At 35.0% G+C, this 72,089-nt stretch overlaps 1 protein-coding gene and 1 non-coding gene across 3 annotated transcripts; both read right to left on the reverse strand.

Annotated features, from left to right (window-relative positions):
• Nucleotides 1–9,726: 9,726 nt before the first annotated feature.
• LOC124889178 lies at nt 9,727–9,817 on the reverse strand. The gene has a single exon (XR_007047790.1). It is a non-coding gene; the product is annotated as a small nucleolar RNA U36a (small nucleolar RNA).
• A 5,466-nt stretch (nt 9,818–15,283) lies between these two features.
• On the reverse strand, nt 15,284–20,878 carry LOC107848026 (hydroxyproline O-arabinosyltransferase NOD3). 2 transcript variants are annotated; one of them, XR_001667759.2, is made up of 9 exons: nt 20,217–20,771; nt 18,699–18,766; nt 18,413–18,614; nt 18,101–18,198; nt 17,933–18,002; nt 17,775–17,846; nt 17,554–17,667; nt 16,465–16,623; nt 15,573–15,782 (listed from the first exon to the last, which is right to left on the reverse strand). XR_001667759.2 is itself a non-coding variant. In XM_016692680.2 (8 exons), exons 1-8 carry the CDS (start codon nt 20,640–20,642, stop codon nt 15,720–15,722), a joined length of 1,113 nt encoding a protein of 370 aa, XP_016548166.1. In that variant the 5' UTR covers nt 20,643–20,878; the 3' UTR covers nt 15,284–15,719. The 2 variants fall into 2 exon arrangements, 1 of the variants encoding a protein (XP_016548166.1); XM_016692680.2 differs by lacking the exon at nt 16,465–16,623 and having other exon boundaries at nt 15,284–15,782; nt 20,217–20,878.
• Between the last annotated feature and the right edge of the window lie 51,211 nt (nt 20,879–72,089).

Below are 72,089 nucleotides of genomic sequence, written 5' to 3' on the forward strand. Positions count from 1 at the left end.
TTTTATTATCCATTATTTAGAAGTAGAAATTAACTCAAAAAAATACAAAAAAAAAAAAGGTCTAAAAATTATTTTTAAAAAAGAAGAAAATGATAAATAGAAATGGAGGCCATACAGATGTATCACATCACTTTGTCTTGTTTCATCTTTATTATTATACACTAGGGAACCTCCTTAAATTTATATTATTATACACTAGGGAACCTCCTTAAATTTATAACATACTTATTTTTTTTTTAGTTATTTTACTATTACAATAATCATAAACTAAAGTACATTTTCATTGGTTCGTCTTTCAAAAGATAATTTACAAAAAATTTATAATGTTAATTGAAATATATTTAAATTCGAGAAACCATGTCCGGCACTAAATTACATGTCCATTCGCATTCGAAATTAAAAATAGAAATATAGAGATAAAAAATTTATAATCAAATAATTTTGCGATATCAACCGTCTTGATTACGATTCTCTTCAAACCTATTAATCAATTTCATTAATTTACATCTCATTGTTTTATATTTTCTCACGCATTGAAAAATAATGTTCAATAATGATTAATTTTTACGATTCTCAAATCATAAGTTGATATCGAGCATAATATATAGTCAACAAATTAAAGATCACAACAAATATAAGTTAAATTGTAAAATAATGCCATATGTATCTTTCCTTGCTCCTTCTGCATTTTGAAGGTGCTAATAATCTTTTAGGTTTTGCACTTTGTTTTATTTTTGTTGCTACTTGATAACCTCAAAAAATTTTATTTATTTAAGAATCATTAGAATTCTATAGAAAAAAAAATATTCACTTTAAGCAGATAACAGTAGATGAGTATTAGAAAAATTGATAGATTAGTTCGTGTCTTTTTTTCTCCCGCTTTTAGCACATTAATGAATATTAATAAAAATTAATTAAAAGAAAGAGAGCAGGTCATTATAACAAATATCTTTATTGTCTTTACAAATTACGAAGTTTGTTGGTAATTTTATGACTCTTCATTTCTCTTGTTTATTTTCTGCAATTATTCGTTGATGAGTAAAATAAAGTCATGGATATTAATTCTTAGATTTAGTTTAAAATTTTGTCAAATTAAAAATTGACAATATACATGTGTAAAAAGTACAACATGTATGAACGTTGTAGATTTATTGAGGAAAAAAAAAAGAAAAACAAAAGAAAATATCAATCAAGAAGAAGAAAAACATAAAGAAAATAAAAGTATATCACTTTGTTTTTCGATTTTGAGATTCGTCTAGAATGCATCTATCTCATGATTTTGAATAATTTGACCCGCTCTACATGTACAAAGCATCCAAACACAAAACATTATTTTAACTATAAGCAAAATATAAAAAAAAAACTGAGAAGATAAAATGTAACAACTCATAAGAACAATTGCATGCCGATAGTAACATATATTGAACAAGTATGTTTGTATAATAATTTTCAATATTTAATGATAAAATAATATATTTTATATTTTGCAATTACATGACATGACTCCATTCAACTTCTTATTAATTGTTAAAAGTTCTTTCCTATATTAAGTGAAAGTAAATACTATCCTTTATAATATTTTTACAATAAAGATTAAGAGTGAGTGGAGTAGCTAATTTTGAGAAGTTTTAATTATTACATTAAAGAATGAAATGAATGGAGTAGTAGTAGTAGTTGTCATATTTATTCTTAAAAAATAAAAAAAAAATAGAAAACAAAATTAAACTGAGAAAAAAGATACTATTATCCTCGGTCTAAGAGAGGTGTCACATCATCTTTCTAATACTTTGCTTTATATTATACTACATAATATGAATTACCTTAGTCTTAGATCTTGATTCACATTGTATTCCTCTAACATCCTCATTCAATTATACAATTATACAAGATAAGAAGTCGATCTTCATATGTTGAACCCCGTTTATAAGTATAATAGATGAAAAATGAGAATAACTAAAGAAAGAACTTAAAAATAAGATGTTTTAACCATAAAACACAAAATCACAAAATCCTTGAGATGATTGCAGTACAAATGAGATTGAGTTGGTGTCATAAATTATTTCCCTAATGAAATTAAAATAGAAAAAAGAAAAAAAAAAAAAAAAAGAACCGACTAATGAGCAGTGCGCCAAATTTCTTGTCACATTTAACAAGTATTTGTGATAGTACTTTTGAAGGTAAAAAGAAGCTCCGAAAATATTATATAGAGACAACTGAGGCGTCAAAATTAAATCAGAAGAAAGTTAAAAATTATTTTATTTTGTAGAGTAACTATTTAAGTGGATTTATTTAGAGATTTAATGATAGTCTTTTTGGTTCCACAAACTGAAAAAGATATGATAAATAAAGGAGAGTAAATGGATAGGTATAATTAAGAAAATATTAAAAGTGAGTTTTAAGCATTTTAATATATCACATAAAAAGAAAAATAAAAAATAATGTCAAAAATTTGAGAAAAAAGATAAATAGAAATGAAGGATATAGAGAGGTGCCATATAGACATAGCTATGATCCTCCTTTATATATATATATATATTGATTGATTGATTGATTAAAAAAATTCACTTTTAAATAAACGATATATACTGGCTAATATAAAATATTACGTCTATATATCTTAATATATAATATTATACTTGAGAGAATTCATAATACATATATAATGTATCAGTCTTGTATAAAAAAATATAATAGTGAGTGAAAAGTATTTATACACAAATACAGGATAAATCGAATAACAAACTTATAATATGAACTACATGTTGTAAATATTTTTTTTTTTTTTGGTAAAGTAGAGATGCATTAATTAGAGCAAAGGGAGGGAGCTTAATCTAGCTACAAAACAAACATAGTTTGACGCGCAACTGGCATCTGAGAAGAAGGAACTGTTCTAAAGAATTATTTTCCTAACATATCATTCCAAACTATGTGGGTTACAAAAGGGGGCGGGGAGACAAAAACTTTACAGTAATCCAAAAAGCTTTTTTCTGCGCCTTCTTTTGCTAGAGCATCTACCACTCTGTTCTGTTCTCTGTAACTATGCTAGACCGGAGGCCTTCCTAGTCTTTGTAGCATCGACCTGCAATCATGAATGTAGGAGTTAAAAAGTGCAGTACCAGATTGTAGCATTTTGATTATATCCTCAGAATCAACATTGATGATGATGGGGGTTAAGTTATGATCAATAACTAGTTGAAGACCTTTCCAAAGAGCTAATAGTTCCATGAAGTTATTGGTAGCGTGGAGGTAACTTTGAGAAAAGCCCAAAACCCAATTACCATTGGCATTTCAAATGACACCATCAATACCTCTTTTGCCCAAATTACCCATACTAGAGCCATCAGTATTCAACTTAAAGTGGTATGTAGGAGGGGGATTCCAACCTACATGGATGGTGGTAAAGCTTCTAGAAGCAGAGATAGGGTTCAGGTGAAAAAATTCAACAGCTTCTAAATAAGCAAGTTTAAGAAAGAGTGAGAGGATCTATTGTTAAAAGAATTCGAGTTTCTATTCTTCCAAACATGCCAAAGGCAAAAAGACAGTAGGATTGACCAACTGATGAGGTTGTTAAAGCAGAAGTTTCTTAACAGATGCAGGTTATGTTCCAATTGAAGGGGTGAAACATGAGAGAATTAATGGTATGAGCACCTTGATAGAGATGGGAGAGGTCTTTCCAGAGCGAGATAGCATGAGGGTAAGAGAAGAATAGGTGAGAGATGTCCTCATAAAAAAGAGGACAGTGATGAAAGTAGGAGCAATAGAGAGCCCCGTATAAGCAAGGGTGGATTTAGTGCAGAGACTATTATGTTGAAAAGATGACAAAATTTTTTTGAGTTTATTAGGAACAGGAAGTTTCCATATTCACCCAAAAGAAGTAGGGTTGTGGGTGGGAGGATACTTAGCGGTAGTAAGGTAGTGGTAGGCAGTCTTGTGGGAGAACATTCCATTGCCAGTCAGGGTCCAGAAGGAAAGATCAGCATTGAGATGAGGGTCAAGCTTGAAGGCATTGAACATACTGAGCTGAAATTCTCTTGGAATGACAAAAGGGATGGAGCTAAGATTCCAAATGTTATTGTGGAGCTGGATTTTGAAAGGGGGCCATGAATGATAGATGCTAGGAGGGGATGGCAAGGGACCCATCTATCTTTCCAAATGTCAATCTTATGACCATTAAAGGCAGATAATGGACAATTCCTCGACAGATAGACCAAGCTCTTTGAACATTTCTCTAGATTCTAGAGGAAGAATAAGGAAGAATTCTAGTGGGATAACTTATTTGGAGGAGGACTCGAGCCCACAAAGAGGTAAGGTTATAATGAATCCTCCAGGCCAGGCTACACAACAAGGAGTCATTCTTGATATGGGCTTGTTGCATGCCTAGACCTCCCAGCTAGGTGATGATGGTCCAATTGATCATATGCATTTTTTTTCTCAGCAGTGGATCCCCAGATAAAGTTCCTCTGGGCTTTATCAATTAGAGTGTGAATCCTACTAGGGAGAAGGATGTATTGGATGACATGGTTAGGGATGTTGCTCAAGCAGGCTTTGGCAAGAGTGGTTCTTCCAGCCATATTAAGAAATTTGATTTTCCATCTAGCTAGCTTGTTACTGATGTTATCAAGGATAAAGTGAAAGTCAGATAGCCTAGGTTTATCATGAAAGATAGGGGATCCAAGGTATTTCCCAAAAGAGTGGCTGGATTTAATACCTAAAGTGGCAGAAAGGAGAGCTATAGTAAAAGAGAGGCAGTTAGAGGAGAAAATGACTTTAGATTTAGCAAAATCGACTTTCTAGCTAGAGAAGAGACTGAAATTATGAAGGGTTCTGATAATAGTAGCACAGTTGAGGTTATCAGCTCTGGCAAAGAGAGTTAATTCATCATCAAAGAAGAGGTGAGAAATCCTAGGTAATCTATGATTGATTTGAAGAGGATGCCATTTGAGAATATCTACTTCATGATTAATTCTAGAAAGAAGTTTCATGCACAGGATGAATAGGTAGAGAGAGAGAAGATCTCCTTGTCTAATTCCCCTGGTACGTTGGAAGTTAGGAGTAAAGCTACCACTGATAAGGATAGAGATGGAATAAGATGAGACACAAGATATAATAAGCTTGATTAGACCAGAACGAAAGTTGAAGTAGAAGAGGTTCTGTCTAATGAAAGATCATTCTAGTCTATCAAAGGCATTCTCTAAATTAATTTTCAAGATCATGCTGGGGGTTAACCCTCTCATTTTTCTAAAGTAGTCAATGTACTTCTGAACAACAATGGCATTATTAGAGGCTCTCCTCTTAGATAAGAAACTAGTTGGGTACTTCCTATAATGGATTGAAGGAAAGGTTTGATTCTATTAGCAATAATTTTGCTAATGATTTTATACTGGCGGTTGCAAAAGCCAATAGGTATGAAGTTCTTAAGGGTGGTTGCATTTTTGCACTTTGGAATAAGGCAATGGTAAGTGGTTTTACCTAAGAATGTATGATCCTATGAGTGAAGGTGTGGGTGCAGAAATCCAACAGAAGAGGAGCAGAAATATTCCAGAATTTTTGGTGCATGAAAGGATCTATTCCATCAAGACCAGGAGCTTTAAAAGGATGAAAAAAGAATACAGCATTTCGAATCTCAGATAAAGAGGGGATGGAGTCCAGGTTAAGGTAACAAGAGGGAGGAAGAGATCCATTGTGGGAAGGGTTCCTCGGATATTTTAAGTGGCCTTGGAGGTGATCAGTTTTGAAAAAAGAAGAGTAGTAGGAGATGATGGCATCTTTAATGTCTTCATGGGCATAAATCCATCTACCTTGATCATGAAGGCAGTAAATCTTGTTCCTTCTCCTTCTATTAAGGGTGGAAGTGTGAAAGAACCTAGTGTTCTGGTCCCCTTCCATGAGCCAGTTTATCCTGAATTTAAGCATCCAAAAATCTTGCTCATTTTTTAAAATAACAATGTATTTATTAGTGAGCTAATTCTCTAGATTGTGAAGGAAAGTGCTAGTAGGGTAATTAGGAGACTTCTGGATACCATTAAGCCTAGCTAGAAGATGTTTTTTTTTTGTGGAAAATATCTCCAAAGATGTTTTTATTCTAGGTTGAGGCAATGTCTGCAAAGTCCAAAGTGGCTCTGGCGAGATTGGACTCAAAGGGAAATGATTGAGCCCCAAGATTAGGAAAATCAAAGTGGTTGCACCACATAGATTCAACTCTAAAGGGTTTATGAGGGATGGGAGGGGTTCTACCAAAAGTAACCAGGAGAGGGGAGTGGTCAGAATGGGTCCTAGAAAGATGAAGGATGGAGGCTTCAGGGTAGAAATGGATCCAATGATCATTAGCAAAACACCTATCCAATCTCTCTAAAATAAGATTATGTCTATTCTTATATATCATATTGGACTAAGTGAATTTACTACCTCTGAAACCAAAATCTATGGGGCTGCAATGGTTTAAACAATCCCTAAAATCACCACCTATGAGCTAGATATCACTTTCAAGGGACTGAAGAGAGTAAAAAAATACACCTTAATTGGTCCCAAAGGTCTCTTCTAAAGGAAAAAGTATTACTAGCATAAATAACGCTAAGAATCCAACAAGAGGGAGGAGAACTAACCTTGACAATCGCAAGGATAGCCTGGGAAGAGATGGAGATGTCCTTTAAGGAGATGAAATCATCTTTCTAGAAAATGACAACCCCCCCCAGAAGAACCAGAAGCAGAAGATAAAAGCAAGGAAAACCTAACTCATCAGCTAAGCCCCTATGATCAGCCATCCTTGTTTCAAGAAAAGTTAAAATGGAGGGTTGGTGCACGCCTATAAGAGACTTGCAGTGGCGCCTAAATTCAGCATTATTGGCACCCCTAACATTCCATATTAGACAATTCTTCATTGATGATTTTTTATGGTTTCCCTGAAGGATTGTCTTTTCTTTCCCCTGAGACTTTGAGGAGTTGGGGAGGTCTAGTCTCTTTCTTTTTCTTGAGAGCAGTGAGATATTTATTTGGTAAGGAGTCCCTGTCATAGGGTTTGGCAACTCTAAACCTATTTCTACCCTTAAGATACCCAGAGGGAGGAGAACAATATCCAGCTCTTGAGTAGGTCCCTCGAAAACCAGGCTTACAGGTCTTTCCAAAGTAAGAACATCCGTCCTGGGTATTCTCAATTGAGCTAATAGGGCTTCCATTTCTCTGTTGCTCTCCCTGAGAGCTTCCAGGGTTATCTCCCTTTCTAACACCTCTGTGTTCGGAATGAAGGTCAGAGAGGGAAGATTTTGAGGGAGCATTATTGGTATTATTGGGTTTGCCCCACTGAGACTCACAAAAAGAGGGCCTATTTCTAGGGGAGAGGGGTTTGGGGAAGGATAGAATAGGAGATTCAAGCTTGTGATATGCATCATCTCTGATATTAATGTTGGAGTGAGGTCCTCTTGGAAGAATAGATGAAAGATTTGCATGAGTGTGGTCATCTACATATTTGGACCAAAGTTCTAGAGACCTTGGTTCAGGTATTCCAGAGCCAAGAGTGCTAAGTAGTAAGGGTCCTGAATTATCACAGTAAATTGGAGTCCCCCCCATTGTAGGTAAAGAGAAAAGGACGGGCCTGCTAGAAAGACTTCCACCCACGAGACAAAAATGTGGGTTAGATGAAGGGGAGCTGAGGTGAGAGTGATCATTGTTGGAGGTGGAGTTCTCATTGTGTAAAGCAGAAGTGTATTACGTGGCATTCTCCTCAATGAGAGTATTTAGAGGAGAGGAGAAAATGTGAAGGGGCTTAGCATTGGACATCTCAGTGGCAATAAATGCTCTATCTATGGGATGAATATTGGCCATTAAATGTCTTATAGAAGGGGAAGAGATTAACAGCGTGGTGGTGGAGTTACGAGGTTGAGGGAAAGTAATCATTTGGATAGGAGAGTGGGTCCTATAGGATAAATCTTTTCCTTTCTCTTTATTAGAAGATGGAGAAGGGAACTGGGTAATAATAGGTGAAGGGAGGGAATTGGATAACTTATCAGAGTGAATTTGTAAAATAGAACTAAAGAGGTCTGGTGGGCCAGACTTATTAAGGATATAAGGTAGGAGGAGAGTTGGGCTTAAATTAAGACTGGGCTTGAGGTTGAAGCCCAAATATGGAGAGCTAGAAATATAGTTAGTAATATGATAAGATCTTGGGGTCTTATCATTAGGAAAAGTGTTGGGCCGTTCCTGATGAGGATAAGGCGACCCATCAGCAGAGTCGACCTGGGATGGCCCAATAGCGTTAGAAGGCCCTAGCTGGAGAGCTTTGTCGATCCATGGGTGCTGCCACTGCGAAGGATATAGAGTTAGTATACTTACCTAGAGTAGCGGGGAGAACACCATTACCACGTTCAGGGCCTATTCGATGGTTGGATAGATCAGATTTCTTTCCAGATCTCTTGCGAAAGAACACTATTTTCCACTCATTCTTCTCTTCCAAAGCAGGAGTATTACCCTGGGTATCCGAAGCGACAGTTGAAGACAGAGGCGGTGGTTTTGTTGGATAAGAGATCGTCGTGTGTCCTAAACAGCTGTAATTTTTACACAAGATTTTCTTACCCTCATAGATGAGCTGTTGCTTATGGGAGCCAATAGTGATGGAGGTCCTTACCGACTTTTCCAGTTTAATTTGCATGCAGACGCGTGAATACCGACCACATATAGTTGAGGATGTGCATGCATCTAACCTGAGAAGGACCCCAATTTTTTGGCCAATTCGCTCCAGGATGGATCGATCATAAAACTCAGTGGGTAATTGCGAAGCTGTACCCAAATCGCAGTGGAGTTAATCTTAGTGGTGCTAGGAATGAAATTGGGTTCCCATTTCCTGGTGGATATTAAGCTTCCAGCTACAAACCATGGACCCCATTGCGGTGCTATTTCCTAGTTGTCCCTTCCTTTGAATTTTGCCGTGAAAAAATCATGACCCAGATCAATTAAGCATAAGGGTTCGGAAAGGTTTCAAAGAGCATATAGCTTGGTCTTAAGATAAGGATGGGTAAATTTACCTCCGAAAACCTTTAGGATAACCAAAAATTGCCAAGACAAGTAGATGCAAAGTTTCTCTTCCAGAGTGAGATCAATTGAATCCCCCTCTGTCTCGGACAATTCAGTATTCGAATCAATGGAATTCATTGGATTATCAAATCGAATGATAGAATTGGAGGTGATATCTTAATAAGTGGGTTTAGTCGCCATTGAAGAAGTAGGAGGGTGGGATAGTACAAAGAAGATAGGGAAATAAGAAAAAAGGTAGAGAGAGGGGAAACCGTCTCTCTCTAACTCACAACATGTATGCACTATACCAAATATTTGTAAATATTTTCTCTCAATAAGTATAGGACATTATTTTTCTAGTATTGTTATTTATGTGACAAAGAAAATTGAAGAAGAAAACCTGCAAACAACAATTAAAAGAATGAAAAAGGATCAAATGACTAACCCTTGTATAGTACTATAAGAAATAATTTAAATATATAATTATTATATTTTCAATTCAAATATAATCCTTCTGTTATATTTTCGATCCAAATATTCTTTTGTCATTATACTTTATCACAAATTTATTCTTAATATTGACGAAGAAGCACGTGACAAACTCAAAATCAAATGGTTTACTTCAATTTAAATGCCTGATTATATTTTCTTATTCATCTATTTAATCCATAATATATTTTCAACCAAGAACACAAGTTTAGAATAGCTCAATATAAAAAAAATAGATTCATGTTAAAAAAAAAATTCAACCATTTTTTGTCATATATACTTCATAGAACCTGAAAAGCGTGAGTAAATCATCTAATCACTATCTAAACAAACCCATTAAAAAATCAGCGATATAACTATGTTTTCACTTAATAAGAAGAAAAGTAGAAGGCAAAACGAAATTTGTACAAAACACATTTCATAAAAGGGGGTGATTTTCTTTTAAAAAAAACAGATATTTAAAATTTGAAGTGAAATATTCAATTTGAGCTTGTGAATTTAGTAGAGCTAGTTTAGTTTATGCACTTTGCGCGTGATAAAAAACGTGTATCTCATTTGCCAATAAACTACAAAAGAAATTGAATGTAACAACAAACTTCATCATTAATTCATCGCCAATTGTTCATAGCTAAATTATTTTATATCAAAATCTAATTGTTACAATTCTCATATTTTATATCAAAATCTAATTGTTACAATTCTCATACTCTTAAATTTCTCCCATAAATTGAGATAAATAAGCACTCCAACATTAATAAATTGATAGTTTCTCAAAGAAATCGAGTTGTTACTGATGGAATAAAGTTTAAGCATAAAATTTTTAAAAATATCAAGAAGCAATACCTGTTGAGAGTGGAATTACTTGAAGCATGGTATGATAAAATTAGTTTGAAAAGTTAGTTACTAACACTAGGTATTGAGACTGAAATGCCATTTGTAAATGAGTTGTAATTAGTTTTGTTTAGTCAGTTAGTTGTTAGAGGCTTTTGCACAATTATATAAGTAGAGAGATACACTGTTACATTGGCACAATAATGGATTCATCTTAGGTCAAAATAAAATCTCTTTCCTTCCTCTGTTCATTCTCTCTCAAGCTATACTTTTATCAATGGATCCTATTGCTTAGCTAGCATAATTTAATATGGTATCAGAGCCACAGATATAGTGTGGTATTTTTTGTATTTACACGAACAGATAGAAGACGACCAGAGCTAGATTCAATGGCGCTCGACAATGAACTGCCTAATAAACTCAGTCACAATCATCCTCCCTTCTTACATTCAACTGATACATCTGGTGTAGTCTTGATTTTGATGCAATTAACTGGCATCAATAATTATGTAGTCTGGAGTTGTGGTATGCGAATTGCTATTCTAGGTCGTAACAAATTGAGATTTATTAATGGTACTTGCAAAAAGGAACAATTTGGCTCGAATCTGGCAGATCTATGGGAACGATGTAATGCGATCGTGTTTTCATAGATCATGAATTGCGTCTCGACCGAATTGCTTAATGGAATTGTATATGCTTAGAGTGCAGCAGCTGTGTGGAATGATTTGAAGGAACAATTTGACAAAGTAGATTGCTCCAGAATCTTTCGAATTCATAGAGATATTGCAACTGCAGCTCAAGGTACAGATTCCATCTCTGCTTATTATAGCAAGTTTAGAATGCTCTGGGCATAGTTTGACTATTTGACACCAATACCTGGTTGCAATTGTGATAAATCGAGAGAGTTTATAACTTTTATGAAATTCCAAAAACTGTTGTAATTTCTCATGGGATTGAACAAAACATATGATCAAGCTCGAGGTTAAATTTTGATGATGGTACTAACTCTCTCTCTGAACAAGGGTTACTTAATGTTAGTTAAAAGGAAAAGTCAAAGGAGTATAGCAGGGACTTCTGGTACTAAGGATATGGGATACATCATTGCTTTAATGGGAGCTAATTCTGGTTGGGGGCTTGATAAAAGTGGTTATAAGAGCAACTACGGCCTGTTGAGTACAAGCTCGAGAAGAAAGAGGTGATATGATCCTCCACATCATGCCTATCCACAATCCAATTACCTACTGTGTCACGAAGGGCAAAAATTCTATTTTTGTACCTTCTATGAATAGTGGACATATGGTAAAATTTAGTATTTGCGTCACCCTCATTAAGCGAGTGGATACGGGATTTTAGCCTCCAAAATTCATGTTCAGCATAAAACAACCCAGTTAGTTCTTGATTGAGAGAAACTTCAAGTTTTTGAAGAAAACTACTAGTTGGGTAATGAGGGGATTTTTGAATTCCGCCTAACCGCGCGAGGATATGTCTTTGCTTACCAAAAATATTTCCAAAAACCTCTTTGTTCCAAACGGCTACTTGGCTCTGGAAGCAAGTTATGGACGGTAGTAAAGCATTATTCATTCTTAGCCAAGAATTTTTAATAACCGAAGAAAAGTGAGGATGGCTTGTCCAGATGTTTTCCATTCTGAAAGGCTTATGTGATAGGACAACAAAAGTAGTTAGTTGAAGAAGTAAAGGATAGTGATCAGAATGAGTCCGGGACAAGTGCCTAACAGAAGATTTAAGGAATAGCTGGAACCAATTAGTATTTGCTACACATCTATCAAGACGTTCCAGAATAAGAGTATTATTTTTGTGCAAATTTGACCAAGTGTACTTACTTCCCGAAAAACCTAAGTCAATCATATGACAATAATCTAAGAACTCAGCAAATTTGTCAAATCTTGAATGTTTAATCAGTAATCCCCCAAACTTTTCGATGGAATCACGTATTTCATTAAAATCCCCACCCATCAGCCAAGGTCTGTTAAATGAGTCACCAACTCACTTAAGATTCTCCCAAAGACTCATTCTATCAACCATATTATTATAAGCAAAAATAGTAGAAAAAATCATTTATTTGGGGAGGGGAGTACCTGAACGATACAGTGAATTTCTTGATGGGTCATAACGACCTCCGTAACATTCAAAAAGTTCGCTTGCCAAAGGATAGCTATTCTTCCTGCTTGTCCCGAGGCTGGGATAATAACAATATTTGAGAAGTGAAACTCATTGGGCATAGACTGATGGTTTGTCCTATGAGTTTCTAAGAGGACTACAAGTGCAGGCCTATGCAAGTCAAGAAGTTCCTTAAAGTGAACCTTAAATTCTGGGGAAGAAAATTCCCTACAGTTCCAAATTAGAAAATTCATCGAGCGGTTAAAAGTTAGAGGCCTTCGGGGGGAAGAGTCTGGAAAGTCATTGTTCCTTAGATAGGGACTCATAATTAGAGCATACTTCCCCACATCGGGGTTAAGGGTTGGCCTCACATGAATGGAACACCTGAACATATTTTGAGGATAATTTACGTTTATTTTTTTTTTTCGGATAGTTCTTTGAGGAAGAATGCCTTTACCTATCCCAGGAATGTAGTTGTTGCCCCCGTCCTTTCTTCCGTATTGGATGTTGTCGGAGGCGGAAGAGAACTCAGTGGAACAGGAAGGAATTGTGAGTCGGATTCCATCGCCACTACCGTCACATGGGTTGAATCCATAGGGTTGATTCCTCCCCTGATGGTGGCGGGTAAAATGGAAGTGTCGGGAGGGATTGGCTTGTCGCCGGTGGGTCATTGAAAACTTCCGTCTCTCTCGTCATCCCCTCTATTATTATTTGTGCCTGGTCCCAAGGGTTTTGAATCAGTACCAGACACTCTTGACCATTCACTGTCATGGTGAATGTGAGTGCATGTCCCGTGAGTGCCATCTCCATCCATGACTGGGGTGGATAAAGAGGAATAGGATTTCTTGATGTGTAAATTTGGTAAGGAGGATGATTGTTCTCTTGTGCCATCAGAATATATTTATGGTATAGTTGTTGAATCGAGTATGATGGGCTGTGATGGATATGTAGACCCTTGAATGGGCAAGTTAGAGAATGATCCATGATTTATAGCAGAGGAAAGAGTAAGGTCGAAAACGTGGCTTTTGGCAAAGTGAGATGGAGAAAGTGATTTTTGAGAATTTAACAGATCATTGTCATTACGTGGAGAGTAATCATAATTAGGGTGAACATCAGAATTGTTAACAGGTGAGTGTACGTGCTGGGAATTTTTTTTGTCATGCATGAAGTCTGTCTGTGGCCTATCAGCCTTCAATTGAGAATCAGATGGGCCTATGGTATTATTCAAGAAAAGAGGTGAATTATTTATTTTTAAATCCTTCAAATGGGACAGAGTTGGAATAGATGAATTAAGCTCTATGGACCCTACTTTAGGAAGATCCCCATTTAAAGGAATTGTGGTGGAATCGTTAGTGCAGAATTTGGGGGCGGGGGCATAATGGTCGTTATAAGGACTTTGTAAGTCATTGGGCAAAGAGGACTTACCTGGGCCCATAGGAGGAGAAAGATTGGGGCCCTTTACCTGGGAACCACTTTTACTTAACAGCCCACTAACCCGTAATGGCCCAGTAGGGCTTCTATCAGAATGTTGAAAGTTAATACTTTCTTTCTCTGCTGGATGATGAGGTTGTCGCCCCTAGGGAAATGAACCAGCTTCCAACCTTCATCATCTTCTTCATTTTTATGACGCTCATTTTCGGTTACAGTAGATTTTGGTGCTTTAGCAACAACTTTTTCGTTGGGACTATTATTCACCGTTCTATATGGGAAATGGGTGGTATGCCCAAGTTGCCCACAACCAGTACAGAGTAAAGATGCAGCTTCGTAATAAATCAGCTGTTTGTGAGCTCCTATGTACAAGTGATGAAGAAGGGGTTGTTCTAACGGTACCTGCACGCACAGATGAGCATATCTTCCCCTAGAAGTTGTGGAAGTACAAGTTTTATTCTTTTGCCACAATCAAATTAGGATTTAGATTGTGGTATAAGAGTTATTCCAACATATCATGGCAATCACCATCGATCAGTAATTTCAGTCACAGTCCGTCCTAACCTTTAGCTTCTGCTACACAAAGACCAAGTAAATTCATGTTTTATGGTTTACATATTATCTAATTAGTTTAGATTAATATAGTATGTAAACCTTAAAAAAAAAAAAGAAACTTAAGAATAATTATGCCATTACGGCAAATACCAATTACCATGATCAAGCTATTTATGAGCCCATGACAAATAATGCTGGACAAAGCGTTGTAGGCTCGTTTGACTCACTTTGATCATGTAATGATTACATTAAAACTAAAATCCATTCATTAATCTTAATAAAGTTAAAAAAAATATTAATTTAATAATATATTTTATTGTAATTGGTTATAAATTTGTACTTTTCAAATTAATTTCATGCAATGAATTTTTTTGATACATTGCACTACCTTTTTTGTTCAATATTAATATACATCATTTGAATTGAATTCTAATTTAGACAACATTATATATAATTAATTACCAATTTAAACTAATAATAATTATAACTCGAACAAACTTATCATAATCTATTTTTTTTTTATGATGTAAAACTAAACGGAACTAAATATTAAAGAGCCGGCTCAGCTCCACGCAGGTCAAAGCTCGTTAAGCTCTACTCGGTAGAGCTGGGCTCAGACTCAGCTTCACTCAGCTCAACGCCCACAGTGACCTCAGACTCAGCTTCACTCAGCTCAACGCCCACAGTGACCGATAACATGCTCTGACTCAGGAGATATTGCTATTTATCACAAGCAAATTTTCAAGTGTATCGATTTAGCTAGAATACTAGTGCATTTATGTCCAACTTTACAACTCTTACGTTTGCGCGCCGAAGGCTCATCTTCCAAAAGGAAAAACAACAGAAGAAACAATTGCAATTGAAAGTTAAATCAATGCAATACAACAGATATTGCCTTCGTAAAAAGACATACAAAATTCCAGTATAATCAGCCATCTCGTATAGTAAAGATCATTTCTGAGGCGCAATAACTTGTGTGTCCTAATTTAGCCCAAAAAGGCCTCAGACCTCCTATTAAACTTTAAAGACACTACACAGCAACAGATTTTCACAAAGAATACAAGCATTATAGTTTTAGTCCACAAGCATCATGGAGGGACAGAGAAATTTCTATGAAGGACAGAACTACTCTAGTATGACACCGTGTCTATTAAACTTGTTTAAATCATATATTGTTCTAAAGATTATCCATCTTGAAGCCTGCCAAAATCTGGTAACTCTTGACATGCGCTGTGCTTTGGAAAATGAGCTAAGCATAAGTATAGGGAACTACACAAGTCAAATTTGATTCATTCTCACTCTGTCTCCCATCCAGGGATATTAGCAGTAGCTTCATTAACCATTTTCACTAATCTTACCTGCAAAAAGGGAAAAAGAAAACATGAACAGTGATAAAAACAAGTCTGGTTCCTTGCAGATACTGGCACTTTTTTCCCTCCACTTGCATGTGTGCAGTGATATAACATGCATGTCTGCTTGCATCAATCATTGTCATGAGATTTAATCACCTTTATATTAATGTTCACACGTAAGCCCACTGCTAAAGGACAAATCATATGTTTTGGGTTAAACGGGCTATAAGGAAAGGATATTAACAAATCTGTCACGCTCTAACAGAGGAATAAATGTCACCATGTCCCTCAAATTTAACCTCATTGTAGACCACTAGAATATAAAATAAGAAAATAAAAGAAATGCTAGACGTTCTCTAATTTTTTCTAGTATCAGCATATAAATATCTAATTGGACAAGACTCTTAGGAAATACACAACAACATACCCAGTGTATTCCCACATAATGGGGGGTCTGGGGATCTTAGGAAATATAGGACCTAAAAAAAAATGCATAATTTTGGTAATGGTAATAGGATGTCTTTTCCTTTTCCTTCTAGAAGAGACAAGCTAATCAGTGCCATCATATTAGAACTGATTGGGCCTTTGCAAACAATAACATGTTATTGGGGCTTTTGTGATGGTTCAGTAGATCAGAGCTAACACTTGCCACACACAGATTCAAAAAAAAAAAAGACTTGCAACTTACCACTTGCTCAAATATGCTAGTCCAAATGATGGCTTGTGAAATTCCTTAATCTAATGCTCAGTTAGTTTCTTATTGATGAGCGACTTAGAATTATTGACAGACATTTCATTTACTCTGTTCCAGCACCACTAGGAAGTGACTTGTCCTAACTTGGGAAGGCTGCAAGGTTATTCTCATTTCAGTCCATTGCCATTTTCTTGTGGTACTTAAAAGGAAAACACAACGCATCATATAGACATAATAAATGAGCCATCATAAGTTTGAAGAAGTCATCCAAACACCTAGGGATGACTCATGTTCGACGTAGAAGTGACGTTTAGATCTGGTTCATCAAGGATAACTTCAAGCGCAAGTTCACTGAAAATTTACAACTTTGATGTTGGGAATAAAAACACAATACCTAGTGTAATCCCACAAGTGGGGTCTATTGAGAATAAGAAGTATTTTGGAATTATTGTAGAAGAAACTTTTTGAACGATTTAAGTTTGATAATTGAATCTGATGGGTAGAATCAATTTGCATGGCAATTGGAAATATGTGCTGGTAGCATATAGTGCAACACATAAGGGCAGTATAGAATCCCGTAAAGGGCAGTAAATTTGTGAAAACTATAACGGGCATACAGAGGATAAAAGAATTTCTCAAGATGAAACCTGTAGGATGGACTAAGGTGATTCTCATGTCAATCTGTTCCCATTAGTCCATCCTACAGGTTCATCTTGAGAAAAAATGTCGAACATTAGTTGCTTCTTAAGGCTCTATAGTCACAAACATTTATGATAGAAGAAGATAAATAGCAATGACAGTATGAGGTAAAATGAAGCTAGAAAGCGAAGGGAAGCCATAACATAAGCCAGTATCTTTTGACCATATCAAGAACAGAAAGTTAATCCGATAAAAGTAAGCAAAACAACTGAATGGGACAGTAGCAAAATTACAGATAGCTTCTGTTGTTTACACAGCATATAAATCTCTGCAATCTTACTTTTAAAGTTGACAGTACAAATTTGAATGATTTCCCAGGTACTTTTTTTAAAGTTAATAGTTCTACAGCATACCACAAAGCTGTAAACAGAGGTTTAAACGTACCACACTTTCAGGAACCCCTGGAGGGGGCAAACTGAGATTTTTTGGTGGAGGGCCTCGAAGGTAAGATCTTTTGTCAAATCTCCATTCACCAATTTTTCCATATGTCAACTCTCCCTGCTTAATCATCAAAAGGATTCAATGAACGGCAGACAATGTTCGTTACAGGTTATGACAAGAAATTCCATGTTTGCAAGAACAGAATCTGTAAGTATTTATTTTACCTTCATATTATAATCACATCCATAGGTATAATGAATAATAAACCTCTTTCCAACTTCCAGATCCCATGGTGGCTGAAAATGACCGCCATTTGTTAGCTAGGAATTAGTCAAGCATAACATAATGAAGAAAAAGATATTTTAATTCAGCTCGTGCAGACCTGTAGCATGAAGTCCTTTCGAAGAATGTGGCGTACACCATGTAAAGCAGATGCCACTGCATAGCCATACCTGGAACAAGGAAATACAAATCAAATTTAGACTTCATAAGCCAAGCATAGTATGAACTACAAGCAACAACTGAAATAAGAAACATAAACATCACACACATTTCCAGAACCCAGCCAAAAGCTTTGTCGGTTTCTGGATCATCTTTCATCCTCAAAGAAACATTCATCCATGTAGGAGCAATTTTCTCCAAGATGGACTGCAAAAATCAGAAAAACAACACAGAGGACGAAAACTGAGTACACGACCCAGAGAAAATGACCAGCCCAAAAATCTAGACAGGATAATGAGATCAGACAGCATTTTCATCGCATAGTATATGGTATTGTTAATGCAGTTCAGCAGGAAAGAAATTTCAAGGACCTTCCCCAGCAATAACGAAATACTGTTTGGTTCAGCATATAATAGCTAACCTTTTTAATTATTACTGGAGAATTTCCAATTGGATCAACATTAGTCACTGGACCCAGGTCCTCTGGATAGTATTTTCGTATAATTTTTTCATGTTCTGATGGTTTTATGTAGAAAAAGGGGAATGCGGTTGGGTGATCTCCACGAGCCAAGTTAGGCAAGGGATTTGCAAATATATGGTCGGGCTCTGCCATTAGAATGTATCTGCATCAGTAATAGCATATTGCACCGTTCAGACTATTTGCATACAAGAAAAAATGGTATACATTATCCAGCGTAGTGACTTACTCTTCTTCAATTGTTGCCTTTTCAAGCCACTGAACAAAAGCCCATGGTCTGTTAAGGACAATATAACCCTGAAGATAAAATGGAAAAGTTAGGATGTGAAAGTATTTTGCTAGTGAAGCAACTCAAGTAATTAAACTCAGAGAACCAACGTTTTCGCAGAAATAAAAGATATGTAGCAACAACTCAATTTCCAGTAAACTGCTCCCCATGGCTTCAAACAGCAGATGATCATTCGTTGATTCATTAGCAAACCGTTGAAAGAGAAGTCAAATCATTTTCCTATTCTAAGCTATGAGCCTCTGAAGAAATCACTCAAGTTTCCCTCTGACAAATATTTCCTTGAACAACTAATAAAAAACTGAACAGATCAAAGTCATCTCACCCCCCAAAGTAATCCAAAAGTTCATACATCTTTTGAGCCCCAGGAAAGAAGATATGGAAGACCTAAACTGAGCAGATGGAAAACCATACTATCTTGGCATGCACCATTAAAAAACCATACATATTTCAAGTGAAGCCTGTTGACACATTTCAGCATCCCAGTGAAGGGGAAAGTGGGTATTTTCCCTTGCTATTCCCAGGGTCCAAAACCCAGCTTGTGTAATCTTTTTATTTATAGCATGGAAAAGATCTACTAAGAAATAAGAAATAAGCATCACTGAGGTAGGATCCAACCCCCCTCAAGGGAATAACACAAGCTCTAGGCTTGATGTGTTGTGTTTCCTTTTTTTTATAAACAAGTTGTTTAGTTCCTTCAGTAAAATAGTAGAAACTCCAGCGTTAGTTTCTTTTCCCAATCGAACTTAAAGTTGAAAAGAAACATTTAAGGAAATTTCTCACTTATTCCCCGGGTTACTTTCGCGATCGTGGGTTCAGCCACCACCTTCGTTAATTGTTAAACACGCTCTATGAAAATTTGTATATGCCACTGACAAGAACATATTCCCATACTCCCAGACTTTCCATAACCAACATTTAAGACGTTCACCAATTTTTTCAAAAGTTTAAAACTTAAAATTATTCAACTGTAGTGTTCATGAAAGTCTGATCACATGAGAAACTGAAACCTCCTTCCTCGAAGCCAGAAACTAGCCAATCCCAAGAAAAGGGGGTAAACTTATCATTCCACTGACTTAATAACCAAATTATGAAAAAACCAAAGGAACACCTTTCCAAACTAACTTCAACATAAAAAAAAAGGCAGCCCACTGCACTAAGCTCACGCTATGTGTGGGTTCGGGGAAGGGCTGGACCACAAGGGTCTATGCGCAGCCTTACCCTGCCTTTCTGCAAGAAGTTGTTTCCACGGCTGGCTCGAATCCATGACCTCCAGGTCACATGGTGGCAATTTTACCAGCCACGGTTAACTAACTTCAACATGCAATACTGAAATTCACTTTCTCCATGTCTCAAACAAAACCCCTCCTAGAAAACCCCGAAAACTAAAAAGGTGTCTCAAAACTAACCATTAAAAAAACAAAAGACTTGTTAAAAGACACAAGAAAAACAAATACTGACCCGATCCAATCCTGCAGGAAGGGGATCAACAACAAAAGTAGGAATCTCCTCCATCAAATTATCGGGTTTACCCGAATGCAGAACCCGGGTAAACCCACCCATATCGGATCCACTCCTCTCCTTCATTCTCTTATACCAATAATACATGATCCTACACTGCCACTTACTGTACGGTGCATCGGTCGCCGTCAATGCCACGTGGAATTTCCGATGATCACCGGATTTTAAACCCGATTCCTGAACCGGATCGAACCATTCCGATCCGCCATTGTTAGTACTAGTACTAGTAGTAATACTGCTACTTCTTGTTACCCTGTTGTGAATTATCATTGTAACCAAATTGTATGTTGCAAAGAAGAAACCTAATGCGAGTAATATCAATAAAAATGGCGAAACCCGACCCATATTCTTTCTTGGTGGCATCATTTTGAGGATTGGGTTCAATTTTTTGCTTAGGAGGTAAATCAAGGGAGAAATGGGTGATGAAAAGAAAGCGTCATGGGAAGTCTTACAACGATTTTCAAAGCTCTTATTAAAGTTGAAAACTTCCAGACGAGATTAAAAGAATTTTGATACATTTAGCATAATTTTAATTTAATGTTATAAAATTTAAAAATTAAATTATTTTTTAAAATTTTATGTCAAAGTTAAAATAATAATTTTTTTCAAAGGGAGGATTATAATTTAATTTGATTTGTCCATTCTCAAAATTAAAAATCTAGTACTCCTTCCATTTCATTTCTCCTCCCACTTGCTAAAAATAGTCATTTAGACGAAGTTTATTAAATAAATATAAAATATATCCATAATCATATTTAAATTTTTAAAATATAATTAATAAAATTAATTTAATAAAATAAATATTTTATAATTGCCATCAAGTTAATATAGGCAAGTAAACTGAACCAAGGGTGTGTATAATGTAATGAAGAGTTGTACATGGAAAGCATGTATTCTATGCGTACTAATTTGTGGCATTTTTCGTATTTTAAAATTTAAATAAATTTATTTTGACCGTAATATTTTTATATATCAATTAAATATTTTTGACGTGTTAATTTTTATAACTTTTAATTTTTATAACTTTAAATATTTTATTATTTTATTTTTATGTATATAAATTTTAAAATTAAATTGATTAGCTCTCAAATTCAAATGATATATATAAATTTAGAAGAACGGAATAATCTTGTTCGATTGGTTGATTGTCAAAATTGGAGGTCCAATGCCTACGAATAAAAGAAAAAAAAATTGGAGGTCTAATTAATATATATAGTGTAGTGGATGATAGTTTTGTTTTCTTGTTTTTATCTTTTTATTTAATTTTAAAGCAAGCAAGAAAGAAAGGGAATGACCTTTTAAGAAAACAAGGGCTTTGTACGTAGGTTTTTAATTCCGGTCTTCAAAGTGAAAAAATGTAGAAAAATGCTCTGTAAAGTAGGTTAACAAATAGTACTGCAATAGCCCTCCATGGATACAGATCAATCTTCCCTGCAACTTTCGCCCCAAAATCCTGTAAATCTCGATGTAAACAACCCTATAAATAACTCTTCTACTCCTACCTTTGCTCAAAAATTACTCTAAGATGACCTTTTTCCAAATATGGTTGATGATATGATGGTAACCACAGAACTTCAAGACGAAGTCCATGTGTCTATGCTAAAAAAATGTGTGGGTGATCCTTCCTTCAATGTGCCGGTTGAGGATGTCGGTGTTGTGGATTTTTAATCTTATGAGAAAGTCCCAGTTAAGCTATTGAACAAGCAAGTTCGTAGATTGAGGATGACTGATGTAGCTTCAGTGAAGGTTATTTGGAAGATGACCTTTGGTACCTGAGGAAGAATTAGTAAAAGTTGTAAAGTTGGAAATAAATGCATTATTATTCAAGCTTATTAATATGCACTTGAAAATTTTGTTTGTAATAAAGAGTAATATATCCTAAATCAGAGCATGTTATTTGTCATGGACTCATAAATAGCTTGATCATGGTTTGTTCTTTTTATTAGCACTTTTAAAAAAATATTATTTAAGTAACCCATGTAGAGAAAGTTTTAGTTTAACATGGGAAACACAAATTATTATTTAAGTAACCCACACACTTTTTTGAAAGATGGATAATCGTTATAAAATTTTATGATTTAAGCAAGTTAAATAGACATGGTGTCATATTAGAGTAGTTTTGTTCTTCAATTGAAATTTTTTATCCCTCCGTAAAACATGTGGACTAAACTATAAATCTTGTATTCTTTTATAAAAATGTTATTGTGTTATGTATTTAAAGTTTAAAAGGAGGTCGAAGGACACACATGTTATTGTATCTCAGAAGGGATCTTTACTATACAGGAGAACTTGATTGATGACTGACTTACACTGAAATTTTTTATGATTTTTATGAAGGCAATATCTGTTGTTGTATTACACTGATGTAACGTTTACTTGCAATTATTTCTTTGTTACTCTTTCTTTTGAAAGATGACTTTTGGTACGTGAGGAAGAATTAGTAAAAGTTATAAAGTTGAAAATAAATGCATTAATATTCTAACTTATTAATATACACTTGAAAGTTTGCTTGTAATAAATAGTAGTATCTCCTAAATCGGAGTGTGTTATTTGTCATGGACTCATAAATAGATTAATCATGATTTGTTCTTTTTTGTAGCACTTTCAAAAAATTATTATTTAAGTAACCCATATAGAGAAGGTTTTAGCAACGTGAAAAACACAAATTATTATTTAAGTAACCCACACACTTTTTTGAAGATTTGCACTTTATATTAATCTAACTAATTAGATAATACGTAAATCATAAAATGAGAACTTGTTATTCATGTAGTGGAAGTGAAAGTTAGGATGAACTGTGGTTATTGGTCTATGATGGTTGTTACGATATGTTGAAGCAACTTTTGCACCATAATATATATCCTAGTTTGATTGTGCAAAAACAATCAACAACAATAACAATATACCTAGTGTATTCCTGTAAAGTGGGATCTAGAGAGGGTGAAGTGTACACAGTCCATTCCACTATCTCAGATGAAGAAGAGAGGTTTTTTCCGATAAACTCCTGGCTTAAGATAGATAACAGTATAACCAACAAAAAACATAAAAGAAAAAAACAAAAGGATTGATAATAAAGGAAACAAGACACCCACAAGGTAATACTCTAAACTAGTTATTTAAAATTATGGACATCACCAAAACATTATGAATAAGAGGCTACAAGAAACTACAGGCACAAATACAAACAAAATACTATTTCCTAAGCACTATTTCCTACTATTACGAATCACTCTTACCTACTAACCCTTTACCCTAATCTGTGTCCTCTACACTTTCCTATCAAGGGTCATGTCCTCCGTAAGTTGTAATTTCTCTATGTCATGCCTAATTACCTTCTTCCAATAAATCTTCAGCCACCTATACCCTACCTAAAATCATCCATAGTCAACCTCTCATACCTCCATACTAGAGCATCCATGCTCCTTCATATAACATTTCCAAACCATCACAACCTCACTTCCCACATCTTGTCCTCCACCAAAGTCACTCCCACCTTTTCGATAAGTGTCAAGGAATAACACGTAAAAATATTAAGTTTCAGTATATTTAATGATACCCGATAAGTGTTAGTATATATTAGGGTTAGCTTACCCTAATGGGCCTTAAAGCATCCCATATGGGTGAGTTCAAATTTCTTTCATTTTTTAAACTACTTTGATAAGCATTATTTGAGCCAATTTTTTTTTTTACAAACAACCTCTCTACCTTCACAAAGTAAGGGTAAGATCTTTGTACACTCTATCCTATCTAACGTTACATGTAAAATTTTACTCTATTATTGAAATAATTACTCTATGAATATTTATCATATTGGATGAAAGTATTTAAAATCTTAAACAAGGTAAAGTCAAAAAAGAAGAAGAGAAGAGGTAAATAAAATAGACACGATTATTCTTAGATAGAACTTTAGGTCCATATCAGCTTTGGAGAAATCCTCCAAAATTTAAAAAGAAATGAAATTTATAGTTAATCTCTCTGCCTCTCAAACAACATTTTTTCCAACACGTATAGATCTAAATTTTTGATATGTTTTATTTTTGAGCTAGTTTGATCTGAGACTATGAAATTTCAATGATTGATAAATATTGCATATATGATAATCTATGTATAAGGAAGATGGACAAAGAAATACAAGAATCATGACTTTAGCAGATCTAGAAAAGGAATTGACGAAACTTACAACCTGATGAGAAATTTATGAGAAAACTTGTACCTTCAAATCAAAATTGAAGACTGTTTGGTATTATACAGAAGAACTTATTCCTCGCACATTAAAGGAAACCTTTAGAACTGGGATTAATTTATAATCCATTTCTTCAAGGAACAAAAGTTCAAGAGATGAAAATATTATCATAATTGAATACATGAAATTAGCTTAGAATATAGAGAAGTCGGCCAATTTCAAATCAAACCAAATAAAGATTGATTTCTCAGAAAGTCTTGAACTAAGTCTTGATTGTATTTGAAGAAATATAATAAACTATTTTACTCCTACATAAAGCATTTATTTGATGCTTTATTGGTGAAACCACATAAGAAAGATCTATTCGAGTGTCTTTCTAGGAGAAGAATTAATTTAAGCCAAAAATAACCTATTCTTGAAAGTTATTTATATTATTCTTGAGTTGTAATAGTTAAATTCTTTTGGTTTTCATCCCGTATGCTTATTACATTTCTAATGACTTGTATTAGACCTTTGTTTTGATTGGTAAAAGACTTTATAAATTAGATAGAGTCTTTGAAAAAAGATGGCGAAGCTACCAATAATCAAGGAGAATTGTAGTGAATTGAGGTAGGGATTATTAGAGTCAATTTCTTAAGTATTGAAGCTCTTTCAGTAAGACCTTATCTATGTCATTTATCTTAACCTGATATAAAAGATGACTTTCAAGAGTCACTTAGTCCTTTGACCTATTTGATTTTCTTTCTCTCTCTATTTTTATAAAGAAATTTAGTTCTGCATTTTGATCTAATTTCATTATTGTACTCCGGTCACATTAATATTCTAGACCTCTATATACTGAAAGAGGTTGCTTCTAAACTCTATAATTCAAATAGATAGCTCTTAGGATTCAAGTTGGATAGAAAAAAATCTTTCAATCCATAGTTGAAGGCGAAAAAAAATCTTATTAGAGATATTTTATGATTTTTACCTTTTTTAAGCAACGAGTTTTCTACCTAAAAATTCTTGTGTTGATTTATGACTCCATACTTTATCTTCTTGTATGTTTGCTGAAAAATCATTTTGCATAGTTGTTGAAAGAACCTAATTCTTTTAGAATAGATGTGACTACAAAATAACAATTGGTAGCAAAGTGGGTTCATTCAAAAAAGATTAACACATTGAAATATAAGAGGTAGTTTCACCTTCAGGAGGTCAACAAAGACGATCAACCACAAGCTACCATGCTTCAATGACAATAGTGGAAACAAGAATGGGAGATTTTATCATTGTAGAGGACCTAGAACTATGTCATACTATACAAGAAGGTCAAAAAATTCCCATAACTACTAATGATAAAGGAATAACCTGGTTCCAAAGAAAGAGTGAAATATATGAATGGAGAAATCAAGATGGTCCAGAAGAATGCAAAGTCAAGAAGCTTATTTGTGACATTGGACCTGACGTATATAGTAGAATTTCTTATTATAAACTTCCAAAGAAGTGTGGTATGCCATATAAATCACATAAATGTCAAGAAGTCTAAAATTAATTCATTGAACAGGTAATATGAGCTACTTAAGATGATTGAAAGAGAATTCATTGAGGAGATGTTCAATAAATTCAGTAACTTCATTAATGAATTTGACTCTCTTGGATAGATTATTTCTCTAATCAAAAGGACTAAAGGACAATTATGGTCTATGTTCAGATTCTTGCAAAAGCAAAGTGAATATTATTATGGAGGCAAAGAATCCAGAGATAATTACCATGGATGAACTCATAGAAAATTTAAAGACGCATGTAATGTGAAAGGAGCACCCCCAAACAAACAAATATGTTAATACGATCCTCACAACTACCCAATACCAAGATATAAGTAAAGAATATATGACATTACTCATCAAAAGGTTTCAAAGAATGATTGGGAGATGTGGGTTCCTAAATAGATGAATCACCTCAAAACCAAAATAACCTCATATAAGTAATCCATAGGAAAACTACAAATGTGAATGTGCAAACCACTTCAAAAGAGAATTTCCTAGACAAGGAATATGATTGGAGAAGGAATACTCCTGATAAAAGGATAAGGGAGCATGTACCTACAAAGAAGATGAGTACTGGACAAACATATCAAATTATGAGAAAGTCATTAATTGTCATAGAAATTCCTCAAGTGATGATAAGGATGATGAATTAGAAGAAAGAAATTAATCATTAGTATAGAGCAAAGAGTATGGAATAAAAAATATACTTACATTAATGGCCAATTCAAATTCAGAATTTGAAGAAGACAATTTTAAGGTAAATCTTTCTAAGAGTAAGAATGACATACAAAAATACTATACAAACAAACTAAAAAGGTGGCTCGTGTTGTCATTAATGCATACAAAAATTTTTAAACTATACAAAAAAGGTGTTGAATACACATGCTTCTCTTGATTGGGTATCAATCATTAAGGAGAAAGTTAAGAGATCCTGAGTGAAATGATTGAGGATCTCAAGAATTAGGTTCTCTTTGAATAATAAGAAATATGCATTAGATACAAGAACATAGAAACTTGTAGTACATTCCCAAAAGTTAAAGACTAAGATAATGATACTCAAAAGGAGTAGAAAATATGTTCAACGTCGTCAATAAGAGATCTACACCGATCTTGAAAGAAATATAATATTTTTGAAAGAACTAAATAAAGCATGGTATGAAGAAAAGAGAGAATATCACAAGAATTTTTGTGTCTATTCAGGTTCATAACATATGCACACGTGTACATAGTTTCAAGTAATAAGTGATTGTTTTCACAATAAGATTTATCGATCCCATATGAACTTAGTTGCTGATAAACTGTCTATTTTTCTATTGCAGTTATTAGAATAGCATCGTACTTTTTTTTAGAAAAGTTGAGGTTGTTATTACACTAACTATTTCTACTAATTTAATTCGAAAAGGCAAGACAATTAAAATAGAGAATTAATATAGGAGTTTTTCATAAAGAATTAAAGACATAGAGCTATGGTGCTTGTATAATTTCATCTTTTCTAATCATATTTGTCAAGCTTATTTAAAAAACCTACTAAATTAATAAATTATAGGGTTGATAATATGATTATGACCTTTTGAGTTGTATAATTATCTATCCAGATTGACCTTACACTTATATCATTAATATCATGACTCAAACCAGGGCCTGACCATGAAGAGTATCTCAAGTCCAACGAGGATCAAAGAACATCCCCTACACCTAAACATATAAAATCCAATTCCCCCAACATCAGATAAATTCTAAATAAATAATAATATAACATAAGATAAGCTTAAGAAATTTAAAATATGTCTATAATCGATAATCGATAACCGACCAAACACAACCAACCAATATCACCACCTAAGTTCACAGTAATCCAATAAACCCTTTTAAAAAATACAAAATCAATAAAGCATCAGGACATGTCCCCGACTCTAACAGTGACAATGACAATGACAATGTTAATGATAATCTAAACTCTCAATTCTAATCAATGAAAGGAACTGATGAAATGTCTAAGTTTTCTAGAGAATGAAAGCTCACCATTTCACCACACCAAACTGATGAACCAAGCTGACCCATCTACTACTGAACATGAAAAGTGAAAGCATCTCCGGTGCCTGCATCACGTGGGGATACAACATCCAGAGACGGTTAATGGGTTGAGCACTAGCATGTAACCCAGGGGTAAGGGAGCAAAATAATGCCATGATCAACACTTCAAAATCAATTAAAATTCAATACACATAACTAGATGTATAACTAGTTAAAATCCAATACACAAACTTCTTGGTTCAATTATACATTAGCTTCAAGAATTACACAACCTCATAAGTTTAATTCAAAATCATTATGCTTTATTAACTCTTTACATTATGTAACAGTTCAAGAGTAATTCAGTGTGCATACTTTTTATAATCAAAATAAATTTCACAATAGGGATTGAGGTCATCATCACTTCAATTGTCAATATTCACAAATTGAGGGAAATCACGATCCCCTAATTAATTCATCATAACCAAACACCTCACGAGTTTAAAATCATATTTTAAGCGTGAACAATCATATGTAAACCATAGGAATAATGTTCAAAAACAAATATTCAAAACCCCTCAACCCATCTTCTAAAATCAATGTCAAACTCTATGAATAATACTTAAAACACATGCTTTTAACAAAGTAGCAATCAGGGAAGAGTAACATGCCTGAAATACCTAAGATTATGGAGAGGATTCAACCCTTGAAGCTCTACTTGACCCACTTTTTGGAAACCCTAAGTATGGATGCTTGAGATATTTAAGAGAGAAAAAGAGTATTTATAGTGTGTTATCAATGAAAATAGGGCCCCAAGTATGTTTATAGGTCGTGGGTTATTATTGGGATAAGAGGGAAATATACCTCTATTTAAAGGATGAAAAAATAAACCGTCCGTTATTACGGGTCTCATTATGACTCGTCACAACTCATTACGACTCGTCTCCATGAGTTGTTGTCAAGACAGTGTCACCAAGCACACACACTGTTGACTTATGACTCGTATACCATGGATCATATGATTCATAGGGTCTAGTCATATTCAATAAAAAAATTATTTGGGTATACATAGGATATCCTATGATTTGCCCACAACGACACATAATGAGTCTTCACGACTCATAGTGAGCCACTCGTAATCAAAGTAGAAGACTTAGATACATATGTTGGTTAGGCTATGATTTAGGTCTAATGACCTATCATGACTCCCTACGACTCATAGGGTAAGTCGTAGTCAGGACAATGAGGATAAAATTTTAGAAATTTTCAAGGATAAAAAATCCAGGGTGTTACAATTAAGGGGGGATGTAGTAATCACCTCGAATGAATTTATATATATATATATATATATATATATATATATATTATCCTGTATCTAACCCAAAAATGACAAACTAGGTTGGTTTCTATCCTAACTGCAAACCTATAAATAGATAAATCCTACTCTTCTTATCCTACATTCTAATCCTAGCATTTTTGTATCTATTTTACTAGAATTCATCCATTATCTGATGGATTTTGAAGCCACAAAATATTCAAATATATGTAGCGACCTGAGACTACTCCCTAGTCGTCACACGGTGCTTATGATCCCGAAGGACCACAAGCCCACCCATGACTGATATCTGCTGTGAGTACGGGATAATAATACTAAAATAAATGTGGAATTGGGCTGAAATGCCATAAGGTTCAACATCTAAAATACTGATAAAATATAACATCTGAAATAACAATCCATAAAACTGAATACTATCTGAAAAATCTAGTCTGAAAGCCTCTACTCTGAATTATCTGAAAGTGAAGTTGATGGGATAAGCTCCCAATAAACCCTAACTACTGATAACTGAAATACTGAAGGAAAAGCATATCCTCGATAGATGAAAACTCACTACTAAATCTGCAACTGTTGACGGGATTTGTCTAAGTGCAGTTGGGAACCTGAGCGTTCGAACCCATGATATGAGCATCATAGCGCAAAGAAAGAGTATACGGTCAGTACGTGGAATGTATTAGTATGCTAGATGAGGTAAGGTTGAATGCAAGGGTTCATATACATGAACAGTAACTGACTGAATAATATAGAGTAACTAAATATGAGAGTACATGGATAACTGAAACTACTGTAAATACTGAGTATGTAATACTATACATATATGTATACTATAACTAAGCTTTTCTGAAGCTAAGTACTAAGTTCTAACAATGGAGTAATTGATATCTAAAGTTACTAATTACTTATCCTGAGTAATTGTATTTGACAGTCCTGATTCTGTAGAACTGAACTAAATTCTAAACTGAGACTGAAACTAAGACTGTGAGAGGTAATCATCTAACCGAGATGCCTCCTCTAAACTAATTGGGGTCCAACCTATAACTCTAGATGGAAGGATGTTAATACCGTGCCATGGGTACTAACACTGGAAAACCAGGATGCCAAGCCTAACTGACGGATAACACCTGGGCGAAGCTAAGCCTATTCTAACTGGTGACCCCTGGGAGATAGTCATGCCTAGTCTGATGGGTGACTCCTCATCCTACGCTGGCTACGCAGTTCTGGAGTACAGGGACTGCTACTAACGACCCTGCCTCTCTGACGGGGAATGTGCTTGGTGGCGTGACACGGTAGAATCATGTTGAAATACTGGATGGAAATAGCCATAATTCTTACTCGGTTATCGGTTTTAGGCAAATTTTATATCATTGAAAAGCTAATTCAATTTTCTATACAATGGTAGGATCTAAACTAAATAATACTTAGTATTTAGAAAAAAATGTATATTGAATCACTCATGTACTGAGAGTTAATCTAGGCTAGGGAAATACAGGGTATTATAATATGAGACTAATAAAACAAAATATATAGGGTAGAATCCGCTAAAAAAATCATATAATTAGATGAAGATGTTCATATAATGGTTGTAACCTAGAATGAGGGAGTTTAACCACTCATTATCTATTTAAGTATGAAATTAATTAATAACAAAGAAATATTAATCTAATAATAAAGTTTAGAAGGAAAAACTAGAATTGTGATAAATGTACTTTCTCTATGCTCCTACATGTTTCCCTCTTCATGAATGTCAAACTATTTATAAAAATGCCAAAATTTGAATTTCATACTTTTTAAAAAGCACCTTGGAGGTAACACTAAGTCAGACTAGGAGAAGACAGAAATTATGTATTGTATGTACTACCTCGGATCACGAGGCAGGTTTCCTTGCAATGGACTTCGTGTCATAAGGTGTTTTCCCTCCCTTTGGTTTTAGATCAATCAGTGATCAAAATTCAGAAGGGATGTATTTTGTAGCCCCCTTGCTTTCCCTCTCGCATGGCCAACTTCAAACCTTGCTTTGGATTTTATATTGCGAGATTTTTACACTTAAAGCTTTAGACTTAGTTAACTTTTGACTACTTTCACCAATAAAGCATTAAACATCATTCATAAGCTCAAACTTATATAATTTAGTGAAACAAGGTGTACTAAGCTATAAAACGCTTAAAACACAGCTCAAATATAGGTGATAAACGACTAAAAAAGTGTGTAAATTCACCAATATCACACCCCCACACTTGAACCTTTGTTCGTCCTCGAACAACTAACACACTTAATTGCCTTACCCCATTACAATGTAGACTTCAAATAGGTATACTCATATCTTGATCACAAAATATAATTTGAACATGAAAGTTATTCTTGTACAAATGTTTCCATCTTTGTAAAATAAGATATTTCATTCAAAATAACATTGCCTCCACATCTGATTCACCAACATAATACATAGGGAAATTTCAATTACATTATCAAGCAATAACATTGAATGGGTCGTCAAGTATAACCTATTTATGTGCCCTTATATTTTTAAGAGAGATGACCTTCACTCAATTAATTTACAACTTTAAGGCATCTATATAGTTAGAGAAATACGTTCACTCTTACAAAGGAGTTCACATGCATACAAGATACTCCATAAGCTTGTCATTAGAGTCATATTCTGTTAACAGAAGTATTGAAAAACATGTGATCAAAATATCTTTAAGGGTTGTAATGTCGGCTAGGGGACACGTTACAATTATTTGAGAAAATAATGACTATTTCCTCATACATTTCATGATAATTACTTTCTTATATTTTCAAACTCTTTTACTTATATCTTACCATATTTTACTTGTTTTCAAATTTCCCTTTATATCACTCCTCATTTTTAAGCTTTGCCCTATTGTTTGGAACATTGTTAGCGAGGAGGCTACTTTTTCTTAGAACATTCATTCTTTTTTACCTTATATTTTTCTTTTTCCTACTAATCATTCTACAAATATAATTTTCACACTGCTGCATCCCTTAATGTTATTTACTTTTTCAACTACATGAATTCTCATTATTTTCACCTTTTTTTTTTCTTCATTTCCTTTACTTTTAAGTTTCTAAACTACCAAATGCATAGGGACTATTGGATCAACTTTAATTGAAGGCAATTTAATAGAAAGAGAAAGATAAATTAAATGGCGAATCTAGAAAAAAGGATAAATATGCTCAAATGAATGAAGTATAATAACAAGAGTAGGCACAAATAATATCTACGAAATGGGTAACAAAAATGTCTAAATCATATCCTATGGATTCACACTTAGTTTCACTAAGTACACACATCACACAAGTTTCAGATATCAAAATATATAAGGAATATGCAAAACTCACTACACAATGACACATAAATAATTGAACAAATTTTCTATCAATTCTCTACCTAAAAATCTAATTGAATTAAAGCTCCTTTTTATTTTCTTATAGTCAATTTTAGAGCCTTATGCATTTCAATAAATCTATCTAATTTTTATGCACAATATATTAGAGATTTACTTAAATGTAGTCTTAGCAATTTTTGTTTAAGAACCTAATGTTTGAAGCAAATTTGGTTTCTTCTAAATTTCCAGAGACTAATTTTCCTGAGAACGGTCATCAACCATCCATGTCAAGAAAAATAATTGTAACTCCTCGTATTCTACTTGTACTAGTTCCATTTGTATGGAACTAGAGATAGCCCTATTGTATAGATAAAGGACTAAGTTTCTTAAGTGATTAATGATGGTTTAAAATAGATTTAAAGAATATTATAACATTTCAAATATTTCAGCATGCATACGACCAAGTTAATCCTGATAGAAGTATTTAAATGCGAGACAATAAGGTGATATTCTACCTTAAGGTTTAAAGTAGCCAAGTATTTATAAGTGTTAGTTTAAAGTAAAGAGGTTAAGACTTAAAATATGAAATAAGATAAGTGAGTTTCTTGCTTGACTTAATTTAAGCTAACAGGTGACAAGTAGGTGCATCACCTACTAGACTATTTTGACTAACTTATAGTGATAAATCCACCCATCACATAATTGACAAATTTGGACCAAACTAAAAGAAAGAATAGAAGAATAATGGGTAGCATAGGCACAACAACTTTGAGTCCATCAATATAATGATCCTCCAAGTTATTTTCTGCTTTTCAACACATTTTTACCATTTAGAGTTTTCCTATAGCTTCCCCAGGTAATTTGTGACTTGTTGGAGCTAATTGTTTGGTTACCAGATTTTTTGTTTATTTTTTAGAATTAATTCTTTATTTTAAAGTCCTCACTGGCAAGGAATGACTGTCGAGCATAAACTTTGGGTTAAGAACCCCGTATGTCAATTCTAATAGCTCCATTAGCTCTAAAACATCTATTTAAGGTGGGAGGATCTTGTTCTAGGTTCCAAGGCTTCCAAACTCATTTCAGACTATTGGCCAGAATTTGATAAAAATGGCCCATAAGTGTGGGCCCATATATCGTCGAAACGACTCCGAATGGAAATTTGATGGCTCTATTAAGTCTAAGCTATTGAATTTGATAGGGTATCATAATTTTTTTGCATTCACAAAATTCTGAATGAATCCTGATGGGTTGGTTAAAACTTGAAATTTTTTCCAAGTTTTAGCTGGTGCATCTACTAAAGCAAATCTTTGGTCACTTTAGTGGAGGCCGCTTAAGTATCCAATCAGTTTATTTGGCAGCCAAGGACCCCAATCAGTCCACTTTAGCAGAGGTTTATCTACTAAAGTAGATATCACTAAAGCAAATTTCGCTTAAGTGGCCGCCTATCCGATTGAGTGGAAGGCCAAACCATCTGAGTACCGGTTTAGAGATACTAAGCCGCTTTAGTGGTGACCGCTTAAGCGAAACCTGGAGGGCATTAAATTTAGATCTTTTTCCTAATTTATCCCTATTTTTCACAAGTCTCAAGAGCTAAAAGACCTAGAGAGTGAAAATTTGGAGAGTGATTATTGGGAGATTATGGGGTGTTTACTAGATCAAAACAATATTTCCTCAGCAAAATTCTTATAAGTTTTTGTTTAATTCTTGGTTTAGTTACCCAAAAGTTGTCGTAAATCCCTAGTTCTTGGTAGGTTGATATTAGTATGATTTGAGCTCAGAATTTAACCATTCTTGAGGGTAAATGATCCTTGAGCATTGTGGGATGTGCTAACGATTTTCAAAGTGTGATTCCACAAATGGGACCCATATAAGATTTTATTTCAAAATTTTGGACTCAAACTATAAAAATATAATATGGGTACCATTTTTATCTTATTAATAAGTATATTACTATTTTGATAATATGGCATCGTGTGAAAGTTTCTTGGAAGGGGAAATTGCCATTTTAGCAGACTTTATCAGGCTTTCTTTGACATCTAAGTAGGCTAGGCTTACCCTTCTCTTAGATTGGGATTAATTATAGTATTGATATGATACTTTGCTAATTTTGGGTTGGGAATTAGATCTTGGGGGTATATTTAGTGTGATTTGGATCATTTAACCAATTAAGAAATCTTAATTAGGTATATTTGACTTAACTACTCATTCTTTAGGTAGAATTGTTATATTAGGACTCCATGAGACTTATTTACCATCTTATAGTGAGGTTTGATACCTTAGACTAATTTGGGGTAGAAATTGCCTTAGAACAGATTATTGGGGTTAGAAGTGGGATCCTCCGGCCCACCTTATGACAATATTACTATTGTTTCTTATAAATCTATAAGCCTTTATATGTTATTTTAATTACATTCTCAAGCCCAAGGAGGTTTAGAAATATGATATTATATTCTAGATTGGTGATTGGGAGATGATAAAGCCAGTTTAAGTCTGGTATTTTATGATATTAAGACCGGTTTGATTTTGAAATTATTATCGATATTAGTCATGGTTCAAGTCTAGAATATAAGATACTAGTTTTGAGTCAAGTCTGAATTTGAGAGGTTATTTATGAAGGTTATGAGATCGGTTTGAGTTTGGTGTTTGTGGTATGGAAAGATCCATAGTTAGGATCTCAATATATGGATAGCTGGTGTAAATTACTATTATTATTTCTTCTTGATTGTATTCACCGGGCTTATGGGGGCCAACATAAGGTAATTTACTTTGTGTGCATGTTTTGTGCTTATGAGGGCCCAGTTATATTAGAGATAATTGTGTTCTATTTATTATTATTAATTTTGATTATTTACTTTTAGTAATTGGATCATTATTCTAGGTTTTTCCTTTTTGTTTGACTTAGCTTACTTGTCTCATATTTTGTTATATTATGATTTAGCTCAGTCGATATGATGCCTACTGAGTATCAGTGGATTTGGTAATCACACTATACTTCTATACCTTTTTGGTGCAAATCCATGTACTAGCTGGCACCGTTGACATTGTGATTATGCTGGTTAGAGTTCACAGAGAGAGTAAGCTCTCGAATCCGAAGTAGACCTTTTCTCCATCTTCTATTTTTGGATAGTCAATCTATTTTTGAGATTGTTGTATATTGACTTTGATAGTACTAATATTCTTTTGGATTAGAGGCTTTTGTACTGACCTTACTAGGTCGTGGGATGATATTACTCCTCTTGTATTTCTCTTTCATTATGTTATTATTCTGATGGTTTATTGCTTGTAACTTATTTAAATGCATATTTATGGTATTTATGTCATTTTCCACCAATTATCCCATTACTTATACTTCTAGCTACAATATTATTTACCTACTTATGGGGTAAAGTAGGTGTCATCATATGACTAAAAAAATTGAGTCATGACAAATTAGTATTAGAGCCTATATTTACTAGTATTATTGGTACAAGAGCAAGTATCTAGTAGAGTCCTGTAGATCTGAATGATAACATCTATTTCATATCTTTGAGAGGCTATAGGACATTTTTAGGAGAACTTCATTTCCTTTACTTGTTTTTCGCTAAGAGTCTGTGTTGATTTCTTAGATTTATTTATTTTAACTCTTTTGTATATGGTTAGGACGCAAGCTATTACTACTAGAGACGATGACCCCAAGTCTGCAACTATGGATCCTACCAGAGAATGTGGATAACCTAAAGGTCAAGGGCATATAAGTGATACATCTCCAACTAGATATCAGGATAGAGAGACTTCCCTAGACCTTATCCCTACTCCCGCACCATAGATTTCTCCACCCCATCCAATGGTGAGCTAAGGGGAAACCCAAGCTTTATTAGGGGTTATTTCTTTATTGCTACTCCTAATACTCTAGTTCAGCTTTTTGGATTAGTTGGTGGTGCACCATATGATGGTGACTAGTTTGTGGATCAGAGTGGTATCGAGGCAGGTGCACATCCTATAGCTATTTTTCCTAGAGTTGAGATCCTCCAGCACTGATGGTTACTCAGGTGGTAGTTGCCTAGCCTGCTATGTTTATTGAAGAGCAGAAGATATTGGGTTGATTCTTAAGAATGACTCCGTCTAGGTTTTCTAGGGCACAAGGTGAGGATGCATATGAGTTATTGGTTGCTTGTGTGAATGGGCTCCATAATTTAGGCCTAGTTAAAACTAACGATATCGACTACACTACTTTTCAGTTGGATTTGGTAGCTTGATTTTGGTTGAGAGGTAATCTTTATTTCAAGCCAGCAGGATCTCCTTGTTGAGATGGACTCTGTTCTTTGAGGTTTTTTTAGAGAAGTATATGCCTTGTAGCCTGAGAGATTATTTGAGAAACTATTTTTCAAGATTAGAGCAGGGTTCTATAACTGTCTTGGAATATGACACTTGGTTTCATGAGTTGTCCAGGCATATTACTTCTATTTTACCAACTGAGTATAAACAAATAAGGTGTTTTGTTTAGGGTTTAAGACTTTTTCTTTGCATTGCTACACAGAGTTTGGATGTTGCAGGCAGGTCTTTTATTGAGGTTTCTAATTATGCTCAGATTATAGAGGAGACACATCATGACACCCAAGGGGGAAGCAATAAGAGACCGCATTATTAGGGTAGTTTCAATGGGATCTGGAGTAGCTCCCGATTTAGAGGCAACAGTTCTCTGGGTAGGCCACGCCAGTCTTACCAACATCAAGGTCACTCTAGTAGGCTCTTTTATTCCATTCTTTAGTTAATTAATGGGGGCCATCCTAGCTACAGTGATCATCCAATTCAGAGTAGTGGTCATCCTTTGAGAGGTTTATCTTTTGGGTTTTCTAGATGAAGTGGTTATTTTGGTTCAATAGGATATTTTGGATACAATGATGTGCTTGGAGCATGTTATAACTGCGGGGCCTTTAGCAATTTTTCTAGAGAGTGTCTTAGGCATGGGGGAGTTGTTCTTATAACGTAGAGTGTTCCATCGATTAAGGCAGTACCACCCTCAGGTAGAGATAGTATGCAGGGTTTTTTGATGTGGTCACCAAGGTTTTCGTAAAGGTCCTCAGGCAAGTAGGACAGGTGATTGGTTATTCACCCAGCTAAGTAGTTGGTGACATTATTTATATGTTGTACTTGATAGACCAAAGGTAAAGTCTTTAAATATTGTTATTACAGGTATGAGTTTAGTGTGCCATTGACCAACTTTTGTTTTATTTGATTCGAGATCAACTTATTCTTATGTGTCTGCTTATAATGCACACAGTTAGAGTTGTCTTGGGATCTTTTATCTGTGTTGTCATGTGTCTCTATTCCCATGGGTGATTCTTTACTAGTGGATCAGGTTTATAGATCATGTGTTGTGACTATTCAAAAGTTTGATACTTAGGCTAATCTTATTGTATTAGATATGGTGGATTTTGATGCAATTTTAGACAAGAACTGGTTCTCCCCCTATCTTTTCTCTTGGATTATTTTGCCAAGATTGTTACCTTAGCCATGCCTGACATAACCTTGATTATGTGCAGGATATTTTAGCTGCGAATCGATAGGGATTATTTCTTATTCTTGTGCGAGGAGACTTATATTGAGGGGTTCTGAGTCTTATCTTGCTTATATGTGTGTTGTTAGTGTTGGGGTCCCTCACTTGACTCTATTCCTATAGTTTGTGACTTTTCTAATGTTTTTCTATCAGCATACTTAGTTTTCTTCCTAAGCGTAACATTGAGTTTATTATTGATCTTGAGTTGGTACCCGACCTATTTTTATGTCAACTTACTATATGGCACCTACCGAGCTTAAGGAGCTAATTTCTTAACTTCAGGATCTTTTAGGTAAGGGTTTTATTTGATCGTGTGTGTTTCGTTGGGGTGATCCGATCTTGTTTATGAAGAAGAAGGATACTTTCTTGCATATGTGTATTGATTATAGATAGCTTAATAAGGTGACTGAAATACCCTAGATTTTGGCTCTTGGAAATCTCTTAAGCCTTGAGCTCACTATCCTAGTAATAACTCATTATACGAGTCGTCTGGTATGGGTATAGGTTAGGTGACCCAAATCATAAGGTGTCCTATTAATGGTGGTTGGATTTCTATTATGGTTATGAGTTGGGTGGTACGAGTCATTTGGTGGAGTGAAGAGTCGTTATGATAATGCTTTATCAAATTAGAAACTTAGTAACTTGACTTGGATTTGAGTACTAGTAGCTCACTAAGAGCCGTGAGGATAGGGTACGAGTTGTAAGGTTTAGTTGTATGTTGTTCAGTGTCCAATCCCTTGGGTAAGACTAGTCCATACAAGTCGTATGGTCTGGTCACAAGTGGGGTCATGGAATCGTATGATGGATAGTGTGTGGGTTTCCAACTCACTATCTTAGTGACAACTCAAGGGTATGAGTCGTATGTTGGGGTCATGAGTCACGAAGTCGACCCGTAACCACCTGTGGTCTTTTTAGAGTTTTAAGTTGGGGGCATTCTGGACATTTCCCTTTTAAGTCCCTTTGATACCATGACTTAAAACACCTTTTGGGACTTCATTAACATATTATTCCTAATCAAACACTCTTAAAATCTCTCTTAAATTCTCTGTTCAAGCAAAATATAGGGTTTCTTCAAGATAATTAATTAGGGGCTTTCAAGGGTAATTCTCTCCATATTTCTTGGTGTCTAAGGCATGTTACTCCTCCCTCATTGTTATTTTACAAAAAAACATGTGTTTTAATGTATGGTTTACATAGTATTGTTATGGTTTTGAAATAAGGGTTGGGGGTTTTGGATATTCATGGCTAAATAATGTTTTCTCATGGTTTAATTATGTTTTCTCATGTTTTTAGTATAGTTTCAAATATTGTGGGATGTATGGTAATAGTAAATGGATTTTGGGGTATTATGGATTCTCCAAACTACTAGGTTATGGTTTTAAAACCTATGTGCCCACAACCTGCTTGTGAAAATGCCAATGAGTATGATTTTGTCACATAGTTTGACTATTCTTGAAATCTTTGCATTGCATGAATGGTAATGGAACCTAAATTGTTCTGGCTTGATTTTAAATGGTTTTCGAAAGGCCTTGGTGGCCATGATCTTAGTTTAGTAGAAATGGTGGAGTCTAATTTTGGTTTATTGATTTTATATGGCATAATTGAAATAGACTTGCAAGCTCTAATTTTGGTATGACGATACCAAAAGATAATGCCTAATTAAAAGACTCCTTAGCAAATGGTTGGGAATCTGTGAATGGTTTTAATATGGGCTTAAAAAGGATTGCGTAGCAAAAGTCGTGGAAAGTGGAGGTCCTGGGGAGACCAATATTAGATACTCATGTTTGCTGATGTGAGGTTTGGTCTTGAGGACCTGTATTCATGGTTCATACTTGATATATATGTATCTTGGTTAACATGGGGTCGGGGCATTCCCTAGTCTTCCTTGATACCTCTGATTCGTATGGCTAACATACACCGGGGCCTTTCAGCAGGGGGACCGGAACCCATATAGCCCGTAGGTGGACATTCAGGATGACAGAGCTACACAATCCAGGTTAAGGATTTAAATGCATACTAAACCTTGTTCCCTTTCCCGACATGATATATATGCATGTATATATGTGATTTCATATTGGTTATTTGATATAGTTTTGAATGATGGCATTATTTTATCTTTATCCCTGAGTTACATGCTAGAGTTCACTCCACTAACCGTCTTTAGCCGTTGTATTCCCACACAATGCAGGAACTGGCCATACTACCATTTCTCCTGCTCAGTGACTTTGATTTGGGGACAGCTTTGAGTGGATTAAAGTGGTGAGCTTTCATACCCCGGAAGACTCTATTTCATGCTATGGACTTCCTTTTATTATTATTTCTTGGATTTTGGTTTTGGCTATGATTGGTTCATGTCCCGACCAGATTTTTTTATCTCGGTGAGAGGCTTTGTCGGACTACTATAGGCAAGGGTAGTGTTGGTATATTTGTTAGCCTTGGTATTTGTATTGGCATTGAGATTGGTATTGGTTGGATATTTGGTTGTGACTAGTTGGTCACGATTATGGACTTAATGCAATGTCTTTAAATTATTATTGTTAACACCTAATTTTTGCCTCCACACTTCAAATTAGTTCTTGAATTTCTCAATTTAAATAGTTTTATAATATTTATTTTAAGTTATTTTGAAATAAATTTTAACCCTACCTTTGAATTTAGGTGAAATTAATATATTTAGTGTTTAATTAGACATGATTATATAATTATCAGTTAAAGAAAATGCTTTAGAATTTATTCAGAGTGAAAAGTTTGATTAAATTACAAATATTCGACTTTTTCAAGATCGATTGAAAATAAGAAATTAAGAACATAATTAGTTTCTTAATTTTTATTATTATTATTATTATCATCTTTGAAAAAATAAAAAAAATAAAAATAAAATTGTGTTTTATTTAATTTTTATTTTGAAATTATTAAATTTGAGAAATTTTCTAAATTAATTAGAAGTCAATTTCATCTCAACTTTTTCCAATTGATTCAATTCTGGCTATCTTATTAATATAAAATGGCTTTTGAATTCAATCTCTTTATTGCCCCAGTTTCCTAAGCCGAATTCCATTTTTTCTTTTCTGTTTAACAATAACAGTAGCCAAGCCAACTACAATAAACAACAACACTCACATAAAATCATGCCCAATCCAACAAAAACCAGACCCCAGCCCACTTAGCCAATACCCGGCTCGGGTCGGCCCATGTCTAATCTCCTTATCCTCTTAACAACAGCAAATAGCGTACAATTATCAAACATAAAAAACTGATAATAACATAAATAACGCGTGAACAACGTTTAACGACAACAACGCACAGTGCTCAAACCAGTATCAACCGCGGCAAAAATAAAAACCAAACAAATGAACCTCTTTCTCTTTCCTTCGTTCTAATTTTGCAGACCTCGAGCTTCGATATTTGACTTTTGTTCAAGATAGGTGTGATCCTTGCTTCAAAATCTCATCCAAATTAAAAACATCATAGTCAAATTTGAATTTATTGGGATATGTTTTCATTTTTTCTTTTAATTTTTGTCAAATCCCCAACCACTCTCTGTCACAAAAATATACTCTCTTTTGAATTTTTAATGAGATTTTTCTAACTATAAATAGGAGACCATGCTTCCATTGAAGGGAGGAGAGAGGATTTTTGGGGAAAACTGAGGATTCGGGAGGTGCATGCTTTTAATCCTACGTAACAAAAAATTCTCGAAGAAACATACTTCTTCTTCTTTTTCTTTTATGAGTAGTGATTTTGTCCTTATAGCAGTAGTGGTGTGTTGTAGAGGCCTCAAGGTCGTAGGTTTTGTTGCGATGAAGTTAAAGTTATTATTTTGTCATACGATTTTATTCGAGTATTTGATGTGATAAATGGTTAGACTCGTTATATAGTTCGATTTTTGTTATGATATAATGACGTTGTTATGCCTCATTAAAAAGTTTTGAACTTTGCTATCTTATTGAATAATTTATTGTCTATGTTGTAATTCAAAGATTGTTTGTTCTTTCGTAGAGTTAAAGGTTGGATCTTTATATTTTCTGTGTGTATTTTAAGAACCTAGCAACACTTTAATCTTTCTTTGAGATTTGTTTCATGAGGTATTTGTTTAAAATAGTTTTTTTTTTTTGATAAAAATACAATGTTTGAGATCAGGAAAGGTGCAATTTTGTATGTTTCCTGATTGTTTGGGTTCTAAAAATACATTTATTGTTCGCCTGACGTGAGATAACATAATATCTTGTCGATTATTACTCCTTCCGTCCCATTTTATGTCTCGTCATTTGATCGGGCACGAAGTTTAAGAAATGAGTAAAGACTTGATGTTTTTTACTAAATTGTCCTTCATTAAAACAATGTACTGTTATTATTTTTAATTAACTGGGCCCTTATAAGTGGAACCAATAAGGGTAAAAGTGTAATTGTGTCTTTAAATAAATATCAAATAAGGAAAGTGACATTATTTTTGGGATGGACAAAAAAGGAAATAATGACACATAAAATGGGACGGAGGGAGTAATTTTTTACTTTAGGTAATATAATAATCTCCTCTTGTCCAAATTAGCTTTGACGTTTGGGTTGTGTGGCTTATTGATGAATAAATTGTTTGGTCTTGTTTGCTTCCGCAAGATTACGTGATTTTGATGATCGTTGTCAAATTAGTTTAAGTCGCATTGTTGTGTTCCCTGATTTCCATCTATCGGCTAATTCTTTTTTTCTTTTTTCTAAGCCATTTGTTTTCTTCTCAAACTGAATTAATATCTTTCTTTATTAATTATGAACTAAGTAATATATGGGGCATAATTTAGTTGTCTTGTGTTGTTATGTGCTTAGAAAAATAGATACATTCCGTATTTGTTCATGTCGAGTAGCTAAGCTTTGGTCTGCCATTAAATATAAAATCTACTCCCCGACCTTAATCTTTATAAAACAAGTCCATTCTAATGAGCATTTTGTTGTTATTTAATCCCGCATAAATTAGTTCATCTTGAGTATAACGTTAAAAGTAAAATAAGGATTAGTCGTAATATCTCTTCATCAAAATATTTTTTTTAACCCGTGATTATTATGGTTTGTGATTATTACGGTTTGTTTAAGTTGACATTTGGTATACTATTTTTCCCGTTTTATTATTAGTAGACACTTGTTAATCCTTATCCTTTCTTTATTTTGCATGAACCCACCTTGAACGAGTCCGATCAGACTCCCCATTCCTTCACATTCGATGTCCGTCGAGTCGAGCCTCATTGAAGTCCAAATTTGGACTGATATACACAGGATAGCACACATATACAGGCTGGTACATTCTGATATACAATGTGTGTACACTGAAAGTAGTAGATTCATACCATCATACAGTTTACAATGAAATATGGACAGGGAATATGCTGATTTCTACGTTGATATACAGTATATACGTGGAAGTATATACAAAAACGCAAGGATGAACGGCTTTGATATACAGTCAGTATACAACTGGGTATACACTGCAGAAATGGACCAAAAGTCCATAAAGAGTGGGGCCCAAAAGCTGGACAGTTTTATTGATGGGCTAAGGGCCAATTTTAATTCTTGTATTATTTTTGCAGCTTGTATTGTTTATTTGTGATAATTAACTTTTTAATCAATTAACCTAGATTAACCCCTAAAGTGTTGTCATTTCGATTTATCTTAGTTTTCTTTCACTTAATCTATAATTTCTTCACATAATTTACATTGTTTAAAACGAATTAAATTGGTTCTTTCGATTTTCTCTTTAAAACAAGTCTTCTAAAGATTAATTATTTTATTCACGACATTTATTTTGTTCATATGATTAATCTTTTATTTGGATTAAAATAATTTTCTCCAAACCTAAGAAACTAATCTCCAAGTTTAATAAACTAATTTGTTTTGAAAATCAATTCTTCAAAAATTAGCAAAGCCGTTTTTACTCACTTAATATTTTTTTTCAAAGATATTATCTATAACCTAATCGACTTTTTTTTAATCATAATTTATAATAAGAAAATAATTTCTTAATCTTTTCTTTCATCACGAAAGCAAAATCATTTTCGTCTTACGTCCGTAAAGTTACAATTTAGTTCAATTCAAATAAATTATTTTCTCTTTTGAATAAATAAATTTCATTTTTAAAATTTTAAGTATATAATTTTAATATTTTGTATAAAATCAAATCTTTACGAAAATTAGTCACTTTTAGTTAGTCAAGTTAGTTCTTTTTGGTAAATCGTTTTAAACGGACGCTCCTAAGTGCCTTAAAAATCCCCTTAGGGCGTTAATTAAACTCTTACCCAGTTTCTCTTGTTTTAAAGGATTATTTCTATTTTTGAACCTTTGAAACTATTTTAATTTTTTTTTCTTGATTTTTTTCTATAAAAATCAAGTGACGACTCTATGAATTTTTAAAAATTATTTTATAATTTTCTTGAATCTTTTGAAATAGTTTTAAGAAAGTCAAAACCCTTTTCTTTTAAATAAAACCTGAAAGGGATAAAATAGAAATGACGATTCTATTGGGGATTTATCTAGGTTCTAACCAAAAGGAATTTTCTAAATTATTGTGGCTAATTATTACGTGTGTATTGGTTTAAATTTCATATAAACTGTCATTCCGTTCATATTTCTCTCATTCGAAAAAATTGACACAGTCACACGTACACGTGAGGTGTGTTTCACGCACCCGCAAACTTCTTTCAAATTCTAAATTCTAGGAGAGTTGACATATGTGCAGTGTGTCTGAATCTTTTTTTGTGTGACCGATTAGCCTTCTCACTTGAGTTGTCCACCCGGGAGCCTTGTGCCTAGTAAGCCAAATCTTAGAAGGACATAAGATAGAGCTTCCCTGAATACAGGCCATGCATGCATAAGCCTTAGGTGGTTTGACCCATGGTGTCATTCCACAAATTTAGGAAACGCCCTCATGTCAAAAGGGTTGACAACTCAATGATGATCCTCATATTATGTGCAGAGATAGTGATAAATCAATCCAAGTCGAAATTTGACCAAATTAAGATTAAAAAATTCTAAACTCTAGTAATTTCATTGATTAAAGTTTGAATCAATTTATAAGAATCTCAATCGATATTTGACATTTAGGCCCACCCTTGGCTCAAAAGGGTTACCAAATTAGGACACATTATTTACTATTTTATGTGTAATAATTGTTTATGTGCAAAAATATTTTATTATTTTTCTTTGCCTGTGTGTTTAAAGAACAAACATTTGGCTTGAAACAAGACTAGTCTATTATTCCTAGTTTGAAGTCTTAGAGCTGTAATAGGCATATAAGACTCAAAATTTGAATCTTCCAAAAATACCTTAGAAGTTCGTTGATAAAATACCTTCCAATTTACCCAATTTTGTTCAAAATTTCATTAGGTTGTTATCCAATTCACATTGATTACGTTGCCCTCAGAAGTCATTTTTTCCGCATTTGATTGTAGTCAGAGCTATTCAGACATTCTGTTAATGAAAAACTATAGTCTTCAAAGTTTTTCAAATAAGCCCTTTTTAGGATGATTATCTGTTAATATCCGATTTCTTTAAATCACTTAGTTCATTTGTTTGAAGTTCTATTTTTCCCGTCAAATTCAAGATCCATCGAATGATCAAAGTTCTGATCGTTTCGACACTCTCTAAAGTGTCCTATCCTTGAAATTCTAGACTTAGCTTGTTTCAAATCAAATATATATCATTTTTTTCGTATATTACTTTGACCAAATATTACTTTGGTAGTCAAAATTTGCTCGCTTCAAAAAGGCAAAGTAATCGCTGGCAGAACATCAACATTTCACACGGTCACGTTATCAAAAGTATCAAATATCTCTTTTGTAGGTATGAACTACATTTTACCTAGATTTCCTAGAATAAGATACGTAAGAGGCCTGTGTCGGCTTCGGTTAACCCCTTAAAAAATTATCTTTTTATTTTTATGTACGAACTACATTTTGACTTGAATTCTTAAGAATGGGATTCGTGGGCGGCTTATATCGGGTTCTGTCAACCCCTTAGAAGATTTATCTTTCTATTTTATGTTGGAACTACCTTTCCTACCTAAATAAAATGCGTAGGTGTCACACTAACTCGGTCATATTTCCCATAAGATTTTCATAGAAACTATGGCAAAATTTTTGAGAAGATCTCAGAGGTTCCTTTCTAAAAATAAATGAGGATGACATTGAAGCATGCAACTGGAGCAGAAATTTTGAGAAGGTCTCAAAAATAGATCAAAAAAATATGACATTTGCCACAAAGTTAAAGTTCAAACGTTGCTGAAGATGAGATCAGAGCATCATTTTTTAAGTTCCCTACACTTAAAGCACTCTACGTTAGATTCAACTTAAATATTTTGCATTTTAGACTGGACAGAATTTTGAGAAGATCTCAAAAATTTCATACTAAACAATGTCATAAGAAAGTTAGTGATTTTCTAAATCGGGGCAGAATTTTTGAGGAAGATCCTAAAAAATTTCACAACGACCGCACTTCAAGTCTGCAAATCAATAATTAACAAGGTGCATCAGGAGATCAAGACAATACCAACACAATCAGTCTCTCAAAACTAAGAATTTTTCTTTGGATGCAGGAATAATAAAGTCACAAAGTTGACAACGTTAAGCATAACACAGGACATTATCAGTCCCACTGTGGCCTTGCCATAATAATCCAGACAACTTCTCTCCCCCATTTTCTCTTGATTTATAGTTCTATTACTTTTCTACGATCTCTAACACTTTCTCTGATTTTATAGGAAAATGATCTGACATAACAACGAAGATGTGGAGATATTATCCGAACTACTATCTCTAAATCATCATGAGTCAAACAACTTCATCTTTATCTTTAAACTCCTCCTTCTGTTACACTCCTGACTTAGTTATAACAAATTATCCTAATATTAATGAGTGTTGTTTAAGTTATAAAGATGACATTATACTAGATCACCTTTAAGAAATAGTGCAAAAGTAGCCTCTCAAAGTTTGAGGATCTAATCCAGAAGCTCAGGATATGCACAAGTCCTTTGAAAGACTCCTGATTAAAAGGATGAAGTTCATCTCATTTGGGCCGTCCACCCTTTCAAAAGGACACATCTTATTTTAACTACCACCCTTTTCAAAAGAACACATCTTATTACATTTGGGTTTTCACTCTTTAAGAGAATACATTGAGCCATCACCCCGTTCAAAATGACACATTACATTCAAGATAGATCGCCCGCCTTTTAATGGGACACGTGTGATCGTCACCTCGTTTAAAGTGACACGTTACATTCAAGATAGGTCGTCCACCTTTCAATGAGACACGTTAGGCCGTCAACCTGTTCAAGGTGACATGTTACATTCAAAATGGGTCATCCGCCTTTCAAGAAGATGCATTGGGTCATCACCCCATTCAAAGTGATATATTACATTCAAGATAGGTTATCCGTCTTTTCATGCGACACATTTGGGTCATCATCCCATTCAAAGTGACATATTACATTCAATATTGGTCGTTCGCCTTTCAATGAGACACGTTGGGCCGTCACCTTATTCAAAGTGACATATACATTCAAGATAGGTCATCCCCCTTTCAATGAGATACTTTGCGCCATCACCCTGATCAAGTGACATGTTACATTCAAGATAGGTTGTTTGCCTTTCAGTGAGACACGTTGGATCATCACTCCATCCAAAGTGACATATTACATTAAAAATAATTCGTCTATCTTTCAATAGGATACGGGATCATCACCCCATTCAAAATAATATGCTACATTCGATATTGATCGTCTATCTTTAAAGCGACATAATAGATTGTCCACCGTTTAAGTGATACATTATATTTTCAATGAGACATGTTGGGTCGTCACCCCGTTAAAATGACATGTTACATTCAAGATAGGTTGTCTGCCTTTTAATGAGACATATTGGACCGTCACTCTATTCAAAGTGATTGTGCAAATTGATTCATCAACAATCTCAGCACACCATGTTCGAATAGGTTTGTACCAATTTACGCCTGTGTAACACTATATTTACAACTAATCGTTTATTTGAGTTATTGTTAAGAGCATCCAAAATGATGAAATTCTCAAATCAAAACCACAGGTGCGGACGACTCCAAAAAGGATGCAGTACAACGTGGAACTTTTTCTTAGCAACGAACTAGGACATAGTCTAAAGAGGAATATCAAACTCTTTGAACGCGAGCTGAGGGACGACTTCCACTACCATCAAACCACACCCCTATTAGAAGTCATGTGGGTATTTTGGAAATTTTTGGTTTCAGTTTCATCTCTAGGGCAGTTCTAAACTCTCACTAGAGGTAGTCTTTCTCTTTTATTGAAATTAGGTGACAACATACGTAGAGGTTTGGAAATTATGTCCATGTAGCTCTTAGCTGCGGGTATAAGGGGCCCCATATTCTTGATTGAGATAAATGCAAGCCTGTTTTCCATAACTCGACATATTTGTCACTCATCCATAAGCCAAAGATTGTCTAAAATAAAAGACTATTTTTCTACCGGTCGAGTCAAACTACAAGTAGTCTGATTTCCTAAATCATTGAGATATGTAGGCTGGGATCTATGTAGAAAACTCGAATGTATTTCAACCTTCCTCCAATCCTCTTATTACCTAGCTTTTCGGTTTTACCAAAATTTAAAACTCATGATAGCTTGTGAATTCTTTGAAAATCATGCTTTAAAATCAAGCTTTATGAACTACAAGTCGCCTGAATTCTCATGCAACCTGAGATATGTAGGAAGCTCAATACCGAGGTCCCACCATAACTCTGCAAAACCAATTGTGCTAAAATCAATCTTTTTCGAGACACAAATTTGTGGTCGAAAAAAATTAGGAACGTCAAACTCCCTTTGCCCAGGGTTACTTGTATCCACCCTAACCAAAGGGAAGAGACAGTTGTTGACACCTAATTTTTGTCCTCCACAGTTTAAATTAGTTCTTGAATTTCTCAATTTTTAAATAGTTTTATAATATTTATTTTAAGTTATTTTGAAATAAATTTTAACCCTACCTTTTGAATTTAGGTCTAATTAATATATTTAGTGTTTAATTATACGTGATTATATAATTATCAGTTAAATAAAATGCTTTAGAATTTATTTAGAGTGAAAAGTTTGATTAAATTATAAATATTCTACTTTTTCAAGATCGATTGAAAATAAGAAATTGATAACATAATTAGTTTCTTAATTTTTTTTTTTATTATTATCTTTGAAAAAAAAATTATGTTTTATTTAATGTTTATTTTGAAAATTATTAAATTTGAGAAATTTACTAAATTAATTAGAAGTTATTTCATCTCAACTTTTTCCAATTGATTCAATTGTGACTATCTTATTAATATAAAATGGCTTTTGAATTCAATCCCTTTATTGTCCTAATTTCCTAAGCCCAATTCCTTTTTTTTTTTCTGTTTAACAATAACAGCAGCCCAACCAACTACAATAAATAACAACACCCATACAAAAACAGGACCGATCCAATAAAAATCAGACCATAGCCCACTTAGCCAGTACCCGACCCGGTCTGACCTATCTCTAATATCCTTATCCTCTTAACAACATAAAACAACGTACAATTATCAACTATCAACAACGAGTAAAGGCCCAAAATCATACATTATCTTTTGCTTTAGACATAAAATACTACATATTCTTTCAACTAGTGCACTAATAGTCCTTTTTGTTTAAAAATGGTGCATTTTTAGATGTTAATTTTTTTAACAGAAGCTTCTCGTCTTCATATCATGTAAATACGAGCACCATTAAACAAAGAAAATCAATGCAAAAACACATCAAATAAGCCTTGAGGCATCGACGTTGCATCAACAATTCAGACTTCTCTATATCACTGCATCAATAATTATTTCAATCTATTAATTTCATGGTCTGATAAGACTCATGAAGATAAAGATGACATCAACTTTTACGTTAGGTGATTCCAGAATCTTCAGTAGAGGTTGGTTAGAATTTTCATTAGCATGAAAGACTTTGGCTAAGAGAAGCTTTATACGCTGCAACTCATGCTCTTAGACTACAAAACCTTCTGAGTTAATTTCTTTGAGGTGATTAAATGTCATATTTGCAAAACGTTCCACTTGATGAGATTTTGGGATAGGAACATAATCGTAAAAGGTTGCCATCTAAAACATTAACAATGAACAATTTTTCGACTTTATTAAGTATAAAAATGAGTAAAGACATACAAAGTCCATTAATTAACTTCACAAAATCTTTTGTCTAACAAGAAATAGTGATAACTCCTTATCCCTAAACAATAAGCATTATACTAACAAAAATTTGTAATTTAGTCTGAGCATTTTCTTGTCTCCGCCAAGAAAACCACAAATAACTTTCATAATAGAAAAAGAAAAGAGTCAAATCACTAAGAACTTGAATATCCGTATACAACAAATTTAGGGAGCTTCTTATCAAGAAAATAGTAGATGAAATCAACTCGAATGGATCAAAATACATACCAGATATGCAAAGACGTTTGACAGAATAAAGAGAAAAAGAACTCGTTTCTAAAGATGAGGACATTTGATAGAATAAAGACTAAAAGGACTAGGAATAGAGAATAACAGAAGTCAGGACGTGTATAAATCAAAATATGTTCCCTCAATATACTTGGATATTGAGCACTGGTTGGTGGGAAAGTCGCGCACCAATAAATTCAGATGCTGTTATTATGGTTTGCGTTTTATGTTGTTGCTTCATCAACAGGTGTTTACTAATGGATTAGTTAATGATATTTTACTTTCGTTTCAGTTGTTTGCTCTGTTGTTAACGTATTATTTTTGGATCGCAACTATCTTGTGGAGTGAAGCCACTGAAACTGCTCAAGTTATGAGCTATCAACTTTGTCTAGCTGATGTTGGTAATTGCTTTCTTATACTTCTTATGGTATGCAATCCAAATATACTTGGTTCGTCCTCGTTGGCCAGTTGTTGGTGAAGAGGCTGATCTCAGAGTTCTTGTGTTTATTGGAATGTATTTTTTCCTCCCTCATTGGCTGTGCATTCAGTCCATGAACATAAGAGATCTCCAAGAACTTATGCCCTTATGACTAAATCACAGTGACTAGTGACACAGAAAATCTCAAGACTCAAACTGATTCAAGCCTTTGTCAGCAACATTTTGCAGGTGAAGTTTTTTTTTAGGGAAAAAATAGTGTGATAGAAAGGTAATTTGACTGCTATTAAAAAAATTAACGGTGTTAGGATTATGACTAAAAATGCACCACTTAACTAAATAAAAAGGACTATTAGAGCCTAGTTGAAAGAATAAGTATTATTTTGTGTCTAAGACAAAGATAATGTATGATTTTGGGCCTTTATTCATCAACAACCGACAACAACATCAATAATGCATGAACAATGTTTAACGACAACAACGCACAACCCTCAAACCAGTATCAACCACAGCAAAAACTAAAACTAAATGAACGAACCTCTCTTTTTCCTTCATCTAAATTTTTCAAACCTCGAGCTTTGATATTTGACTTTTGTTCAAGATAGGTGTGCTCCTTGCTTCAAAATCTCATCCAAATCAGAAACATTACAGTCAAATCCAGATTTATTGGGATATTTTTTTATTTTATTTTTAATTTTTGTCAAATCCCCAACCACTCTCTGTCGTAAAAACATACTCTCTTTTTAATTTTTAATGAGATTTTTGCCTATACATAGGAGCCCATGCTTCCATTGAAGGGAGGAGAGAGGATTTTTGGGGAAAAATTAAGGATTCGAGAGGTGCATGCTTCTAATTCTACGTAACCAAAATTTTTTGAACAAACTCAAAAACTCAATTCCAATGAAAATTAAATTCCAAAGATTTGAAATTTAAACTCTGGTTGAAAATATGCGTCAACTCGTTGTTCCAGTTCACAGCCCGAAAACAGGTAAGCACATCTTTCTCTATATTTAGTTAATTCTTCTTCTTTTTCTTTTTCTTTTATGAGTAGTGATTTTGTCGTTATAGCAATAGTGGTGGGATTCTGTGCTGCAAAGGTCTCAAGGCCGTAGGTGTTGTTGCGCTGAAGTTAAATTTGTTATTTTGTCATACGATTTTATTTGAGTAGTTGATGTGATAAATAGTTAGACTCGTTATATAGTCCAATTTTTGTTATGATATAATAATGTTGGTGTGCCTTATTTAAAAGTTTTGAACTTTGCTATCGTACAGGATAATTTATCGTCTACGTTGTAATTCAAAGATTGTTTGTTGTGGCGTAGAGTTAAAGGTTGGATCTTTATATTTTCTTTATGTATTTTAAGAACCTAGCAGCACTTTAATATTTCTTTGAGATTGTTTCATGAGGTATCTGTTTAAAATAGTTTTTTTTTTTGATAAAAATGCATTGTTTGAGATCAGGAAAGATACAATTTTCTATGTTTCCTAATTTTTTGGGTTCTAAAAATTCGTTTGTTTTTCGCCTGATGTGAGATAACATAATATCTTGTTGATTATTAATTTTTTACTTTAGGTAATACAGTAATCTCCTCTCGCCAAATTAGCTTTTTGGGTTGTGTGGCTTATTGATGAATAAATTGGTTGGTCTTGTTTGCTTTCGCAAGATTATGTGATTTTGATAATCGTTGTCAAATTAGTTTAAGTCGCATTGTTGTGTTCCCTGATTTCCATCTATCGACTATTTTTTTTTCTTTTTTCTAAGCCATTTGTTTTCTTCTCAAACTGAATTAGTATCTTTCTTTATTAATTATGAGCTAAGTAATGGATGGGGCATAATTTAGTTGAGTCTTGTGTTGTTATGTGCTTAGAAAAATAGATACATTCCTTATTTGTTCATGTCGAATAGCTAACCTTTGGTCTGCAATTGAAAAGACCTTAATCTTTATAAAATAAGTCCATTCTGATGAGCTCTTTGTTGTTATTTAATCCCGCATCAATTAGATCATCTTGCATATAAAGTTAAAAGTAAAATAAGACATTAGTCTTAATATCTCTTCATCAAAATATTTGTTTAACCCGTGATTATTATGGTTTGTGAGGTATACTATTTTGCCCATTTTATTATTAGTAGACACTTGTTAATTCTTAACCTTTCTTTAATTTGCATGAACCCACCTTTAACGAGTCCGATCGGACTCCCTATTCCTTCGCATTCGATGTCCGTCGAGTCGAGCCTCATTTAAGTCCAAATTTGGACTGATATACACAGGATAGCACACATATACAGGCTGGTATATGCTGATATACAGCCTGTATACACTGAAAGTCATAGATGCATACCATCATACAGTGTACAATGAAATATGGATAGGGAATATGCTGATTTATACGTTGATATACAGTATATACGTGGAAGTATATACAAAAACGCAAGGGTGAAGGGTTTCGATATACAGTCAGTATACAACTGGGTAGAAATGGACCAAAAGTCCATAAAGAATGGGGCCCAAAAGCTGGACAGTTTTATTGATGGGCTAATTAAGGGCCCAATTTTAATTCTTGTATTATTTTTGTAGCTTGTATTGTTTATTTCTGATAACTAACTTTTTAATCAATTAACCTAGATTAACCCCTAAAGTGTTGTCATTTCGATTTATCTTAGTTTTCTTTCACTTAATCTATAATTTCTTCATATAATTTACATTGTTTAAAATGAATTAAATTGGTTCTTTCGATTTTCTCTTTAAAACAAGTTTTCTAAAGATTAATTATTTTATTCACGACATTTATTTTGTTCATATGATTAATCGTTTATTTGGATTAAAATAATTTTCTCCAAACCTAAGAAACTAATCCCCATGTCTAATAAACTAATTTGTTTTGAAAATCAATTCTTCAAAAATTAGCAAAGCCATTTTACTCTCTTAATATTTTTTTTCCAAAGGTATTATCTATAACCTAATCGACTTTTTTTTAATCATAATTAATAATAAGAAAATAATTTCTTAATCTTTTGTTTCATCACGAAAGCAAAATCATTTTCCTCTTACGTCCGTAAAGTTACAATTTAGTTCAATTCAAATAAATTGTTTTCTCCTTTGAATAAATAAATTTTATTTTTAAAATTTTAAGTATATAATTTTAATATTTTGTATAAAATCAAGTCTTTATGAAAATTAGTAGTCACTTTTAGTTAGTTAAGTTAGTTCTTTTTGATAAATCGTTTTAAACGGACGCTCCTAAGTGCCTTAAAAACCCTCTTAGGGAGTTAATTAAACTCTTATCCAGTTTCTTTTGTTTTAAAGGATTATTTCTATTTTTGAACCTTTGAAACTATTTTAAGTTTTTTTTTCTTGATTTTTTTCTATAAAAATCAAGTGAAGACTCTGTGAATTTTTTAAAATTATTTTAAAATTTTCTTGAATCTTTTGAAATAGTTTTAATATGGTCAAAACCATTTTCTTTTAAATAAAACCCAAAAGGGATAAAACAAATATTTTTTTATCTTATTATATGTTCAGAAGTCATCTGACATGGAGGGCTGGGTGGTTAATAGTTGAGTATTATGGGTGGTATTCGGCCCTTGTTGGACTTGAAATACCCGATAGACTAGGCCCTGGTTCTAGTCGTGTCAGATTGGCATCAGATCCCTAGGTTCATGGTCACTTGGGAGTCTACAAAGCCGTATCAAATAGAGTCTCTTTTTAGGGTGTGTAGCGTGCCACACTCATAAGGAAGAGGCTACGAGGCATTTAGGAATATTTCTCTTTCTTGAGTTATGTTTTCGGGTTGTAAAGTCTAAGGTTCGAAAATCTTCTCTAATTCCTATTTGTTCACTTTTTAGATCATGCCTCCCAGACGATCTAAAGTTCATGGAAACTCATCTATCCCACCTGAGGACAATGTTGATGGAACCCATCCTACTTATGGGGTCCTGACCCGATCTAGGGGTCTAGTTTCTAATTGCCCTTCTAGAGTTCCACCGGTCCCCTCTAGTCCTTCTTGAGATCCTCAGGCTGATGTGACGAATGCTGAGGTTTGTCAGTCTATTCATATGTTGGCTCAGTTGGTAGCTTCTCTAGCAAAGTGCGGTGTTCCTGCTACTTCATTTTTTGAGGCCACAAGGGTTGGCCAATTTATGAGGTTAAATCCTCTAACCTTTATGGGTGTTAGGGTCAAGGGGGATCCTTAAGGTTTTCTGGATGAGATGGAAAATATATTCTGTGTTAAGCATTCCACTGATGTAGAGGGCGTTGAATTCACCACCTACCAGCTAAAAGATGTGGCATACCAGTGGTACGAGGAATGGGACCATTCAAGGGGTGATGATGTTGAGTCAGCCCTGTGGGATGATTTTTCTAATGCTTTCTTGGACCGCTTCTTTCCTTAAGAGCTGAGGGAAGCGAATGTGAAAGAGTTTGTTAATCTGAAGCAAGGCAAGATTTCAGTCAAAGAGTATGCCTTGAAGATTCACCAGTTATCCTGGTATGATTCAAAGTTAGTTTCTAGCATGAGGGATAGAATGAAAAAGTTTTATTTTGGGTTATCTTGAGACTTAATTTTAGAGAGTAAGGCTATCTTGTTGAACAAGGACATGGATATCTCCAGGTTGGTTGTGTATATACATTAGGTTGGGGAAGAAAAAAAGAAACAAAAAAAAATAGGGGAAAAATAGAGCAAGAAGTTTAGATTTTCTGAGTAGGGTGGTGGCCAACAACAGGGTGGTAGGGATGGTAAATGGTCCCAAAAAAGTGGGGCAATTATGGATCTTACTCGACCGCTAGTGCTCCCTACCCAAAGTCATCGAGTGACAGATATTTCCAAGGTGGCAATAATTATAAGGCATTGGGTGCCCAATCTCAGGCTAGTGGGGCCCAATTAGCTCTATCATATCCTTCTTATAGATTTTGTGTTTGATTGCGTCAAGGTTACTGTGATGAATAAAAGGACAAGTGCTTCAACTGCGGTCAGCCAGGGCATATAATTAGAAACTACCTAGTGATCAAGGTTGCTTCTAGGGCGAATAAGGTTCTGGTTACATATTCCTCAGCTCTAGCATAAAAAAGTGGATCATCTGGCTCCAACACTGGTTGAAAGCATCTCTATGCTCTCACCACCTGCCAGGAGTCTGAGGCATCACCTGATGTCATGACTGGTATGTTGAAACTCTTTTCTCGTGATGTGTACTGTTTACTTGATTTGGGGTCCACTCTTTCTTATGTGACCCTATTTGTGGCTGTGCATTTTGATTTCGGTCCCGAGTGTATTTCAGACCTTTTTTCTGTTTCTAATTCAATGAGTAACTCTATGGTAGCTATAAGAGTCTATATGGGTTGTGTGGTATCGGTGGGTGGTCGAGAAACTTTTGGTGATTCTATTTGAATTAGACATAGTTGATTTTGATGTCATATTAGGTATGGATTAGTTGCACTCCTGCTATGTCTCTCTAAATTATCGGACCCATAAGGTTGTCTTTAAATTCCCTAATGAACCAGTTATTGAGTGGGACAGTGGTTTCTTAGCTCCTAAGGGGAGGTTCATATTATATCTAAGGGCTCGGAGATTAATCTCCAAGGGGTGCCTCTATCATCTAGCCTAGGTTAAAGATTCTAACTCAGAGGGTCCTTCATTACATTTCGTCCCTATGGTGAGTGAATTTTCTGAGATCTTCCTTGATAACCTTCTTGGTGTCTCTCCAAATAGGGATATTGATTTTGAGATTGATCTTGTTCCAGACACTTGTCCTATTTCTATTCCCCCCATATAGAATGGCTCTGGCTGAGTTAAAGGAGCTTAAGGAGCAACTAAAGGATCTGTTAGACAAGGGTTTCATCCATCCTAGTGTGTTTGATTGGGGTGCACTGGTGTTATTCATGCATAAGAAGGATGGTTCCCTTCGGATATGTATTGATGACCAGCAGTTGAATAAGGTAACAGTAAAGAATAAATACCCTCTTCTAAGGATAGATGATTTATTTTATCAGCTGCAGGGTGCTAAGTTTTTCTCCAAGATTGATGTTCAATTCAGGTATCATCAGTTAAAGATTAGGGAGTGGATATCCCTAAGACTGTTTTCCGTACTCGGTATGGGCATTTTGATTTTTTAGTTATATCTTTTGGGTTGACTAATGCCCCGACGAGATTCATGGATTTGATGAATAGAGTCTTTTGGCAATTTCTAGATTTGTTCCTCATTGTGTTCAAACATGATATTCTAGTGTACTCTAAGAGCGAGGTAAATTATGGCAAACATCTCTGGATTATGTTGCAGACCCTGAAAGACCAACAGTTGTATGCCAAATTTTTGAAATATGATTTCTGGTTGAACGCTGTCACTTTTCTGGGTTATGTCATTTCTAGTGAAGGGATTATGGTGGATTTGAACAAAGTTGTAGTGGTTAAAACGTTGCCTAGACCCACGACACCAATCAATATTCGGAGTTTCTTGGATTTAGATAGTTACTACAGGAGGTTTATAGAGAGTTTTTCGACTATAGCTTCCCAGTTGACTAAGCTAACTAAAAAAAAAGAAAAAATTTTTGTGGTCTGATACTTGCAAAGTAGTTTTGAAAAGCTGAAGGATAAGCTAACTTCGGCTCCGATCTTGACTTTGCCTGAAGGCACTAATGGATTTGTGGTTTATTGTGATGCATCTCATTTGGGGCTTGGTTGCATATTAAAGCATCATAGCAAAGTGATAACTTATGTCTCTAGACAGTTGAAGGTGCATGAGAAGAATTATCCGAATCATGACCTAGAGTTATTGGCTATAGTATTTGCATTAAAAATTTGGCATCACTATTTGTATGGAGTGCATATAGATATCATTTCCAATTATAAGAGCCTGCAATATGTGAAGAAGGAGCTTAACTCAGGCAGAGGAGATGGCTTGAGATGCTCAAGGATTATGACATGAGTCTTCACTAACATCCAGGTAAAGCTAACGTGGTTGATGGTGCTCTTAACAAGTTGTCAATGGGGAGCATAGCTTATGTGGATAAGGTAAAACGAGAATTAGTGAAAGATGTTCACCATTTGGCTAACCTTAGAGTTCATCTCTTGAACTTGGAAGATGGTGGTGTGTTTGTTCAGGAGGTGGCAAAGTCATCTCTGGGTATTGAGGTGAAGAAGAAACAAGTGTTGGATCATGTCTTGATAAGGATCAAGGGTGATATAGGTGGGCCAAAAGTGATGGCCTTTGAGGTTAGTGGTGATGGTACTTTATGGTACCAAGGAAGATTTGCATTCCAGATGTGGAGGGATTGCGAGAGAGGATCATGACTAAGGTGCATGGGTCGCGTTGTGCTATTCATCCTGGTTCGATGAAAATGTATCATGACCTTAAGGAGATGTATTGGTGGATCAATATAAAGCGAGATGTGGCTAATTTTATGGCTAAGTGCATGGTGTGATAACAAGTGAAGGTTGAGTACATAAGGCCCAGAGAGTTGTATCAAGAAATCGAGCTACCTGTATGGAGATGGAAGTGATCAACATGGATATTCCTACTAGTCTTCCTCGATCTTGGAATCAGTTTGATTCGATTTGGTTTATCGTGGATAGGATAAAAAATTTTGCTCACTTTTTACTAGTGAGGACAAATTTCTCCATGGAAGATTACCCAAATACCTCTAAGAGATTATAAAGTTGCATGGGGTACCTGTTTCTATCATCTCGGATCATGGTATGCAATTTTCATCTCACTTTTGGTAGTTATTTCAGAAAGATCTGGGACCTAGGTGAGTCTTAGTATAGGTTTCCATCCACAGTCGGATGGGCAAGCAAAAATGAATATTCAGACATTAGAAGATATGCTTTGATCTTGTGTGATTGACTATGGTGGTAATTGGGTTAAACATTTACCACTTATAGAGTTTGTGTATAATATAAACCACCCCTCTAGCAATAAGATGGCTCCATTTGAGGACGTGTATGGTAGAAGGTGTAGGTCTCCTTTTGGGTGGTTTGAGGTTGGTGAGGCGGAGATGTTTGGATCGTATTTTGTTCACTAAGCCATTGAGAAGGTGAAGGTGATTTTAGGCTTAAAGCTTCCCAAAGTCACCAAAAGTCTTATGCAGATGTAAGGCATAGAAATTTAGTTTGAGGTTAGGGATATGGTGTTCTTGAAGGTATCTCCATTAAAGGGAGTGATGCAACTTGGGAAGAAAGGGAAGCTTAATCCCTGGTATATTGGTCCATACTTGGTTTTGATGAGGGTTTAAAATATTATGTATACTTGGTTTTGAGAAAGGTTGGCAAAGTTGCGTATATCTGTCCATACTTGGTTTTTAGAGGGGTTAGCAATGTTGCCTTCTAGTTTGATCTCCATTCATCCGATGTTTCACATATCGATGTTGAGAAAGTGCTTGGGTGATCCATCAGCAGTTGTTCCTTTGGATAAGGTGGGTATTTCAAACTTCTTATCTTATGAGGAGGTCCCAATTGAAATCTTGGATTAGTTGGTTCGTCGGTTATAGACCAAAGACGTAGCCTCACTAAATATTCTATAGAGTAACCACAAGGTGGAAGAGGCTACATGGGAAGCTAGAGAGGACATGAAGTCCAAGTATCCTTTTCTATTTTTTGTTCTGAAAAATCATGCTTAAGGTATGTGTTATTCTTAAGATCTTTGTTTTCTGTCTTTGTTGAGGGTGGATTGTGAATTCCTTGGTGTTTTGTTTTTTGTATTAAAGGTAAGATTACAGATGTTTGGGGGTTTAATCGTGCTAGTCACTTCCTTTTCCCTTTATTCGAGGATGAACGATCCAAGTGGGGGAGAATTGAAATACCTTGGATTTTGTCCCTTGGAAATTTCTTGAATCTTGGGCTCACTGTCCTAGAAATGAATCAAGATACAAGTCGTATGGTATGGTATGGGTAAGGGTCAGGTAACCCAAATCATAAGGTGTCCAGTGAATGGTGGTTGGGTTTCTGTTATGGTTACGAGTTGGGTGGTACGAGTCATTAGGTGGAGTGATAAATCGTTAGGATGATTCTTCATCAAATCAGAAACTTAGTAACTTCACTTGGCTCTAAGTATGAGTGGCTCACTAAGAGCCCTGAGGATAGGGTACGGGTGGTAGGGTTGAGTCGTATGTTATCCAATGTCCAATCTCTTGGGTTTTGTCTTGGGTACGACTAGTCCATTCGAGTTATATGGTCTGGTCACGAGTGGGGTCATGGATTCATATGATGGATAGTGTATGAGTGTCCAACTCACTATCTTGGTGATGACTCAAGGGTACGAGCCATATGTTGTGGTTACGAGTCACGGGGTCGACTCGTAACCACCTGCGATCTTTTTACAGTTTTAAGTTGGGGGTATTCTGGAAATTTACCCTTTTAACTCGCTTGGATACCATGACTTAAAACACTTTTTTGGGACTTCATTAACATAGTATTCCCAATCACACACTCTTACAATCTCTCTCAAACTCTCTGTTCAAGCAAAAGCTAGTGTTTCTTCAAGATAATCAATTAAGGGCTTTCAAGAGTGATTCTCACCATACTTCTTGGTGTCTAAGGCATGTTACTCCTTACTTATTGTTATTTTAGAAAAATCATGTGTTTTAATGTATGGTTTACATGGTATTGTTATGGTTTTGAAATAAGGGTTGGGGGTTTTGGATGTTCATGGTTGAATAATATTTTCTCATAGTTTAATTATGTTTTTAGAATGCTTTTAGTATGGTTTCGAATATTATAGGATTCATGGTAATAGTAAATGGATTTCAAGGTATTATGGATTCCCCAAACTACTTGGTTATGGTTTTAATACTTATGTGCCCATAACTTGTTTGTGAAAATGCCAATGAGTATGATTTTATCACATTGTTTGACTATTCTTGAAATTTTTGCATTGCATAAATGGTAATGGAATCTAAATTGGTCAGGCTTGATTTTAAATGGTTTTGGAAAGGCCTTGGTGGCCATGGTCTTGGCTCAATGGAAACGGTGGAGTATAATTTTGGTTTATTGGTTTTATATGGCATAATTAGAATAGACTTGCAAGCTCTAATTTTGGTATGACGATACCAACGGATAATTCCTAATTAAAAGACTCCTTGGTAGAAGGTTGGGAATGTGTAAATGTTTTGAATATAGGCTTAAAGGGGGCTGCATAGCAAATCCGTGGAAGGTGGAGGTCCCGGGGGGACTAATACTGGAAACTCATGTTTGCCGATGTGAGGTTTCATCTTGATGACTTGTGTGCATTGTTCAAACTGTTGATATATTTGTATCTTAGTTTACGGGGGGTCGGGGCGTTCCTTGATACCTCCTTTTCGTGCGGCCAACACGCACCAAGGCCCTTTCTGCAAGTAAAGCTAAACCCATTAGCCCATAGGTGGACATGTAGGACGAGTGAGCTACATAGCCCAGGTTAAGGTTTTAAATGCATGATAAACCTTATTTCCTTTCTCGCCACGATATATATGTATGTATATATATGATTGCATATTGGTTATCTTATTTGGTTTTGAATAATGGCTTTGTTTTATCTTTATCCCTGAGTTACATGCTAGCATTCACTCCACTAATTATTTTTGGGTGCTGTATCCCTACGCGATGTAGGAAATGGCCATACTACCATTTCTTCTGCTCAATAACTTGGATTCGAGGACTGCTTCGAGTCAGATTGAAGTGGTGAGCTTCCATACTCCGGAAGACTCCATTTCATGTTATGGACTTCTTTTTATTATTATTATTTCTTGGATTTTTTTGCTATGGTTGGTGTCATGTCTCGATCGGATGTTCCTTGATCTCCATTTGAGGCTTTATCGGACTACTATGGGCATGAGCGGTGCCGGTAATTTTTTTAGCCTTGGTATTGGTATTGACATTAGGATTGGTATTAATTGGATATTTGGTTGTGACTGTTTGGTCATGGTTATGGTCTTAATTTAATGTCTTTAAATTATTATTTTTTAATCTTGTTACATGTTTGGAATTCATCCAACATAGATGGCGGGGTGGTTAACGGTTGGGTTTTGGGGGGTACTCTCCGGTCCTGGTTCGACTTGAGATACCCGACATTACTAGGTGGTCATGTCAGTGACAATGAATAATATACATTATATGCCTTATATTGTTGACTTTTTTGACCAGCTTCAGGGAGGAGCGGTGTTCTCTAAGATTGACTTAAGGTCTGGTTACCATCAGTTGAGAGTTTGAGTTGAGCATATCCCAAAGACATCCTTTAGGACTCACTATGGCTATTTTTAGTTCCTGGTGATGTCTTTTGGGCTAACCAATGCCCGAACAACATTCATGGATTTGTTGAACCACATGTTCAGACCTTATTTAGATTCTTTCATGATTGTGTTTATCAACAACATTCTTGTGTATTCGAGGAGTAGGGAGGAGTATATGCAATATTTGAGGATTGTGCTCCAAGCGTTAAGAGATCATAGGCATTTCACCCAATTCTTAATGTGAGTTTTAGTTCGAGACAATGACATTTCTAAGACATGTGGTGTCTAAGGATGGGATTATCATGGATCCAACAAAGATTGAGGCTATTTGTGATTGGACCAGGCCTATGTCTCCATGTGAGGTTGGTGGCTTTATTAGTTTGGCTGGTTACTACAAGTGGTTCATTTAGGGGTTTGCTACTATTACATCGCCAATGACTAGATGGACCCAGAAAGAAGTTACTTTCCAGTGGTCTAAGAACTGTGAGTTGAGATTTCAGAAGCTCAAGGGTTTCCTTACTTCAGCTTCTATATTGGCTCTTTCTATTTAAGGAAAGAGATTCACCATATATTGTGACGCTTTTGGTAATGATCTATGTTGTGTTTAGATGCAATTGGGTTGAGTTATTGTTTACATGCCAAGGAACTGAAGGTGTATGAGTGCAACTACCTCACTCATGATTTGTAGGTGGCGATGGTAGTTCTTGCACTTAAGATTTGGAGACATTATTTATTTGGTGTGCATTATGAGATCTACATGGATCATTATAGTCTTCAACGTTTTATATCCAGAGAGAGCTTAATTCTAGGAAATGTAGATGTATGGAGTTATTGAATGATTATTATATCTCTGTTATATACCATCTAGGTAAGGAAAATATGGTAGCTAATGCCCTAAGCCGGAAGGCGGTGCGTATAGTAGCTTGGCTTCTATTTAAGTTTCTGAGAGGTTGTTGTTGTGGTACTTCGAGTCGTTAGCCAACTTGATGGTACGACTCAATATTTTGGACTGTAGAAGGATCCTTGATAGTGTCAAAGTGAGGTCTACCTTATTTGAGAAGATCTAGAGTCACCGGATTGAGAATAAAGGACTTTGTATCATCCGTGATCAGGTGTTAAATGGTGAATCTAGGAAGGCTAATATAGATTCTAAGGGTATTATCAGATTTGATGGTTACATTTGTATTCCAAAGGTTGGTGACTTGATTTAATTTATATTGCTCGGGGCTCATAGCTCCAAATACTCCATTCGACATGGGATAGTTAAGATGTATAAGGATTTGAGGCAACACTACTGGTGGAGTGACATAAAATTTCAATGAATTTATTTTTGACCCTCTCATGTGCATAATGTCAATTTTTAACTTCAATTATGTTAAGGGGTGTTAAAAGGGTATTTTGGGAAGTTTGGGAATTTACGGAAGGGGTTTGGGGTCATTTTGGGACCTCGAGGCAGTAAGCTGGCATGCCATGGAGGTTAACCTCTACGATAAGGGTATGGAATGAAGGCTAACATATGTGATAAGCTCATACCTTATCGCTATGTTAAATTCATCCAGTTTTTATTTTTCCACTTGAGGTGAAGGGCTTTTGGGCTTTATACCCCTTGCACAACTTATAAACATAAAATAACCCATTTTCCTTTAGTTTTCAAAGATCAAACACCATTCTATTTCTCTCTAACTCTAAACCCAAAAACATTCAAGGGTTTTACAAGAAATCACTGCTTCGGGCTCTATACTTTGATTTCTCTTCAATTTTGTTTATACTTCAGGCATGTTTCTCTTTCCTTAACTTTAATTTTACATTGTGGCATTGATTCATTGAATATGTATATGATTTGAATTAATGGGTTTGAAATTAGGTTGAAGGCTTTTGATTATTTTTGCTTGAATTACTTGTACCATGCATTAAATGGATTATTTATGTTTTAATTGATGGTTTTGGGACTGAATAGTTGCATTACTTTAATAGTTGGAACGGGAGATATGGGTTTCCCCAACTTAATGGAATTTTTCCTTGATAATGGCATTAACCTCAACCCACTTTGTAAACTTGGTTTTGAATATGGATAATTACATGATTTAACTTAACTTTTGAACCCATTTCATTGCATTAAGAGATAAATAGATAAATGTGATTTTTGGATGGACATGGCTTGGATTTTAAATGAAACTTGAGAGTCAATTTGGTTATATGGATTGGTTTGACATAATTATATTAGCTTACAATCAAATTGGTATGACGATACCAAGTTGGTATATTCCTTAATAAAATACTACAGGGTTAATGGTTGGTTTTTGTGAAAATTATTTTAATTTGGGCTTAAAAGGAATTGTGTAGTTCACCATGAAGGTGTTGGTCCCGGGGGGATCATCACTGGAAACCACATTTACTGGCATTGGGAGTCCATGTGACCGTGTGCTTGGTGACACTATGTTTGTACGTTTTAAACTATCATGTTATTTGTTCCTTGTCCCTATCCCGACATCTTATATATGTATATATAAAATATTGTGCATGTGGTTTTGATTAGTTTTGGAATTGACATTATTTTATCTCTTTCCTTGAGTTACATGCCAGTGCTCACCCCATTGACCGTCCTTGAACGCTGCATCATTTCATAATATAGGCTTTAAGGGTTTTTCTGCTGCTCATGTGTAGCATTAGGTGATTCGATACTCCCGTGGATCTGTTGTGAAATGATGAGCCTCCATCTCTCGAAAGTCCAGGTCATTTGACTAGTTTCTTTATTTCTTAGTATTTCCTTTTGGTTTCTTTTTTTTCATAGTCGGGGTCATGTCCCGATTTAGTTGGAATTCTGGTTTTAGAGGCTTTTATGGACAAGTATGGGTTTGTTATTTGTTTGGATTCTTAGAACTGTCATTTGACTTATCTATCCTTATTACTATTTTAGTTGGTTTTCGTTGTTTAAATTTTTGTGCTCTTAATGTAAGGATAAGGGGGTTGTCTTCAGTCCATAGTGGGCTTGAGATTATCCATTACGACCAGGCCCAGGTTTGGTTTCATGACACTATGTTGTGAGTAGGTGAAGGTCAAACATAAGAAGCTTGGTGGCCTAATTTAAAGATTGCCCATTCTCAAGCGGAAGTGGGAGCCGATCACCATGGAATTTACTAGTACTTTACCTCATACCTCTTATAGTTCTGACGATATTTGGGTCATTGTAGATTAGTTGACCAAATCGACATATTTCTTTCCTATTCTGATATCCTTTAGTGTCGAGATATTGCCCATATCTACATTCATGAGATAGTTCACCTGCATGGAGTGCCTATATCAATTATTTTAGACCAGGGCTCGGTGTTCACTTCTAGATTTTGGAGATATTTTTAGGATTATTCGATTACCTAGGTAAATCTTAGCACTACTTTTCACCCTCAGATGACGAGCAGTCAAAATGGACTATTCAGATTCTTGAGAATATGCTATGAGCTTGTGTTATGAATTTTGGAGGTCTGTGAGAGCAACACTTAGCATTGGCAGAATTTGCATATAATAATAGCTACCATTTGAGTATTGAGCTGGCACCATTCAACGAACTATATGGTAGCGTTGTCAAGCTCCGATAGGTTGGTTCGAGACCTCTGAGGTTAGACCCTGTGGTACTGACTTATTTTGGGATTCATTGGAAAAATGCAAAAGGCATATGTAGATCATAGACTTCATGCCTTGAGGTTTGTTGTTGGATACTAGTTGTTCCTTTAAGTATCACCCATGAAGGGGGTGATGAGGCTCAGGAGGAAAGGCAAGCTCAATCCCAGATATATTGGACCTTTTGAGATCCTTTGCATAGTTGGAGATGTGGCTTATGGGTTAGCCTTGCCCCCAGATTTTGCCATTGTACATCTAGTTTTCCAGTTTTTATGTTGCGATGTTTCATTCTCGATTAGTCATATGTGCTTTGATGGACACATTTCAATTGGATGAGCAATTGACCTTTGTGGAGGAGTCAGTCTTAATATTATCCATAGAAGTTATGTGATTGTGCTCTTGGGAGATTCCAGTATTCAAAGTTCAGTGGAGGCACTGCCCAGCAGAGGAAGCTACTTAGGATATCGAGCGCGAGATGTGGGCTTACTATACTCACCTGTTCGAGCCTTTAGGTACATCCTAACCCTTAACTTTTGCGAGTGAAAGTTTTTTTAGTAGTGGATATTGTAATAACCATCTAGGTCATTTTCTACTTTTCCACACATTTTTTGCTATTTAGAGTTTTTCTATAGCTTCCCCAAGTCATTTGTGACTTACTGGAACTGATAGTAGGGTTATTGGGCGATTCATTTGGGTTTTAGAGATAATTCCTTATTTTGAAGTCCTCGCTAGCAAAGATTGGATATTGGGCATAAAACTTGGGTTAACAACCTTGTATTCCAATTCTGATAGTTCCATCTGCTCTGGGACGTCGGTTTTAGGCTAGAGGGACCTTCGGTTTGGGTCTCAAGGCTTCTAGACTTATTTTAGGCTATTGGTAGGAATTTGATAAAAATGGCCCACGAGTTTGTTGAAATGACCTCAAATAGAAATTTCAAGGGCACCATTGATTTTGGAATATCAAATTTGATAGGATGACATAATTCATTTGCGTTCATGGGATTCCGAATGAATATCTGCTAAAGTGAACCTTTGGTTGCTTTAGCAGATGAGGCCCCCAGCCGGGTTGCTTTAGTGGAGGTTTTTCAACTCAAGAGAATGTCGCTTAAGCAATAGCCTATCTGCTTTAGCGGAAGGCTAGGCCAGTCAACTACTATTTTAGTGGTACTAAGCTGCTTTAGCGGTGTCTCCTTAAGCAGCACCTGAAGGGCATTAAATTTAGCTTTTTTGCTCGATTTCTCCCAATTTTTCACTAGTCTTAATAGGTAAAAGCCCTAAAGTATGTAGAAAATTGAGAGAGTGATCATTGGGCGATCGTGGGGCATTTTCTAGCTCGGAATAACTATTTCCTCATCAAAACCCTTGTAAGTTTCCATTTAATTCTTGGTTTAATTCCCCAAAATTTGTCATAAATACCTAGTTCTTGGTGGGTTTATTTTAGTATCATTTAATCTCAAAATTTACCCATTTTTTAGGGTAAATGATCCTTAAGCATTGATGGACGTGTTGATGTTTTCAAAAGTGTGGTTTTATAAGCAGACCCTAGATGGGATTTTGCCTTGAACTTTGGAGCTAAAGCATAAAAATACAATATGGGTACCGTTATTCTCGTATTAATACGTCGATTACTATTTTGATAGCATCTCATTGTGTGGAAGCTTCTTAAAAGGGGAAATTTCCATTTTTGTGGACTTTATTAATCTTTCTGCGGCATCCAGGTAAGCTAGGCCTACCTTTCCCTTATATTGGGCTTTATGATATTATTCTAGTTTTGGGTTGGAAATTAGATCTTGGAGGAATATTTAGTGTGATTTGGATCATTTAGTTGATTAAGGAAGCGTAATTAGGCTTGTTAGACTTAACCACTCGTTCTTTAGGTAGAATTGCTATATGAGGACTCCATAGGACCTATTTATAATCTTGTAGTGAGGTTTGACACCTTATCCTAGTTGATCGTAGAAATTGTCTTAGAATGGATTATTGGGATTAGAAGTGGGCCCCTCCATCCCACCTTAGGCCAAGGTTACTTGTGATTGGTTCATTGTAGATCTATAGGCATTTATTTTAATTACATTCTTGAGCCCGAGAAGGTTTAGGCATATGATACTTTATCCTAGATTGGTGATTGGGAATGCTAAGACCGGTGTAAGTCCGACATTTTATGATATCAAGACCGATTTGATTTCTGGAATTATTGTCCATATTAGTTCCAGTTCATGTCCAGCATATGAGATACTAGTTTCGGTTCAAGTCCAGCTTTGAGAGGTTATTTATGACGGTTATGAGACCAATTTTAGTCTAGTGTTTGAAGTATGGAAAGATCTATGATTTCGAGTTATGGATAATTGGTGTAATTACTGTTATTCCTTCTTCTTAATTGACTCCACCGGGCTTATAGGTGCCCGCATTGGGTAATTTACTTTGTTTGCATCTTTTGGTCTGGTGGAGTCCCAGTTTTACTAGCGATAGAGGTTTTACATTTATTGTTATTTATTTTGGTTGTTTACGTTCAGTAATTGGAGCATTATTCAATGTTTTCCCTTTTTCATCGATTTAGCTTACCTAGCATGTATTTTTATTATATTTATATTATGATTTAGTTCAATCGGTCGATGATGCCTATTGAGTACCCATGGATTTGGTACTCATACTATACTTTTATACCTTTTTGGTGTAGATATGAGTACTAGTTGTCGCCGTTGACACTATGATTATGCTAGTCAGATTTTGGAGATTGGGTGAGCTCTCGAAACCAGAGTTAACCTTTTCTCCATCTTCTGTTTTTGGATAGTCTTTTTATTTTTGATAATGTTATATATTGACTTTGATAGTACTCGTATTCTTTTGAATTAGAGGCTCTTATACCGAACTTACTAGGTTATGGGATGATAATAATCCTCTTTTGTTTCTCAGTCATTATGTTATTTCTCTTATGGTTTATTGCTTTTAACTCATTTACTTGTATGTTTCTGGAATTTATACTATATCCACCAATTAGCCCATTACTTATAGTTCTTGTACTACTGGTAGGGTTAAGTAGGTGTCATCATGACTTGGCAAATCGAGGTAGGCTTCTGTCATGACCCGAGACTACACCTAGTTATAATACGGTGCCTAAGGTCACAAGTGATCCCAAGCTAACCCATAGCCTAGCATGCATTAGTATACTGAAGAAATTAACAAGATACAGGGCGGAAGATAACTAACATAACTGATGGAAATCTTAATAATGTAAACTAAATATTGACCAAAATTGGAAATAGAACTGTCTGACAACCAATTATGCTGAAAATCTAAAACATCTGTATGAAAGCCTCTCAAACAAATAAGTTATTAGGACAAACACCCAACTAACTCTAACTGATTGGAACTAAATAGTTGATAACTGGTCATCAGATAATGAGAACTCACCAAATACTGCAGCTGATATACAGAAGTATTCTAATTGTGATCCAGGTACTGAGCGTCCAAACCTATGTAATGAGACAATATAGCACAAAAAGTATGCGATCAATACTTTGAATGTACTGAGTATGTGAGATAGGAAAGCTAACTAGTATAAGTTGAACATGAATGCATGAATATGCAAACTGAATGCAAGACTAAGTATAAACATGTACCAAATAAAATTGAATAACAAAATACCCCAATCTGAGCATATCAGAGTCCAACCTATAACCCAGTTGGAAGGGCGCTAGTACCTTGCCAAGGGTACCAACACTGGCTGGCGTGGGTCCACTAAACTGAGGTCCCAAAGTACTAGGGGGTCATGCCTCAACTGACGGGTGATCCCTTATAACCTACGGTGGCGCCGTAGTTCTGTAACTTAAGGACTATTACTAAAGGTCTCAAGCCTCAACTAATGGGTGAAACTTCATCCCTATGTTCGCTCGATGCTACATACCACCCCTAACTGAAAGACACCAAAAAATAAATTATTCATTGTACTTACATTCTAAAAAATATCAGTCATGGTTAATCTAAAGAGCTCCGAACATGAAAACACATATATATGCATCAATCTCTACGTATCGGGTGTTCATAACCTACCAGTTTTTGGCTAATGCAACTGAACATGATAATATTAAAGGTTGTTCAGAATAGGGTGTCAATTGATTTTGAGTTTATGGGGTGTTAGGGTAATATTAACCCCTAATAACTGGCTTGGGTATACCTAAATGAAATGGGTTTAGAGTTAAGAGAATAGGGAAAGACCAATCATCACAACTCAGGTAATGACTTGTTATTTTTTATCATGAGTCGTATCCTAAGTCGTTACCTGAGGACCTAAGTTGTTACCTAAGGACCTAAGTTGTTGCATCCTTTCTTCTATGACAATGGCTCCCGTCTTGACTATTCACTAGGCTTGACAACAAGTTATCAAGAAGGGTCATTGTCTAAGGGTTGTTTTCTTGGTTCCTTATTATTATGACAACGAGTCCATACAATGACTCATTTAGTCTGACAACAATTTGTGTGCTGGACTTGTTGCCACTGGACTGAAATCTTTGGTCACTCACTACCATGACAATAAGTCTACATGACAACCCATTATTTATGACAATGCATCATTGATAGAACCGTTTTCACTAGCAACCTGACAATCTCCTAGACATAATAAGTCATTGCCAGAGCCGTTGTCACTAGCAACCTAACAATGCCTTAGGAGACTTTCCACAACTTTTTAATGCAACCTCGGATTTGAGCGAGACTACCGGTGTTGGAAAGCTAATTCAATGGCCTATCTTTTGGTGGGTCTAGAGCTGAAAATTTTGGGGCACTACAATATCTCCCCCTTAGAATTATTCTTCCCTGAATGAAATTGACTAAACTGAAGTACTAGGGGAAGAAGCTGAAATTTTGCATTGAACACTTACGAGCTGAACTATGAGTTGATATCTGAATCTATGATTGATGAATGGACTAAAGTAAACTCATGATAGATGATATGGAATTAAAGTAGTTGGATGTCCTGAGATAGAAGTGAAAGAATTAATTAATTTAGGGAACTATTACCTCAAGTTGGAACTAAGTTCGAGGAGGAAAAATGGGGTACATAGACAACATGTCTACCTCTACTTACTATGTAGCTCCCTCGACTGACTGATTTCTCCATAGAACTTTCACCAAAATGATTTCTTTATTCCTTATCCTATGAATCTGACTGTCAAGGATCTCAACTGGGACCTCTTCATAAAAGAGGCTATTTTCCCTACCAACCCTTTCTAAAGTAACTACTGATGCTGGGTCGCTAATGCATTTCTTCAACAAGGAGACATGTAATACTGGATGCACTGATGCTAAATCTGTAGGCAACCCCAACTCATATGATACTTTACCATATCGACTCAAAATCTTATTAGGAACAACATAATGGGGACTGAACTTTCCTTTCGTACCAAATCTCTTGACCTCTTTCATAGGTGAAATCTTTAGGTAGACAAAATCACTAATATCAAACTCAAGAACCCTCCTACTCACATCTACATAGGATTTCTAATGACTAAGAAGTTTTCATCTTTTCTCTAATCAGCTGAACTTTTCCTATTATCTCATGCATAGAATCTAGCTCTATCAAAGCAAATTCACTAACCTCAAACCATACAATAGGAGATCTACACCTCCTACCACAAAGAGCTTCAAATGAGGCCATTTGAGTAACAGAGTGATAGTTGTTATTATAAGCAAACTCGATCAAAGGCAGGTGATCATCCCAAATTTACTTGAAATAAATCACACACACCCTCAGTATGTCCTCTAAGATCTGAATAGTCCTCTCTGCCTAACCATTTGTCTGTGGGTGAAAAGTTGTACTAAGGTGAACTTAGGTACCGAGACCCTTCTAGAAAATCTTCCAAAATCAAAAGGGAAATTAAGCACCTCTATCTGAAATGATGGTCAAAGAGGCTCCATGCAATTTCACCAACTCCCTAAGATAGAGTCTATCATAATCTTTGGTTGAATCTGAAGTATTAACTGGCAAAAAGTGGTCTGACTTAGTTATTCGGTCCATGATAACCCAAATAGAATCATATTATTGACAAGTATGAGGTAACCATTTAATGAAGTCCATGTTCACCACTTTCCACTTCTAAGTAGGAATACTAAATTCTTGAAGTATTCCATTTGGCCTCTGGTGCTCAACCTTAACCTGATGG

Source organism: Capsicum annuum, chromosome 11 (assembly GCF_002878395.1).
Source record: "Capsicum annuum cultivar UCD-10X-F1 chromosome 11, UCD10Xv1.1, whole genome shotgun sequence".
In the NCBI taxonomy this organism is placed as follows: Eukaryota; Viridiplantae; Streptophyta; class Magnoliopsida; order Solanales; family Solanaceae; genus Capsicum; species Capsicum annuum.

Bases quoted from the DNA above. Each gene is read 5' to 3' on its own strand.
- LOC107848026 (XM_016692680.2), bottom strand. From the start codon at position 20,642: ATGATGCCACCAAGAAAGAATATGGGTCGGGTTTCGCCATTTTTATTG. The intron at 18,199-18,412 runs GTTAGCTATTAT...TGATTTTTGCAG, and splicing joins CTCCAGTAATAATTAAAAAG to TCCATCTTGGAGAAAATTGC. The intron at 15,783-17,553 runs GTACGTTTAAAC...CCCTTTTTGCAG, and splicing joins CAGGGGTTCCTGAAAGTGTG to GTAAGATTAGTGAAAATGGT.